Source organism: Diadema setosum, chromosome 6, assembly GCF_964275005.1.
Source record: "Diadema setosum chromosome 6, eeDiaSeto1, whole genome shotgun sequence".
Classification (NCBI taxonomy): domain Eukaryota; kingdom Metazoa; phylum Echinodermata; class Echinoidea; order Diadematoida; family Diadematidae; genus Diadema; species Diadema setosum.
The window spans coordinates 40,244,262-40,305,776 of record NC_092690.1 but is presented as its reverse complement, the minus strand read 5'-3'; the positions used below and the strand labels follow the sequence as shown (position 1 = coordinate 40,305,776).

Here is a 61,515-nt window from a genome sequence, read left to right as displayed (position 1 = left end):
AAATGTAAAACGAGAAATTCTTCCAGGACAATGTACAATGATAGGTCCTCATTACCAAATATTACAGGTAATGCAAATACAACAGAGGGCCTTATGAGTATACCTTCATCGTGTAATCATATCCTCATACACGTAAATTTGTGATTTCTATATAAAACAACAGTCAGATATTGACAAGAGGTTTATCTTATTACAGTACATGAGTGTAACAAACGTACAGAACACTTAGTTTATTACCATTTATTATGTTTATGGTTAAATACGACTTGGTATTCAGCAAAAGCCTGAATTATAACCTGATAACAGGATGGGGTTGTCTTCTTACAGGGATGGTATAGTTTTTGTTGAGACCTGATTTCAGGTTTCTATTTTTTTGTGTGTGAGATAATGAGAAACCTCTTATGAAAAATAATAGAGCATGTAATTTCATGAGGAATTCAATGCTTATTCGCTGAAAAAGTTTTGAAATAGCTGAGATATCCAAAACAGAGCGATTCTAATAAGTGTGGGACCCACACGTTGTTACGATCGCTTTGTTTTACATTGTTTTTTGATGTTTCAGTCTTTCCAAACCTGATTTTCATCACATAAATTTTAAATTCCTCTTAAAATTACATATATGCTATGTACTATTTTATATCGCAGTGTTTCTTGGTATCTCGCAAAAAGTAAAAAGCCCAATTCTCATCTCCACCAATACTGTACCATCCCTTTAATCAGTAAAAACGCATAGAAGAAAATGTTGAATGCTGCATACCTTGATCATTTCATCATGATAAATCTACCACAAAAGACCTTTGTGTCGAAAACACTAATAATGAAATGGTTACCTATGTATTCTTCGTGAGAGTACTAGTATACCTGGAAGTGAATAACTCTGTATAAAGACACTGTGGCGATATGGGCGATACATTTCTTAAACTATTGTTTACTAATTGCCATTTGAAGCATGTGCGTATAGCGAGAAAGTCCATTACACGTTCATGAAATCCAACAAGAGCGAACGCAAATACGCTGGGCACTGTGGGTCAATGCTAAAGTAAATACGTAAGCAGAGAGTGAAACAAATTAACAAAAAATAAACAATAAACCGTACCTTACAGAGTTTTGCTCATTGAGCTTATCAAGAAGTTATACAATCAGTTTAAACAAAAGACTGCAGAAAACGTCATTATATTGTAGGTCATCTCATTGTTAGAATGTGAAAATGCTAAGGGTAGTGGAAAATCAATACATCGACCACTATTATGATGAAAAGTACCGAAAAAATAACATAATCTCATTTCACTCTGCATAAGACGACCATACACAAGACAACGCCATTTACAGATATAAAAAAAGGAATCACATTTTATCACACGAAATGACACGTACTGTAATTCAGACGCAAGGTAAAATATACAACACTGCATAATTAATACCCAAAATGACATGTACACTTTATTTTAAATTTCCAACGTTTTGAAAATACCCATTGTTCAGTATTGCACATGACCTTTCAACTAGAACATGACAACAATTTTTTCCTTTTGGTGTAAAGTGCAACTGTACAGAACGTCTTCCTCAGTTCATGACATCAAATGCCGTTCATCTTAACATTTGACAAAATTTTACATTGTATCATGTATCAAAAAGAGGAATAAATGTGGGAGCATAAGGGGAAAGGGAACATGAGACAAGTATTCACGTATTTTCAAGACAAGCAATGCAATAGTATTCTAAAGATTTACTATTTCTCGTTTCACAAAAGTTTCAACATGCAAGCATGAAATATTTAAACTATTGTCTCATTGCACGTATAAGGGAAAACCAATACAATAAACTGTAAATATAAAAGGAAACTTTGTGGAGTCTGTCAGTCTCCTGTTGAATTTCATACAAGCAAAACACTTTTTACCTACCCATTTAAACATGTTATGAATCTCATATCTCTAGATATTCTGAAAAGTGAGCGATGAAACGCAAACTGTACAATTTCTTTGCATGTTCAACTCATATACTTCTTCTACAGAAAGAATATACCAATGCTTGTGTTAAGGTTGACGGACTGTGCGTGATACTGAAACTATGGACTCTCAACAACATTGCAAATCCCGTTTAATTTACAAATGAGTCTATAATATCTAGAATGTCCTCGGTAGCATCCAGGGCAGTTTGGGCGTCATCTTGACTACTGTAGACTTCATGTGGGATTTGGGAGAATGCCCAGTTATCTGGATACCTGTTTTTAAAGTAATCCACAAATCTACATAGGCGATCCACTTTATCAAAGAGGAGAGAGCCATTTGGCATCTTATCTTTAACTTCGCACACTAGCTCGAACAGGCTGTGTGTGCGACTGGAGTATCCCAGCGAAGCTAACTGTGCAGCGTTGAGTCCTTTCTCGATCGCCTGATGACACTGGATGACACCCATTCAAAGGAAGGTTCTCTGTCATGAGGATTCATCTCATTTCTACCAGATCTCAAGTCTTCGTATGCCTGTCGCCACCATCGTCTTGCATTTGGAAGATCTGGTGTTCGATGCCCCTCGAAAAAGGATTGTCAATTTCTTGATTCGCAACCTTTTCTCCATGACCCACCAGCATAATATCCTCCGTAGGTGTTAAACCGGTGGCGATCATCAGATGCCCTCTGATTAGCCCTCTGGAAAATATCGTGATACGTAGATACGCCCCTCGTTAGTCTGTCCAATTCCATCTGAAGATGTTTGAATGCCTCATTGAACAAATGCACTGGTCCCTCAGGGTGCTTATCAGGATGCCATTTCAACATCAGGCGATGGATTGCCTTTTTCCTTTCTTTTTCCGGCAACTTCCAAATCTCTTCTAGCTCCGCAGACACGCGCTTTTTGGCCTCGTCAATGTCAGCAGGAAATGAAGGATTATTCCTAAGACTGCTTTTCCCTGGGTAGTCTGGTTCTTCCCTATCGAAAGGAACAAGTTCGAAGCACGCCTGTGCCTTTGGAATGTGGATCTTATAAATGTCGGAAGTACTAGCTTCAACAGTATCATTTGCTCCAAGACTTACCTCCGCGTCATGTGCAGCTAGTGAGGGCAAGATTTCCGAAGGAGACCTCTTAGACAAAAGATCTACAAACACAAGCAATCCTTTCTCGTGAATCAAATTACCGAGAACATGGTTGACACGATCGGTTACGCTTGTAAGTGTCCTTATCTTAGTTTCCTCGGTTGGATGGGTGACGTACAGCTGATGTCTGTCCTTCATAAAGGCAGGTATCTGTTTTTCACTGTTGGCAATGTTTTTCTTATCCAGCTGAAGGACAGAGTTGATGCTTTGCATGCAGGTCACTTCCAAATGCATTAAGATCTCCCTCAGTGACTGCCTCTGTTCTTCATTGATAATCTTGTTATCGTCGTGCTTCACTATGCCGGCAATTGCAATGAGAAGTTCTTTCGAATGCAGGACCGTTTCAAGCTGCCGTTTAAACTCACAATTACCGTACTGAACAAGCGGACACGTTGCCTGATCAATATCAGATGTATTCAATACTTCTTTTACCCTCCCACTCAGTACTTTGGGGCGAAGTATTTCTGGCAGTTTTCTAAGAACTTCTGTCATGATGGATTCTTCCTCATCGAAGAAATGAAGGATTGGGAGTTCACAGGTTGAAATGCGGCCTTTGAGATGATTAGCGTCATTGAAATAGAGGGTATCAGATCGCTTCAAGCCGTGTTTTGTCGATGGCAAGTACAAATGAGACGTTTCTTCCAACTCTTGCTCACCAATAACCAATAGACTATCTGATTTTTGGATTCCTTTGTAGAAATAAGAAGATACGACTTCAACCTTCCGTAATATGTTTGGATGAATTGTTCCTACTTCTCCGACTTCGAATACCTTTTGAAGAACAAACGCATTTTGTGCAATGGATGGTGTATGAGTTGTTCCAAGAATCCGAAGAAGCCAAAAGAAACGGCCCCACCTGTCAGGTAGCTGGTAGAGAAACGGAGACAGATTACGCGGCAAAGTGCGGGAGATTTGTTTAGCTTCCACAATGGTACATGAGCTGCCATCAATGACTGGAACAAGAGGAACGTTTGCTTTTCCAAGTTCATTCTCAATGTTTCCACAGTGTTCGCATTTTTCCGAGGGGTTGCAGGATTTTTGGTTAGTGCATTGATCACACAGAAACGACAAGATTTCTTCCAAAACCTTTCTCAAACTTTCTTGTTTTTCATTCTTCTGACCTTCTACCTCAAGTTTTCTACACAAGATAGTTGTGTGCTTCAAAACTACTGACAGTTCCGGCTTTATGATCATGCCAAGTTTGGATTGAATATCTTGCATGTGGCACTCGTAGCATTTTGATTTGATGGCAGCATACTGCGGCAAAATTGGTAGCACTGTCCACACCAGCTTCGTTTTCTCGATCATTGATCCAGAGTACATGACGCAACAGTCTCTAGCTGCCACTGGGGGATGAAGGGATCGAAGATCTTGTTCGAGCTCTCTTCTGACAAGGAATTTTACTCTTCCTACCTGTTCCAAGAAATGTTGGTCTTCATGGAGCCTACATTCATTTTGCAGACAAGAGACAAGACATTTTGATTTCAACCTGTCATTTCTTTGAACACTGCATCCTTCAATTTCCTCTGCAAATGTTAGGAACGTTGACTTTCTTAATTCATTCTTCAGTCCAACTTCTCTCAGAAAGTCTAAGCCCAGTATTTTCCATATCGTACTCGGTGGAAAGTCGTCGCTTGCTTTCATGAGTCGGAACACCTCGACTTTGGGGTCAAAGAAGTGTGATGCCGCATGTAGTACCCCATCTCTTCCTGGAATGAATGGCAGCGAATGTAACTGCAAGTACGAGATTTTATCTTTCCTCTCTTCGTCGGCTAGAAACAGAAGCATACGCTTTATTTTTTGTAGATGTTGTGTTCGACCCTCGTGCGACATGTCACCGAATCTGGGTAAAATGAAATTGGCATAAACGTAGTATTCATTTCCTTTGGATAATCCAAGAGTCTTGTACAGATGCGCAAACTTTTCTTTCTCTTTCAGAAAGACCGCGGGCCAGCTTTCTATCCAAACATGTTCAACAGAAGGGACGGTTTCTGAGAGCACGAAGACAGATCGTGAACTGTCGATGCTTACGTGTTCCTCGTTAATTGTCTCAAAGCAGGGAAGGCGTTTTATATCTTCGAGATCTTTGGTACTACCGAGAAAGATCCTGAGTATCTCCTCGTGCTGTCTCTTTACAAGACGTCTGAAGAGAGTACTGTCCTTAGACATCCAGTACAGGAGGACCTGTAATATCTGCGCCTTGGAACCAACGTTGCAGGCTAGCCGGTGGATTACAGGCATTGAATGATCAGCAAGAGTGCATACACCCAACGTTTGCAGCGCTGAAGAAGCTGGTAAAGGCATGTCTTTTTGAAGAGCGAGGACAGTGGAAGATAACTTCAGTGGTACCAGGCAGAGAGAAAAATTGCTTGTCGAAGACTGTCGCAGAGCTTGGGAAAGGGGGACTGCTGGTAATATCGCATAATCCCTGAGTCTTTCTTTGATTTCATCGAGGAAAACATCTGACCCATCTGGAGATTTGTTAATATCTTCCAGTAGATTCCACAAATTCTTGAACCACTTTGGTGGAAACCTTGTAAACCTGCCATCAAAGGGCAGGTAATCATCTGATGAAACCTTTCAGAAGGGAAAGTTTTCGCTCATCATCTCAGCAAATGGCAGTAATGTCAGTAAAGACAGAGTCTTGTTTTGCTGGTATTCTGTCAAGAAACTCCTCATGAAGGAAATTCGGGGAGTTCTTTGGGAAAAGTTCCGCGTATTCTGATTTAAAGACACGTGTCGACGTGGAAAACACTCTTAGCATGTCATCTTGTGTAAGCAATAGTGGAAGGCCATCAAGTGCAAATTTGTCTTGTTTCATACAGTACGCGAGAAGCAAAGTCAAACATTTGCTGTCCTGAAGCTTTGATCGCGAAATTGTAATTGGAAGCTGAGTAGTAAGCCGATTTTTCCCTCGTAGGAAATTCACAACAGTGGATGGCATAACTTGAAAAATAGGAAGCGAGGTGTTCTGTTCTTTTCGTTTCTGCGACGGCTGCATAACTTTTCTCGCCACACAAACAGGTGACTCAATGACAGGAAATCCAATCTGTTGGAGGAGCTTCTTCAGGATTTCATGCTTCTTTGGCGATGGAGGTCTTGATACTCCCAAGTACAGTGGTTCAGCAAATGTCTGACTCAACGTGTTGCAGAATCCAAGCTTAGACTCATCTGTGTTTGATCCACAGTCAACAGGAGTTCTCCATGACAGAAGCCAAGTATTCTCATCAGTTGGCAGGAGAACGGGGAAAAGCCTACATCCCGTACAAGCAATCAACTCATAGAAGATACAAATGAATTCCTTCCAGTATCTGTCACTCTCTTGGAGTGGGAAAAACCCATGATAGGCACGTAATATCTCCAGAGTGACTTTTAATCTCTCTTGTGGGATTGGCATTGACCACTGATAACGGTCAGTGAAAAAATTTCGAATCCACAACATGACCTCGACGTAGGAGAGTGAAATAACGTGCTCAAAGAGTTGCTTATTCCACAAGGTTTGACGATCCTCAGTCGAACCTCTCCACAGACTTCTTCGACTCTCATGATCCAAGGCGAAGTAACCATGAACATGGACTGGCAATTTCGTGTCAATAGGACGACAAACGAGCAGCAACACCTCCAATAGGAATGAGTTTGTGTTGGATTATGGAGTTTTCGTCCATTTCATTCCAGTTTGGACAGCCAAGCTGTTGACATATCACCAATGTTCAATGTTTCTCTGTTTGTTTGTCTGCAGAAAGATTTCGTAGCAAACATCTGCAGGCTGCCGTGTTTTGATACTTTCACCATTGTTGACAGCTGAGATGTATTCAGATACGTGAGTGTAGAAGCATTTCTTCTTAACCTACTCCGTTGGTTCCATTTTTACTTCAACTGTTCTTGTAGATGTCACAACACCTTCTGGAGTAATCTCTGATATTTTGACAGATGTTACATTTTTCAGAAAGAGGAGACTCTCTGATGCAGACATTTCGAATTCCTTCAGCAGTTTTTCGATTCTGTTTTTGTTCCAGATTTCGTGGCTTATTTCAGATGCTTTTGTCCTGAGAGGAAACCGAAATATGGTATAACGATTGTGAGATTCAGTGAGAGTGTCTTCCAGGTAACAAGGAAAAACATCCGAGTACGTCTGGCGCATCCGGTCCGTGACATCATATAACCGACCTGGACTAGTAGGGCTTGCCCCTGGAACATGGCAGCAGAGTGGATCAAACACGCACAGGGTGTCCCCGCCAGATATGAAACTCGGACAATCACTGAGATGGTACACAGTGTTAAATCCGACGCCATAGCGACCGATCTTACTCATTTCATTTCCTTTACTTCCTTGGCCAAGGTCTTGAATTCCCTCGATGTCTTCGGTGGAAAAACATTGATTGTTGAAAACACAAAGTGCGGGGCCTTGGAGAGACTTCATGTTGTCACCAAAAACCCTCTGAGTTGGATGACTGCGTGGATCATACACAATATGAATTTCAGTCGCACCAGCGTCATCTGCATTCTGAAGCAATTCTTTAAGCACTGTAGCCTCTCCTGAGTACGACTGAAGAATGCGCTTGATCCGGGATGTCAGTTTTTCCTGCTGGCCAAATGCTACTCGTAGATTTTGTGCATACTCCTCTAGAACTTGGTGGCGAACATCTTTGATGTTCAGCCTCTGTGCCAAAGTAAAGCTAATGTCCTGATGACACTGGTAGATTTGTCCATCTTCATCGCTTATCCAGTCAACATCGCTGTAACCAAGGTCTTTAGTTGGGCGCATAACATCTAGGACATCCGGGAGATAAGTAATGGAATTATCGCCATCTTTACGGGCTTTCTCAAGAAGACGCGCAATAGCAATCACAACTGTCACTTCAGCAGCCTTTAATGGTCTACCGTCACCTCGAACATAGATCTCACGAAGAACCTCCTCGTAGTCTGTAGCCTTGAACCTCTTCTTGATTTTTGCAGATTCAAGAAGATAGGTGTACTGGGTTAACCGCGGAGGGAGATGAAACAAGTGCGGTTCAAGTAATAGGCTTTCTCTTGCCACTTTTGAGGGATGCACAAATCGTTCACCGATAAGAATCCATCTGTCATCCTTGAGTAAGGAAAGGAGTACGTTATGTGGGTTGTATCTACATTCATCGTTCAAATACTTGTAGATATCGTAGCAACTTTTCTCAACACCACGGGACACAGTTCCTTTCTCGAAGTGATCACGGATGTTGTGCAACTGATTCATGACTTCTTTGAGAGTAGGTCGTCTCCTGTGCATATCAAGAAATTGGGACACTTCTTTTGGCATCGGCAAAACATCACACTCATCAAGGACTGGTGCAACACTGCTCACAAGGCTAATATGAGAGTTGGAGTAAATGCTGTCGGCAGCCATGTAGCGATCAAACCATTTCCATGGAAGGAAAGAAAATCTAGTGCTCCCATCTTGGATCACAGGAAAAATGGCTATTGTCATCAATTGCTGTTTAAGAGATTTGTTATCTCTCCATTTCGTTCTGAACAGCATATCTGACAGATATGTCATCAAATCATGAGATCTTTGCAGTGCACTGTTGTCTTCTCTTGCACACAAACCAGCGACTGAGTTACATTGTGCAATGAACCTTTCTGCAGAAACGCTATCAGTTATCATTCCCAGGTCTTTAAGAGCAGCAAACGTTTGATTTGACGCAAAATCGTCTCTTGGAAATACACCGTCTGCTTTGGAAAAGATCTTCGCTGCTTTAAGATGTGGATGGACAAGATCTTTTGGTTTTTGAAGGTAGATATCTCCTGATACAGGGATGCATCTGACGTCTCTTAACTTCAGGCGTAGACTGTCTTTCCTGCAGTTCAGAGCGAAGAGAATTACAGTATTCCTGTCTTCATCTGATACACATGGAAGTCGTGGTAGGAACACCTCGTCAAAAAATCGGTCTTGACCAAATGTTTTTTCCTTTAACTCGCGTTCAAGATTTGCACGTATGAAAGCGCGCCGTGTTTTGTCGCTGACATCCACAACAGTAGATTCAGGGAGGCAAGTTTCCAAAATGGCGCTTACTGTATCTTTTATGGTTCCTTCATCTTGAAATTCTTGACTCAAGAACACAACGTCCTGGAATTTCAGAGCTTTTCCATCTTTCCTGAAGAGGGCGGGTTGCGGCGATTTATTGATTCCGTGTACCAAAGTTTGGTAGAAGGCATCAAAAATTTCCGAGCAGTTTCCGTCCTTTGGCACGTTATCAACGTCTGGCCACAGGTAATCATATGCTACTGACCCATACATGCCTGTGAAAAGTTGAAGAAAGTTCTCATCGGACAGCAAGTAGATGTAGGCTCTGCAGATAACCTCCCTGAGGAGAAGATCGTTCCATTGGGCATGTCTGTTCATACCTGCAGGAGTTCGTTTATGGAGATGCTGTCGGTTGTCAGTCACTGCGAAAGCCCCATTGATATGTACAGGCAGCATACTTTTCATGGACAATGGGAGGTAGCAGTATACCTCTCCCTGAAGTTTAGAATCATGTGATTCCAGGAAGGTCATTGCAACTTCTCCCCTGGGAGAGAGTCCCACATCAGATTCTTCTGCAGCCATTTTCCTTGTTGTTGCAGAGCCCTCGCACGTGACTTTGATCGATTTGAAGGTTTTCTTCAGCATCGCTGTTTCATTGTGAAAGAATTCTGCTCCTGAAGGGGTCATTTCCTGGGTAACTGATTCTGTGCAGAGTATGATGTCATCCTTGACAGTATTTTCCAAGAAGTCTTTCTCTATGCTGAAAAGCTTTGCAGCTTTCGAGGCGTCTGTGGACTCCGCAGGAAGATAATACATAGATACCTTCATCACTTTCTTTGTGAATATCAATAGACTTCCGGAAGAATTCCACATACTGAGCAGGAGTCCTTTAAGTCTCACTTCGTCGTAATTCTCTCTACTTATCTCACTTTTCAGCGCTGCTTCTTTAGATCGTAATGGAAGTCGGAAGAGTGACCCATCATAATGGAAAGGCTCTGACAAACGGCAACCAAATACCCCATTGAAAGGCATGAACTGATCTGGGAACCTTCGTAGGCGCAGAGAGCTCTGGAGATTGACTCTTACTCCGGGTTGAGATTTATCTCGTAGGACTCCCCCTAGGTGCGTCGTATGGGGATCGAAATACTGAATAAAGTGTCTGCTCACAAAGCAAGGTACGTCCGTCAAGTGGTACACTGAATTGAAACCACTTCCAAATTTTCCAATTTTTTCAGCATTCTTTTCTTTTGTTCGTCCTCCGAGACGAAGAATGTTCGCGAAGTCTTCGTCTGTAAATGTCGCATCGTTGAAAACCCAGAGGGCAGGACCTTGGCACGCCTTCATCCCTGGGTCAAAGAGTTTTTCCATGGCATCACTGTTTGTTCTCATGTCAACCAGAAATCGAACTTCAGTGGCACCAGCGTCCTCAGCATTCTGTATCATTTCTTTGAAAATGGCTGTGTCCTCATATGTATTCTTCAGGATGTTCCATATCCGAAGAGTCGAGGTTCTGTCTGACCTGCCTGGGTAAATTCATCTAGATTATCAGCATCCAAGAGCAAGCGACTGAGTGGAGGGACATGCAAAAATTTCGCAAGGTCTGCTGTTATCTGAGGATTAATGATACTGAATCTCCTGCCATCCTCAGACTGTTCTTCATGCACAAATGATTTTAGCCAAGGCCTATCAATAAATGCACTGTCTGTTACCGATATCAAATGGCATCCTTCAGATTCTGTTGGTACTAATACACGGCTTTGCAGGTCTTGCGGTATTTCCCCAATTGTCTGGAGTTGTTTGAGGATTTGGAGTACCAGACGAAGTTGGCGTGCATGGTAAGCAGTGTCATTCACTCTTGACTGCTCACAGGATTTTTTTACTTCGTGCAAAATGTCAACCAATGTTTCCACATTAGCATCCACAGTTGATTTCGCTCCAAGATCCCGAAACAGGTCTACAAATTGACGCATGGTATGAGGAATCTGTGTCATATATGGTGACATATCAAACGGAAGATCATCTACGCACGTCTCTGTTGGGTCTGAAAATCCAGCGCCATTCCATATTGGAGAACGAACTGCTGTCAAGTACTTCAGTACACGTCCTCTTTGTACTTTCCACCTGTTCAAGAGGAAGGCATATATGCTTTTGACCATTGGTGCTAGTTCAATGGGATCTACATCACGGGACTCTCGAGTGAGTTGGACGCACTTCTGCAACTGTTTCGTCACATTCTGCAAAGTTGGTTTCTTCGAATCCATTTGAAGATGCCTGAACAGTGGCATGAGGTTGCTGTCCTCTTTCGTGAGTGGAACCACTGAACCACACAGCATAAAATTCTCTCTTGACAGGAGCATAGTCTCACTTGGAGTGGAGAGGAATGAAGAAGGCAGTTAATACCACTGGAGCTGAGATGGATAGAATGAAGGCTGAACCTGCTCGTAAGGTATGCAGGGTTTGCTCTTGATGTAATCTGCCAAAGTGCAAGAAATTCTAGATGAATAAATATTCAAAAGCCTCATGTTATTGGCAAGGAACTTCAGAAAGGAGCGAGCGAGATCAACATTGTTTGACTGGGAAACAATATCAAGACACATAACTGCCTCGCCCACATTTACCTTGTCCTGTCTTCTCATGCCAAGTTGGCTCAGAGCTGAAAGGACTTCTGGTTCTGTGAAGGGTTCAGTTGGAAATAATCCTCGTTCCCCAAAGAGCCTGCGGAGAGCTTGATCTCGCATATCAAGGAGTTCGGGAGGTGATTTTAGTGTTGGAGAGGAGCTGGCTGGGGGAACAAACTTTAGTTTTTGGAGCAAGTGCTTGCTTGATTCACATTTATGTTTGATCTCATTCCAGTGACGCAAGAACCAGAGTGTGGTCATTTGAACATCCGATTTGGTGTACAAAATACCTTCATGGAGTTCTCGCATTATGTGTTTGATGACGTCGAACCTTGAAAGAGCATCAATTTTCAATTTGTCCAGGAGAGGTTTAACATTGTGCTTCACTGCGATAACAGCTCTTTGTAACTTTACTGGTTGAGGAAGGTCTTTTGATTCATTTGCAGAAATGTCAAAGTAACCGATAGATTCCCTTGCAGTAACTATCGATGCACAAGACACGCCGGAGCCATGAAGAGTCTTGAAGAGTGGGAGAGAAAGCAGTAGATCACGAGCCGAGGAATTGATTGTTGCATTTGCGATACATTTGTTGAAGAGGTAACGTTCGCTATCCTTGAGGTCTTGTAACTTGTTGATAAGAGAACTGCGGTCTATGTTCTGAGTTGCCGTAAGAATATCGTCGGCAACTGGCTGCTGAATGTAACCTTGTGATATTACTGCAGGGTGCCGGATGACGTAATCTGTGAAGTTGAGAACTTCGATCCCAATCTTGACAAGGACGCCTTCGAGCTTTTCATCAAGAGTAACCTGCCCATTTATTTTGACAATCAAAGCCGACTTCTTTGCAAGTGGTTTGAGTGTAACTTCGGCAGCTTTTGTGTCTGGAAGTGGAATGAGGGGCAGCCCTTCAAATTGGGACAGATCGTCCGGACTCTCTTTGTACAACATATTCCAGACTGCTTCTAGCCATGTAGCAGGCGGTTGGTTTGCGATTCCTGGCTCTTTTTGCCATCTGCCAAATCTGCGTCTTAGAAGTGTAGCAACTGATTCCAAGCTCAAGACCTCAACCTGAAACCTGCCCTGTGCGGCTGCAATCAGATATAAAACACAAGGAAGAGGAACATTATGAACGAATCATGATGCGATTACACTCGACGATGCAATGGACAGTCTCAAAACAATGCACTACATTGTATTTCTTAGATTTTAATGCATCTGTTTTTAGAGCAGATTTAAAATGATAATGCATTATATTTATTTGGTATTAAAGAATTACGATTTCCTATCAATGATTTCTTTTCTATAAAGAAGACAATTGAAAGTCACCAGTCACTTTTATGCTAACATTACAGATATTTCAGAAGTGCATACATACATTCATGTTACTAATCCAGTTATTTTTTTTCACTTAAAACAACGGAAAATAAACAGAAGAGTTAATAATTTCCTTACTGCAGTAATCAAATACGAAATGTTGCGTAATTAGAACCCATTAAAAATAGGTTTTGTTTTGTCTCTGTAATTTAAGAGCATCTTTTAACAAAACATGAAGACAAGGTTAGATTACACTCCTGAGAACGTAGGAATCACACGGACATTATCTTTCTCGATTTAACACTCTACGAAATAAATTATGAACTTAGTTAACATGTTTGTCAGTAGAGTATGAAAAAGAGTGATCGAGAGCGAAAAATGGATGTCAAATACAACACTTACCCACTTTGGTAAGAGAGTCTCGAAGTGCTCGAGATACTGCTGTTCGAATGAAAGACTGACTCTCACCAGGAATGAGGACGCGTGGAAATCGGGCGGTTGGAATGTACACCTTTGTGTAAGAGTCTTCAAATATGATGAAACTGCCGTCATCGAGAGGTAGTAGTGGCAGTGCTGTCAACTCAGAAAACTCCCCATCTGACATGATGTATTCTAGAATCAAAAGTTTCTCCTGACTGTTGAGATCTTCGAGGACGGACTCGTGTCTGCGAATGCACCTACGAAGAAGTGCTGGGGTTGTTGTGACGATGTCCCCTTTGAAGAATTTCCTGATGGATTGCATGCAGAACTTGGGGAGCGATGCGTAGGGCTGATCAGCGTACAGAAGGCACTTCAGTATAACTACTTCCATTTCGTCTTCTACGGATAAATCGTTAAAGACGACTTCTCCAATTTTCAACCATCCATTGTTCTCGCTGTGTATGATACGTTCTTCGAACAGTTTTTCAAAGAAAGGCTCTAAGATAACATTCCACTTTTCATGTACGCATGACTCGTCTGGCCACGCACAGTAGATGCTCTCCACGCTGACGTCATCTGCATTTATTGAAGTTGTTATGGCTCTGACGTATACGGACGGAAGAACTTCTTTTACAAGCAATTCATTCCATTTCGCGGGAACATCTGTTTGATCTGGACCAGGCCACTTGATCGCTCGGCGGTCACTCTGAATTCTGAAAAACCCGTGCAAGTGAACGGGTAACCCAGTGCGGCTTTCTTCGCCTGGAGGAAGTGGTAAGAAACAGAAGACCCTTCCAAAAGATCTATCATGTTCATCTTCCATGATACTGATAGGAACGGCAATAGCCGTCCATGGCAACAGGTTCTGTTTAACAGCCATATCGGAAAGTTCTGGACTCATAGCGGCACCTGCGATGTGGTGGCAAACAATCCAACGGGTAGTCTTTGATCCTTCTACGTTTTCAGAACATATCTTGACATCGTAGGACATCGCAAGGTCCTCTCGAGTTGCCACCTTTCTCGAACAATACTCCATCAACTGTCGCGCGAACTGATCCTGCCCAGTCGGTTGTTCTTCATGACCTGTAACATTTGCCTTCACGCGAACAAAGAGACGAGAATTCTGGTCAGTCGGTCGCTTCATAACTTCGACTTCTTTCAGTGACCGGAGGAAGAGCATCACGACATCCACGTCGACAAGGAAAGCGTCAAGGAGATCGTCCATCTTCTTTTCATCCGTATAAACTTTGTTGGAAAGTTCACTCTCTGTCTCGCGGAGCGGGAATCTGAACAACGACCCATCGAATTGTCCGTCACGGAACCCGTCTTCAACATCGTCGAAAATTTGCCGATACGGTCGGAACTGGTCTTCACATGTTCGAAAGGTATTTTGGTCCTCTGAGCTTTGCAGGTTAAATCGGAATCCTGTTTGGGGGAGACCATGATTTCTAAAGTGCTTCGCCAATGGATCCAAGTAGGCTATCCTACGATCACTCATGATGCTTGGGAGATCTGCGAAGAAAATGAAAGCTTCCATGTAACAATGTATCGTCAAAGGTCATCATATAACTTTGCGTCATTTTCCTTATTCAATAGCATTTGTTTTCACACAAAGTAAGCCTTTATTTCCCTGATTTCGATGAATTTACCCATTATTTAAAATTGTTTTGTGAAATTGGCAAGTACGCAAAAGAAATTAGCAGTAGCTACACCTACATGTATCATACACCGACGTAAATCCGTATCGAGGAGTGGGGAGATGATCAGTGATAGTCATCACACACTTGCACGAGGGCAAGCCCATGATACGCACCACTAGCGTAAATCCGTACCGACGAGTTGGGAAAGGGGGATAGAGGATGATCGGCAATAGTTATCACATAATAGCACGAATACATGGTCATAATACGCACACACGTAAGATGTTTACGTACAAAATGAAATGAAATGAAACAAATGAAATGGTTGCAAGGATATTTATTTCTGTATCAAAGTATGTAGTAGATAGTTTTGTAGTTTTCTGGGATTTTTTTTCGTGTGAAATATTTGATGTTTCTTTCCATCAAAAAGCAAGAAACTTTTTAACCCACAGGGAAGTGTGCGGGGAGAGGTTGTGGGAGGAAGAGTTTTCCGGGGGTGGTGGGAAGGGGTTAGGTTAGGTAATACACTTCTTTGTTATGTGTAACGGCATGAATTTTCTTTCTTTATTGAAGATTTGTTGTCTAACCTGTTGGTTCTTTTTTTTTTCTCCTAACAACATCTTATTCGAAACACAACATCTAGTAAACAGAATGGTGGGCATAATGTAAACTTTGAATAATGAGACATTGAGCGTTAGACAAATAATGCTTGCCTTCTCCTGCTATTCAACGGAAATGTACCTGTGATATGGTAGACTGAGTTGAAACCGATGCCAAATCGGCCAACCTTGAGTGGATTGTCCTCTTTGTTGCTGCGTGCTGGCTCCTGTATTCCCTTCCAGTCCTCTGACTTGAATTTGGCATCGTTATATGCGTAGAGGGCGGGACCCTGGTACGGTGCCAGGGAGTCACTGTAGAGTGTTTCCGTGCCATACTGTCTGACGTCATAGAGAAATTTAACTTTCGTGGCCCCAGCGTCTTCCGCATTTTGCAGAATTTCCTTTCACAAACAAACGAAAACACACGCGGAAATGAGAATCTCTACGCAAAAAGCAATCAAAACAATGGGGTACATTTCACAAAGCTGTTGCTCCTGGTCGCTGAATGAATCCAGTGTCTTGGTAACAGCTTTACCTTTAAGTGATATCATTCTGACATGGCAAAATATCTGCCATAACATTCACAACGAGATTAAATGACAATTCCTTTGTGAAATCGCAACCTAAATATAGACCTACATAAAACACTTTCAGTATTAGGTTCCGTTTTATTAGTCTTAGATACCCTTTTATACTCGTTTTGGTATGTTGACCAAAAAAAAAACCATTAATGAAAGCAGCGATACTACAAGTTCAAGGGCAGCCTCTTCATTTTCAACACTGTCATTCGAGAATGCACTTTACTCCTAATCCAGCTTTACCAGAAATCTATAATATTATTATTTTCATCTTGGTGAGGAGGGACATCGGAGTTATAAACATCTCTTACCATGTTTACGAGGCTGAAAGTGTCTGAAACGATTTGAACTCTTGACACGGACAAATCGGCAACATCTTAACACAGATTATGTGGATACTGGAATAAAGTAAATATTCATGGATTCAGCAGTGACAATTTTCTTGTCATTTTTAGTTATATTTTCAAGTTTATCACATGTCATATTATGTAGGCCTAATTATTGTTCGATGGAGAGATGGAGAATGTTTATGTCAATCTCCTTGCTTTTCGCTCCTTCCATAGGTCTTATAGTAGGGCAGATATGTAACAAAATTTGGTCGAGATGCTCACATCCGGCGGTAAGTATGAAATTTTGCAAATGGGGGTATTTTGGGGCGCTGATTTCAAGTATTGCCGGATCCAAGAGATTTGACCACGGGGTCGGCCGCCATTTTGAATTCCAATATGGCCGCCATCACAAAACAAATCTAAAGATCCCTATCTTCAGTTCTGAATGACCTGTGGTACCATAATTTGGTACACAGCGTTTTGACATATTGAATTTGATGACAGATTTATTTGAAGTGTCTGAAAAGCATCGAATGGCCGCCATTTTGAATTCCAATATCGCCGCCTCGACGAAATATTCAAAATCCCTATCCCGATTTCTAAGTGGTGAGTGACGCTGAGATTAGGTGTAAACAAGTATTTTAACATACTGACTTCAAATATTAACTAATGTAATGTGTCTGACAAACGCAATGCCTGCTATTTTGAATTCCAGTGTGGCTACGAAGACAAACACCACGACTAACATTCACGGGCATGTCAAAAAGTGCAGCAGAAAGGAAGCATAATGCCCCTTTCACTGACGTCACAATGTAAATACAGCAGCGCGCACTCAATCAGTTACAAACGCGCGCTCAATCAGGTAGCCTAATTTACGTACAAACCTGAGATAGAGATTTTCAACACTCCAGCATGGCAACTTTGCATACAAATTCAAACTGGCTGCCGTGCAGCTTGTCAGACATATCAAATAAGTCTGTTATTGAAGTCATCATATCACCATGCTTTTAGGTATCACATTCCAATGGCTTACGTCATTCAGAACTGAAGATAGGGATCATTGACAGCGGCCATATTGGAATTTAAAATGGCGGCTGACCCCGTGGCCAGATCTCTTGGATCCGGCAATTTTTGAAATCAGCGCCCAAATATACCCCTATATGCAAAATTTCATACTTTCCGCCGGATGTGAGCATCTTTTTCACATATCTGCCCCACTATTACCTCCTCAACGTAGAACAAGAATGCAAGTTTATCAGTAACTATATAGATTGATATTTCAAGTAAAAAAACAACAACATATAGATAGAACTATAATTATATTACATCATATCAACATACATGTATTACTTACCTTCAAGATCTGACCATCGCTGTAATCACGAAGAATTTTCTTCAGTATCGTAACGAGCGAAGGGACTGTTATATTAAACTCGTCTGAACAGATGAGATTAGCAATAAAAATAAACCTCATTATACACAGGAAATGTTCAACATGTATCACCAATATCATTATACGCTCAATTATTTTAGAATTGCATCGCATTTCCGTTTTGACTTTTTCTGAGTGAGTTAAAACTTTCAATTTCAATTTTGAGTTTTTTCGAAACGGAGACACAACCATAGTCAATTACATTTCCCTGATCACAGCAGCTGCAAAAGCAACCAGGAGTTTGACAATCTCATTTTTACCTCATATTCTAAATTTCATACACATGCAATTAAGATGAATTAAGTATGAAGAATTTAACCTCAAAGTATGAAAACGATTTTTAAAAGTAATTCTAAAGTCACTCACGTAGAACAAAAATCCATTCCAGTGATACCTCACTTGCAATATTTCAGCGCGTGAATGTTCTTTAAGCTATTATGTAGAATATGCCATATATCTTGTTATTATTTTTTTTAGCAGGTCTTATCGCTAATATCTCAACATAACAAGATATTCTGTTTTTGGGATGAAATTGTTTCGCTATCAAACTCTTCATATCCTTTCATATTCTTCATTTCAAGTGGCGGATCGTGTGTGTGTGTGTGTGTGGGGGGGGGGGGTGTTGGCGTACTGGGCACCACCCTTGATTTTTCTTTGATAAAAGAAATTAAAGGGCCCCCTTGATGAAACCCGAAAGTGGCTGGAGAAAATGAGAAAGCTTTTACATGAGCCCCATTTTGTTTGTTTGATTGTTTGTTTGCTTTTTGCTTGTCGCCCATTAACCCCGTTAGTGGTATCACGATTTTTACGGAATTCCTGGATCCGCCCTGATTCTTGTGTTCACTAATTACAATTTTAAGTCTTTGCAGGCATGATGTGCAATTGAGAGAACTCAGTGTACAGTTGAAAAATCCTTATTGCGTGCAAAATCTAAACGCAATTAAATTGCAACGTTCTTCTTCATCCTGTCTTCATTATTGAAAATAAAGACAATCATTCATTATTTACAAGGCGTTTAACCTCATATAGTAAAGAACAATATCAACGAGAAGGTACAAAGCAATGGGTGTACGGCCTATACACGTCGATTGTTTAAACTATTCTATAGGCCTAACATTACTCTTTGAGTGGTTACGATTTGAAATGATTTTGATTCTAGTGACCGTTTTCTTTTGAATGGCAATTCACTGAAAGGGGTGGTAAAGTATTGGATGAGTGAGGATACAGCCTCTAACTTTTTGCAATATACTTGAAAACGACTTTATGTACTGTTAAATAGCATACAATAAGAGTAATTCAAAGTTCATTTGATGAAAATAGGTTTTGAAATGGCTGGGATATCCAAAAACAAAGTAAAATAAATTGATCTTAAAAAAGTGATGAACACCTTTTGTTAGGATTGCTTGTGGATATCTCAGCCATTTCAAAACCAATTTTCATCAAATATTTAATTCCTCTTTGAACTATATGCTCTTTCATATTTCATAAGAAGTTTCTCATGATCTTAAAAAAGATAATCATCAAAAATGCTGGAAACATGAAGCCCCATCTCAACAGAAACTGTACCCATCCCTTTAATAATGAAAATAGAAGCATATCAACATAAAGAATCTCAGTAAACAATGAAAGTGTACTCACGGTCGGAATCATCAAGTTCTTGGTCCTGAATAGGCAGGTGGAAGGAGGGAATAATAAAACGGAACTATGAAGAAGGCGTTATCAATGTCTTCCAGTATTCATTATCATTAAGTTCTATGAGGCTTGTGATGCTTACTTACGTATATTGCTTACGTAACATTCAAATTAAAATCTATAACTTCGAGTTTTTCACTTTTCTCTGCGCCATGTGAACATGGATTGGATACATCTGTCAAAGATCTGCTTTAGTTAAACCATGCGTCTTTATAGCTTCAAGTTTTTGTGTGCTTTCGTAGAAACGCAATATCTATAAGAGTAGGTGATCCAACATTTCGTTGAATTACCATTAGGACAACCGACTACAGTGCTATTTAATCACTGCTCAACAAGTATCCAAATTCCCTTTTTACGGGGCGTCAGTTCGAAATTCAATTACTAAACCTTCTACCATATCTAGACTATTTGGGACCTTATAGCTTGACACACAAATTGAAGAGAAGCACACTTCAAATTCGTATACAAAGGAATGGCGTATGATTTACAATCTTTTACGAATCCGAAAATACCTTAATATTGACAGCATTTTTTTTATTCATACATTGATACATGATAGTAATCGGTTTGTGTTACATACTCCTTTAATCTCAGTAACTTCCATGCTCTGAGCTTCAAATTCCCCGTCGCCAAAAATGGATTGCTGCGGCGCATTACCCCTTTGTGTAAGCGCTTAACAGCGCATGCGCGATTTGTCATCGGCGGCATTTGTACTGGCAATATCAAAGCTTTGTTAACGTACTAAAGTACAGTTCTAGGTGTCGTACTGCACGAACGCCGAACAAAAACCAAAATACGCCCAGATGATTATGCGTTGAATTGCTCACTTGTATGCTTCTTGAAATAAATCTAAATTCAAACTTAAACTAATCATAGAAATATATACACCGGGGCTAAAACTTAAAGAATTCCGGATGATTTACAGACTGTTGCATTCGAACAAATAAAAATTGGTTACACTGGGGACAAAGTTTAAGAATCTATAGTGATTTGGCTGAGGGGTAAGAATGAACAAGAATAATGGAGATGACATGGCAGGTTCACCATAAGAATGCATGAGTGAGGTCTCAAGGAAGTAGAACAAATCAAGAGAGCACGCTTAAATTCTATACACAGGTGAAGTTGTTAGGCAAGTGGTATTGTAATGGAATTATTTTAATACTGAAATTTGTGAGTTTCCTTTGTCATCATTCCTGTCCAGTGTAATTGTTTTTTGGTGTTTCATAGCATCGGTTCTTTTTCTCAAAGGCCACGATATCAGTAGGCCTATATATTCCACAATTCCAGACATGGCACTATCAATTTAGGTATACCTACCATGATGTAAAATCATGAAAATCATGTGGAAATTCCCTTTTAAACCTGATTCGGGTTACTTTCATATGGTTTTCTTTTAAAAAGGAAATAATTACTTACTCTATATACATGTTCAACAATTAGGTGTAATTCGGAGATAAGATATCGTTTATTTGTTTGTTTGTTTTTGTTTAAAAAAAACCATGTTTTATCATTTGTTTTTCTTTGTCATTCTTTGGATGAGGACAAATAAGAAAAGGGAACGATCATTATGGGAAAATGCACGCTATTACATTTCGATCCATCAAATATTTATCTATCATTCTTCCCACAGTCAGATTGTGAAAGTTATGTTCTGTGTGTCCTTTACGGAATATGTAATTACCACACACCGTTTAATGTTCTAAATTTCTGCGTACATTGTAGATGTAGCTATGAGATTAATAAGAATGAACACTATATATGTTTGAATTCAGAGTTAGAGTTTGGTTTAATTCTATGTTGAAATTGAGAAAGTAATGAACTTGAAACAAGTGAGCAACTATTTATTGCAAGGGACAGAAAGTTTGCAATGTCTTTTAAAAGACCTCGCGGTGAGATTGTGGCCCACCGTACATCATGCTATACGACTCACGACTACAATGAAGACTGACAGAGTTTGGATCCTAAATAAATCACAAAAGCCTCAGTATAAAAACGCTTGTTTATTTCAGATACAAAGCTTGTCAGTCGTATAGTCGTGAGTCGTATAGTGTGTGGTAAGATTAAGTGTCCACCCTCAGAGCACTGTGCCACTGCTGTTGACCATGGTATTTCAACATCCAAAACACTTTCTCCTCTGATTTCTTTTGTTCAAGCTCTTTGAACGGACCAATCAATTTTATTTATAATATTTCAAAACCATGACACTTGTAACCACCTAACGCGTTGAACCTTGACCAATAAACTTGATTATACATGTTTATTTTCTTATTGTGCACTGATAAAGACTTTTAAGAATTAATTCACATATGAGTCACTTTAGTACAGACGTCATCAGAGACTGATGTTCACGTATCTGAGGTCAGTAGACCTACATACCGTTAAGTTATAATCATGGGTAAATTCTGTTCTCAATGAATGATAATCAGCTAACAATAATATGTTTCATTGACGCATATTATAGAAATCTAGGTTTAATCTGTATACGAGACGTATTGAAAAGTATTTACGAATATGTAAGTGGTAATTTCATTCACGATGATTATGTCCATCTACCAATAATAGGTTTAAAGATCTCTTCGTTCAAAATATTGTGAAAACTTACCATGATTAGAGGCGCTAGGTGCAGAACATTTCAAAGCAGGTTAGTCGAAGTTAGGAGAAGAGGAGAAACGCCGATTCATAAATTGATCACATCCTTCAATAAAATTTCAGCTCTGTTGTCTTTTTTTGTTATTTTAGTTTACCCACCGACCTATCTCACTTTCCACTCTTGTTTCTTTTCTAGCCCTGAGTGATCATCGCCTTTCTATAGAAAAGGTATGATAACACGGAGTCACACCACAGCTCTCATAATTCTCCCTCCAGATCTGGCCATACATCCGAGAGAATTCTACGCCAACGATATCTCACAGAAGCAGTTTGATGTGGGAAGAGAATCCTCTCATGGCAAGAGAAATTAAGACTGCCCATCTCATTCGATTACAAGGAACGTATGGACTTTGCTGAAGCCCTCCATCTCACATCATGGGGCCCGAGAGACAACACCCAACTGCCGATGATTTAGCAATATTCTCCCACAATTCCGCGCGTTTCGCAAAGCATTGCACAGTGGACAGAATCAGGGCGTTCACTGGTCTACTGCCTGGCTTTCACTTGAGGTAATATGTCAGAAAGCAATTTTTGCCAGAACTTTTCGGAGCAACAGCCAATCAGAAACAAGAGTCTTGTGGTTATCATAATTACAGTGTGGTGAATAGGTATGTGTGTGTGTGTGTGTGTGTGTGTGTGTGTGTGTGTGTGTGTGTTGTGTGTGTGGACTTGTTTTTAGTCATTAGGGGCCATGCAAGGAAACTCTCTGGGTGCGTACAAATCTTTGCATTTAGAGGGTTTATGGTTGTCATGTGCGTGTTTTCACTTTTTGATATGACTACTGATCAATTACTGGTACAAATTATATAACAAGTCGACCTATCTCAAACGTAAATTGAGCACGTGCCCTTCAGGCTTATATCATTATCATTAAAGAGGAAAACGAGATATCTATATGATGCGCCGTATCTCTCATTCACCAGCTACATTTTGGATCTGGCTGACAGGAATCCAGGCTTGTCACGCAGCCTTTGAGATTTTAAATAAATATAATGCAAACTCAGCCCAATTTAACTGATATGGTGTCATAATATGTAAGGTTACAATGAGTGTTAAGGGAGACAATGTGGCTAGTCCCTATTAAACGTGGACAACCACTTTAACATGAAATCACATATTACGCTGGCTCCGTCTCGGACCTATAACCTTCGTTCGGATTGCCTAATTCCCCTTTCAGGACTAGCGAATATTGCAAAATCGTATTCTATGATTTGATGGAAGTCTAATAATGTCATCGTGACTAGTCTCTATTCAGACCGCTTGTATTCACCTAGAGTGAGTCAAAAATTTACGTCCGTTTTATCACGGACCCTGCTTGTACTATTTTGCTGTACAGAATATTGACGCCCTCGACGTCTAAAACTAAAGCAAGCTAAGATGGATTTGTCCTGCAGCCTTCGCAAAGGCGGCGACGTCGTCGCAGAGGACGCATTTTGCGGCAGTATTATCGGGCAAAGGACTGGAAACCAGACTATCATGGATTCTACCACAGGAAGGGTTAATTCATGTTTTTATCAGAGAGGTTGACAAGCTGGAGTTCTATAATTGGCTATAATCATTCAAACAACTGTCAGTTTACAGAAGTAGTCACCTTTTTAGAGCAATCTTCGAAACGATAATTCCAACATCTGTGCAGAATGCGATTGTATCTCCCATTTTTACAAAGACTGTTGCTGTAGATGTTATTTCAAACTTCCATTCTATTGTATATGAAAAATGATAGAAATGATTAGGCACCCACTACTCATGAAGTCAATGCCGTTCAGTGCATAGTGATATAATTATAAAGGCCCTGTCACACCTTTCAGGGCAACTTTCAGGGCGACTTGCAAAGAACAATTTTTGCTACCCGAAGGTTCCCTCAGATGACCCGCACATGTCAGTACTTAGCACGTATCTCGTCCGTAGTTGCCTGGAGTTGCGCAGACAAGTCCTATTTATCCGCTGCCTGTGACTTGCGGCAGCTACGAGCCTCCCCCTGGTGTTCTTCGTGGACCTCTACCGGCAATCCCCGCGACTCACTGGGGAAAAAGTTTTGGTCATGCTCAAAAAGACAGCTGCGGGTAACTACTGGCAAGATACGCAAGGTATTGTCAGGTGCGGGCCAACTGCGGGGAGCTCCGAGTAGCAAAAAATTGTTCCCGCAAGTCAACCCGCAAGGCTTCCCTAGACACAGTGTGACAAGGCCTCTGAGCATGCTTAAAACTTGTTCCGGGTAAGTCGAGTTTGCCCGCAGAGGTACACGCAGAACACCAGTAGGAATTTATTTAGCGGCAACACCTTGCAGGCAAATCCCACGCAGGTCATGCGCAGCAGTGACGCAGGTACTTCGCAGTCCCCGTATCATGTCTCTCATAACTGAAAACGGATCTGTTTCGAACTCTCACGCAGGCCACACGGTCGAATACGCGAAAGTAGCAGGTATAGTAGCACGCGTCTAGCAGGTAAGACGCAAGTACGAAACTCGCCAACATACATGTTCGCCCGCAGTAAATTCCCTGCGTGCTGGAAAATCTTACCGGCTAAAAGCCCGCGTAGCTAACCCGGAAAGGTGTGACAGGGCCATAAGGAACGAAATTTAAACGTGCATGACAGGTTTGTAACCATTAATTTACCATGTTTTTCCAATTTGTCTGCTGTGTTTTTTGTGTTATGCCATTAACTACTGTAGTAAGACATTGTAAGCACATTCAATTATTGTCATAATTTGTAAGTTATATATTTTGTTCCAAATTCTGAAATCCTTTGTAAGTTTCTCGTGGTCGATATTTTGTGCCGGTCAATAATTGCCTAATGGTTATTATTCGTTTTCTAATGTTTAATGGTCTGTTTCACTTTTCATGTAGGGCCTATTGGACTCATTAGCATAATGATTTTCTAAGGATTCATTGGAATTCTAATGGTCACGATTGTAATGAAAGTTTGTTTGACTGATGGGACACACTAATTCCACACACACACACACACACACACACACGACTCACATGGACACCCGCATGCCCAAAACATGGCATATCCATGGGCAATGCGTGGATAAGTTAGTAAATTAATGGAAATGGACGCCTTCTGTCAATGGAAATATTGTGACGTCGGCAGCAGAACATTTTCATACACGGTATGCTACATTGAGTTCGAACCTGAGTCTGGACTGAGCAATGCTGTCTTTAATCATACCGTCCCCTCTAGCAAGAGACAAAACACTCTGTCCCTCGGATAGGACATAAAATGGAGGTCCTGTGTATGAGAGAGTCACAGCTCATGCACGTAATAGATCCCGTTCCATTCATTCAGTCATCACAAAGAGCAGGGTGTTTTACCCGGCGAAGCCGTCCCACCTCAAATCCAACTGGACCCCATGGAAGACCAGCTTAGTGTAGCTGAATTTGGGCTATCCAGCCATCTTCTTGATTGAAATGAACAAACAAAACATGATCCCAAGAGCTGAATGAAAATTATGGAGAGTATAGGTCACTGATCTGATTCTGACTACTTTCATCCAGTGGCAAACAACATTAAACACATACGAACAACCTCCTTCCGACAATAGTTGCTGGTTTTCATCTTTAACTAAAACAGCTAATCACTTTGGTAAAATAGAGTGTTCTTCCTCTTACGCTTTCTGCCTCTTTCTCTACAATTTAACTGAAAGTTGGCATGTCACGCTCACAATTGAATACAATGCACGATAATCAATCTTATTGTTCAAAAGGAAATATTTAATAGATCCAGTCAACATCAAGTTGACTTCCATCATAATTTTCTCAATACAAGCAAAGATGCTCACTTGCACATCAGTTTCCCCTTATTTCTTTACGTTACCTTTGCAAACATTTTTGATATTTGCTTCAGTCAGATTCAAACCATTGATTAAACACACACAGCAAACACACACATTTTGGAAACAAAAATATATGTATATAATGATTTGAGAGCTAACTTTCATTTTTTTATAACGCAACCATGGCTCTCATTCCATAACACGTACTAAATTGGAATGTGACGGACACATTGGATTTTAATCTTTCCTTTGATAAGCATTAGGCATTCACGTTCATGTTTAGAATTAATTTCTGCCGTATGACAGCTCAAAGGGCTGAAAAAAAGATAATGGTTAATACCCTTGTCGGGCCATTACAGAAATGAAACTGATGATGCCCATTTCTGACTATCACCTCGGGCAAACCACGATTGGATTTTTATTGCTCTTTTTGCAAAAAGCATTAAAAAGGAAAGGCAAAGGAACACACAAGAAAATCGTTTCATGCAAGTTCAAATGCAAGCATCAAACATTGATTTTACGTGTACTAGACAAGATATAAGCGTTGATTCTCAAAGATCAACTTTGCATCACATAATTATCTTACCACATAACACTGAAAAATGTCATAACTTGACTGATAAACACAACAACAAACAAACAAAAAAGTGAGAATCGTTTTCACTCCAATGCCATAACGGAATGAAAATGTGGAAATGATACAAGCACACGAATCATATAGCACATTTTTACCAATTAATTGATAATTCCGCATATTGTGATTATTGCATCACAAACAAGTTATAATAACACATCACAAGGCTGAAAAAATGCCAGAATTTGACTTTATCTTGAAAACAAACAAATAAACAAACAATGTGAGAGCAATTTTCTGTCCACTGCAGTATTGGCATGAAATATTTATGGAACTGATAGTAGGCACTCGAATCGATAATAACATTGATCATTTGTGTCATAATAACCCGACGAATTTCAAATACCCCCTCCCAAAACAAACAAACAAACAAACAAACAAACAAACCAAACAAAGTGAGAGTCACTTTCTCTCCAAAATAGTAACGGATGGAATATGGAAAAGATAGCAGGCACACGAATATATAATTATGCGTATAACTTTATATGTAAGATCAAACTGATATGCAATATTTTGACTATTGCATCACATTATAAGCAATAAAAACATGACACAATTTCTTACATGTCGTCTAACTCGAATAATTGCAAAAACAACAACTACAAAATACAATGTGATGGTCGCTTTCCTCCAAAGTACAGTAATGGATGGAATATGAAGTTAACATGCAGGAACGCTCATATTTTTCAATAATGGGTAAATAGAATCTATGAAAGATTTTAAGTGTTGGTATAGATCCCATCGATATGCAATATTTAAACAATTGCATCACATAAACCATGATAACATATTGCAGATAATGTCATAACTCGACTCGCGGGCAAAAACAAAGTTAGAGTTACTTTTTCGCCATCGCATTATTGGAATGATACATGTATATGAAATTAACGGCACGAAACTGTTTCGATATCACAATATATATCGAATATATCAAACCTTTAACAGCCAGTGTTTTTTGATCCAATCAATAATTATGATTTTTTTTTGTTTTTACTTTTGCATCTCATACGTGGTATAACATAACACAGAAAGATAAATTCCATGATTATCATCAGACTATATACATTTTACGATTGGATAAACAATAATTACACAATATCCTCACTGACAAAAATGTCATAACTCTATTCGTGCAATTATCAAACAAAGAAACAAAGTGAGAGTCGCTTTCTCTCCAATGCAGTAATGGAATGTAATATTGAATTACGATCAGTTTTAGAGCAGGAATCACTGTGATAATACCTTCTGAATATATCAAACCTTTTAGGTAATATTCAATGAATGTGGAATGTCTAAAATGTCGCAAAGGCGATACAGCTGTAATCAGAAAAGCATGTCAACTGACAGTCTGTAACCCAACGCGGTGGGGCGCTGCCGCTGGTACAATGGTTTATCATGACACACGGTACAGAGTTCAACAATATTAAGTGAAGAATTGATCCGCGTACACTGAAAATCACTTTAAAAGTGTCTTGGAAGTAACGGTAAATCCAGTGTTTTTGTAAGCTTTCAGAGAAGTCATTCTTATTTCATTCATAATATTTCACTTAGCTATTCAAATCACAATCTTCACACTCGCCTTTGAAAATGTCCATAAGACAACGTTTGATACGAATCTGTCATCTATTTACAGCAGGTTACGGTATGTTGCTACATCATTTCTATATATACATCACTGAACTTCAGGTTTCAGTAAAAAAAAAAAAGCATTATTTACACACTACATTAGTAAAAATCGTACTCAGTCTTAAAATCGCAATTCACAAACATCGTTACAACCTTCAACGGTTCGTAATCAAATTCGATTTAGAAAAAAGAAACGACTGCAACAACGACCCATTTCTGTTCAGTGGTAGAAATGAAAAAACATTGTTTCCCTATTCTGTTCCGTCCAATGTTGCTATAAGCGCTATGAAAGCACCTTCAGCATCAACCGTAGGTAGCGCAATAATCTGTCAATTCTTGAGGTTGGCTCCATAACTCCACGGTATACTATGACGTTTCGTTAGCATAACCACGATAACGGTGGCATTTCAAGAAGAACAGAGATTGAATATTACAACAAATCTCAATTTTATGCAAGATTCAAACATGATAACTATATACCTTTGATATGACATTCATAATTCAACATCTTTCTATTTTCTATATTACAACAGACTAGGCCTACACTCATATCCTTAAATTGTTAAAAGGCATATTATTATAATATCACGTCATAATACGTGCGAAATCGATATCGCACATACAGAGAGCAAACAAATTCAAAATTTGGTTATAAATAGCTTTGTACAGTACATCAAGATCAGAAAATGATATATACACCCGTTGCCACGAAGCATTTATAACGTGTCCATTTCATCATCATAGTGCGCGGATATCGGACATAATATCGCGCTGTAAACAAATGGATAATAGTTATACCGCCCTCGGTGTTTCCAAGGTACCGTGACCAATCAGTCAAATAACAATAATTGAAACCATTAACTGGTTGCAAAGCAAAGGCTTCCGATGCTTGGAGTATGTATGAAATCACCCGATACTTGATTGAATTCAAATCATAGAAGATGTACAGCCAGGTTGATGAATGTTCCTCATATCACATTCCAATAATATTATGAATATATCAACCATCAATATGCAACTATAAGAATAGAACATGTACGCTTGGGTTGAACGGCAACTATACAGAAACAGGAAGTAGATCGATCTATACACCTGAAACGTGATTGAAAAGGGGAATCCATTTTATAAATTAAAATAAGTCTATGACGAAGAATTCAAATGTGCAGTGCACTACACAAAATAGCAATATGCTGGAAGTAACAACAATCTTAATTTCAATAATTATCCACAAACTATAGTGAAGTTGTAAAAGTATAATGTACAAGTATGTAAACTCAATTTTCAAGTTCTTGGGGATCACAGAGAAATCATATGAGCTCTACACAACATGAAAGGGATCACCGTGGAGTGGAGCGTATTAAGTTCTAACGACCTTAATCCTCAAGTCTCTATCGAGTATAATACACAAGCAAGCTTAACATACGCAAAATTACAGCATTCAAAATTGCATACCTATAATATCATAATGTTTTGCATGCATAGCAGATTTTCCGTCTTTGCGTAGAATAACACAATCCATATATTATTATCATGGAAGGATTTCCCTTCTGGTCAGAACAAAACCTACAAACAAAAGATAAGTACAGCATCAAAGATTTCTCATGAAAAGTTTGTGTTCAACACTGGATATCTTGATTCATTAGAATAATAGTATATTTCATGACATGCAGCTATTCTCAACACCTTTATCTGAGGTCAAATGTTCATGTTTGACAGTGAACAACTTTTGAAAAGAATGTTTCATTTGCAAACGAGGAATGTGCTATACTACATTGTTCAAATATGTAAATTAAGGGGAAAAAAATCGTTTTTTCCCCAGAGTATGCAGTCTTCATTGATATACATTACGATCAGCTCCATAATCGTGAAAATACTCAGTGTATACACTTTAATGATCAGATTAGTACAGTTTTCTCTGTGTGTGTGTGTGTGTGTGTGAAATGACAAGAGCATGTACATGACTTCTATGTTTTATCTACAACAAACAGATAATTCTACTTATCATAACTTCTATAATTTCATTACGAAGATTCTACAACATTATCAATATGATCGAAGTACGCACAATATTATTTATCCTCAATCACAACGTAGCATTTCTTGCCAAGTGTTTACTGCTAACCTGACTTATTGTACAGTATACGAATACTCGACTTCAAAACTATTTGAAATATCAATGAAACATGAGAAGAAGACATGGAAAAACCAGATCAAACAGAAACCTCATAAACACATCTAATTTCAAACAAGAGAAACACGAATGTTTAAAATGTTGTAACCTCTTTGAAATCAACGATATTCATGCATTAGAAATAGGCATTAATTCATGATCTGATTGCCGGTTAAGAAAAGGCAGTGATTAGATAAATCTAGACAGAATGACAGTAGTCTTGGTGTAATCATAATTATTCAGTTGTATACCGTAAACATATCATATCCTATCGATATAACCTTTAACCAGCTGACAGCTATTTGCTTCATTCGCCTTCATTAATACGTAATTATTCGCACTGAAATTAATTCAAATCAAGCATACATAATCATGCAATTCCTGGCAATAACGTCGTGCAAGGAATTCAAGATGTGCTTACGGTTGTTGTATAGAAGAAAAATCACACTGTCCCTACAACATCCACCTGATAATCCTGGAACATAGTCATAATCAAAAGCCCTTTACACACAAGTCACCTCACGGACTATACACAAGTTAAAAATAAACTAAGCGCAATGAAAGGTAGACAACTTTGAGTTTATATACATGTAAAAGGATAACCTTTTTCTCTGAGTTCAATATCACAAAATATACAATGGAGAGGAAATATACTATTATATCCTTTCTTTTCTCCATACAAAAGTTCAAAACAAAATATAAACAATACCGCATGTAAAGTTACATGAGAAAAGTTGGTATTCAATACCTAATGTTTTGATTCAATGAAAGAACAGTATCTTCCATGACAGGTAAAGCGTTTGATGATAATTATCAATGTTTGTATATCTCAGATCAAACACTCATGCTTGACAATACACAATAATATTTGAAAAGAATACTGTGCATGAATATATGGATTGTGATATTCTTACATTGTCATATTGTTCACTAGAGTATATATAAAACGAGTTCTTGCAGGACAATGCACAATACATCTGTAATAGGTCCTCATTACCAAATACTGCAGGTAATGCAAATACAACTTGTGGCCTGATGAGTATACCTTCATCGTGTAACCATATCTTCATACAAGTAAATTTGTGATTTCTATATCATACAATAGTCAGTGTCAGATTTCGACTAAAAAAATCATCTTATTGCAGTTCATGATTCTAACCAACCTATAGAACACTTAATTCATTATCGTTCATAATGTTCAATATTCATGGTTATATTCAGTAATGACCTCAATAAAGCATGTGATCTTTAATCACAAAAACGTATGCACAGAGAGAAATTTAACGTGCATCTATCGAAATGCATAATGGTGAGTTCTGCTTGCCTTGATTATTTCAACATGATAAATATACCACACAAAGCCCTCAGTTAAGATTACCTCTATTCTTCATGAGAGTATACCTGGCAGTGGATAACTATGTATCTAGACACTGTGGCAATATGAGTGACACATTTTTTTTTTTAACTATTGTTAACCTACTGGCAGTTCAAACATGTGCACATTTAGTAGCGAGAAATTCATTGCACGTTCAGGAAATCCAACAAGAGCGAACGGAATTACGCTGGGCACTGTAAGTCAACGCAGAAGTAAATACGTACGCAGGGAGTGAAACAAATTAACAAACAGACAAAAAAACAAACAAACAATAACCCGTCCCTCACAGAGCTTTCTCATTGAGCTTATCACGAAGTTATATAATCAGTTTAAACCAAAGACTGCAGGAAACGTCATTATATTAAATTGTCGCTCATCTCATTGTTAGAATGTGAAAATGTTAAGGCTGCTGGAAACTCATCATATTGAACACTATCATGATGAATTGGCCAAAGTACCGAAAAAATAACACAATCTCATTGCCCTGTGCATGAGGCGACCATACACAAGACAACGTTATGTACAGATTTAATATCTGGAGGGTACAAATAAAAAGGAATCAAATCTTATCACACGAAATGATACTTATTGTAATTCAGACAAAAGTAAAAATATCCAACACTGGATAATTAATCTCTCCAATGACATGTACACTTTATTTTAAATTTCCAATTTTTCGAAAACACCTTTTTCAGTACTATTCATGGCCTTTCAACTACAACATGAGGATAATATTTTTTTGGTGTAAAGTGTAACTGTACAGAACGTCTTCCTCAGTTCATGACACAAAATACCGTTCATTTTAACATTTCACAAAATTTTACATTGTATCACGTATCAAAAAGAGGAATAAATGTGGGAGCATGAGGGGAGAGGGAACATGAGACAAATATTCACCGCATTGCAGGCAAGCAATGCAATAGTAAGTTATTCGAAAGATTTACTATTTTTCATCCCACAAAAGTTTCCAACATGCTAACATGAGATATTTACACAATTATCGCATTGTACGTACATGCATTTATGAAGGAAGACAAGTAGAATGAATATAAACATAAAAGTGAAATTTTGCAGAGTCTGTGAGTCTCATATTGCATTTCATACCGGCAAAACGCTTCTTACCTCACCATATGAACATGTAACGTAATTGATATCTCTCGATAATGGGCAATGCCAACATCATTTAGAGGAGTTTATTACTTCCTTGATTGTATAAAAATGTTGACTTGAGGAAGCATACAATAAACGCCTACTGAACATATCATTTTCAATATAACACCAACACTGGTGGGTGAGCGATTGAAGGCAATCTACATTTTCTCCGCATATTGAACTCATATTACCGCTCCTTCAGAAAGAATGTATGGACGTTTCTATGAAGGTCGACGGGCTCTGTATTGTCCTGAACCAATAGTGACTTAATGACATAGCATATCCCGCTCAATTCACGAATGAGTCAATCATATCAAGTATTTCCTTGGTAGTTTCCAGGACAGTTTGGGCGTCATCTTGACTACTGTACACTTCATGTGGAATTTTGGAGAATGCACAGTTATCTGGATACCTGGATCTTACGTAATGCGCCAATCCGGAGAGGCTCATCACTCTTTCAACGAGTAGAGAGCCATTAGGTATCTCATCTTTAACTTTGTACACCAGGGAGTAGAGGTTGTGTGTCCAACAGTAACTCCCTCGCGAAGCTAACTGTGCAGCCTTCAGTCCTATCTCGACAGCCTGATGGCACTTAAAGGATACCCATTCAAAGGAAGGTTCTCTATCGTTAAGATCCATCTCCTTTCGACCAGACCTTAAGTTCTCATATGCCTGTCGCAACCATCGTCTAGCATTTGGAAGATCTGGTATTCGATGCCCCTCGAAGAAGGATTGCCAATTTCTTGATTCGGAACCTTTTCTCCATGACCCACCAGCATATCCTCCGTAGGTGTTAAACCGGTGGCGATCATCAGATGCCCTCTGACTAGCCCTCTGGAAAATATCGTGATACGTAGATACGCCCTTCGTTAGTCTGTCCAATTCACTCTGAAGATGTTTGAATGCCTCATTGAACAAATCACTTGGGCCCTCAGGGTGCTTGTCAGGATGCCATTTCAACATCAAGCGATGGATTGCCTTTTTCCTTTCTTCTTCCGGCAACTTCCAAATCTCTTCTAGCTCTACAGACACGCGCTTTTTAGCCTCGTCAATGTCACCAGGGAATGAAGGATTATTCCTAAGATTGCTTTTTCCTAGGTAGTCTGGATATTCCCTATCGGAAGGAACAGTTTCGAAGCACGCCTGTGCCTTTGGAATGTGGATCTTATGAATTTCGGAAACACTAGCTTCAACATGGGTATCTGACCCTACATCAACAAGATATACGGCTAGTATCGATTCGCCTCTTACACGTCTTACAATACGTGCATAAATATACAGTTCTTCATCACGATCCATCCGTTGAAGAGCGACATACTCTCCTTCTTCGAACGACACCCACATATCGTGTTCAATCAGATGGAAAATCTGATTAGGAATACTACTTCCCGGTGGCGGAAGACGAGTATCAGAAGTATCATTTGCTCCAAGACATACCTCCACGTCATGTGCAGCCAGCGAGGGCAAGATTTCCGAAGGAGACCTCTTAGACAAAAGGTCTACAAACACAAGCAATCCTTTGTCGTGAATCAAATTACCGAGAATATGGTTGACACGTTCGGTTACGCTTGTTAGTATCATTATCTTAGTTTCCTCGGTTGGATGAGTGACGTACAGCTGATGTTTGTCCTTCACAAACGCAGGTATCTGCTTTTCACTGTTGGCAATGTTTTTTTCATCCAGCTGAAGGACTGAGTTGACACTTTGCATGCAGGTCACTTCCAAATATATTAAAATGTCCCTCAGTGACTGCCTCTGTTCTTCATTGATAACCTTGTTATCGTCGTGCTTCACTATGCTGGCAATTGCAATGAGAAGTTCTTTCGAATGCAGGACCGTTTCAAGCTGCCGTTTAAACTCACAATTACCGTACTGAACAAACGGACACGTTGCCTGATCAATATCAGATGTATTCAATACTTCTTTTACCCTCCCACTCAGTACTTTGGGGCGAAGTCTTTCTGGCAATTTTCTAAGAACTTCTGTCATGATGGATTCTTCCTCATTGGAGAAATGAAGGATTGGGAGTTCACAGGTTGAAATGCGGCCTTTAAGATGATTAGCGTCATTGAAATAGAGGGTATCAGACCGCTTCAGGCCGTGTTTTGTCGATGGCAAGTACAAATGAGACGTTTCTTCCAATTCTTTCTCAACCAAGAGACTATCTGATCTTTGGATTCCTCTGTATAAATCAAAAGATACGTCTTCAACCATGAGTAATATGTTTGGATGAATTCCTCCTACCTCTCCGACTTCGAATATTCTTTGAAGAACAAACGCATTTTGTGCTATGGATGGTGTGTCAGTTGTTCCAAGAATCCGAAGAAGCCAAAAGAAAGGGCCCCACCTGTCAGGTAGCTGGTAGAGAAACGGAGACAGATTACGCGGCAAAGTGCGGGAGATTTGTTTAGCTTCCACAATGGTACATGAGCTGCCGTCAACGACTGGAACAAGAGGAACGTTTGCTTTACCGAGTTCATTCTCAATGTCTCCACAGTGTTCACATTTTTCTGAGGGGTTGCAGGATTTTTGGTTAGTGCATTGATCACACAGAAACAACAAAATTTCTTCCAAAACCTTGCTCAAACTTTCTTGTTTTTCAATCCTCTGACCTTCTCCCTCAAGTTTTCTACACAAGATAGTCGTGTGCTTCAAAACTACTGACAGCTCCGGCTTTATGATCATGCCAAGTGTGGATGGAATATCTTTCATGTGGCACTTGCGGCACTCTGATTTTATTGCAGCATATTGCGGCAAAATTGGTAGCACTGTCCACACCAGCTTCGTTTTCTCGATCATTGATCCAGAGTACATGATGCAACAGTCTTCATGTGCCACTGGGGGATGAAGGGATCGAAGGTCTTGATCGAGCTCTCTTCTGACGAGGAATTTTATTCTTCCTACCTGTTGCAAGAACTGTTGGTCGGAATGGAGCCTGCATTCTGTTTGCAGACAAGAGACAAGACATATCGATCTCCACATCTTATTTCTTTGAACACTGCCTCCTTCAATTTCCTCTGCAAATGTTAGGAACATTGACTTCGTTACTTCAGTCGTCAGTCCAATTTCTCTCAGAAATTCTAAACCCAGTCTTTTCCATATCGAACTGGGTGGAAAGTCGTCGCTTGCTTTCATGAGTCGGAACACCTCGACTTCGGGGTCAAAGAAGTGTGATGCCGCATGTAGTACCCCATCATTTCCTGGAATGAATGGCAGCGAATGTAACTGCAAGTACGAAATCTTATCTTTCTTCTCTTCGTCGCGTAGAGACAGAAGCATATGCTTTATTCTTAGTAGATGTTGTGTTCGACCCTCTTGCGACATGTCACCGAATCTGGGTAAAATGAAATTGGCATAGATGTAGTATTCATCTCCTTTGGATAATCCAAGAGTCTTGTACAGATGTGCAAACTTTTCTTTCTCTTTCAGAAAGACCGCGGGCCAGCTTTCTATCCAAACATGTTGTTCATCAGAAGGGATGGTTTCTTGGAGCACGAAGACAGATCGTGAACTGTCGATGCTTACGTGTTCCTCGCTAATTGTCTCAAAGCAGGGAAGACGTTTTAAATCTTCGAGATCTTCGGTACAACCGAGAAAGATCTCAAGTATCTCCTCGTGTTGTCTCTTTGTAAGGTGAGTGAAACGAGTAATGTCCTTAGAGATCCAGTGCAGGAGGACCCGTAATATCTGCGCCTTAGAACCAACGTTGCATGCTAGCCGATGGATTAAAGGCATTGAATCATCAGCAAGTGTGCAGATATCCAACGTTTCCAGCGCTGAAGAAGCTGGTAAACGTACGTGTGTTTGAAGAGCAAGAACAGTGGAAGATAACTTCAGTGGTACTAGCAGGAAGAGCGAAGAATTTCTTGTCGAAGAATGTCGTAGAGCTTGGGAAAGGGGAACTGCAGGTAATATTGCAAAATTCCGGAGCCTTTCCTTTATTTCATTGAGGAAATCATCTGACCCATCTGGAGATTTGTGAAGATCTTTCAATAGATTCCACAAGTCTTTGAACCACTGGAGTGGAATCTTGATACATCTATCATCACGAGGCAGATAATCATCTGATGAAACCTTTAAGAAAGGGAAATTTTCGCTCATCATCTCAGCAATGGCAGTAATGTCGAGGTCTCTTAAGACAGAGTCTTGTTTTGTTGGTATTCTGTAAAGAAAATCCTTATGAAGGAAGTTCGGGGAGCTCTTTGGAAAAAGTTCGGCATGTTCTGATTTGAAGACACGTGTCGACGTGGAAAACACCCTTAGCATGCTATCTTGTGTAAGCAACAGTGGAAGGCCACCAAGTGCAAATTTGTCTTGTTTCTTACAGTACTCGAGAAGTAAATCCAATCTATTGGTGTCTTGGAGCTTTGATCGTGAAATTGGAATCGGAAGCTGAGTAGTTAGCAGATTTTTTCCTCGTAGGAAATTCACAACTGTGGATGGCGTGACTTGAAGAACAGCAAGCGGCGTTTTCCGTTCTTTTCGTTTCTGCGATGGCTGCATAACTCTTCTAACCACCCAAACAGGAGACTCAATGACAGGAAACCCAATCTGTTGGAGGAGCTTCTTCAGGATTTCATGCTTCTTTGGCGATGGAGGTCTTGATACTACCAAGTAAAGTGGTTCAGCAAATGTCTCACTCAACGTGTTGCAAAATCCAAGCATAGACTCATCTGTGTTTGATCCACAGTCAACAGGAGTTCTCCACGACAGAAGCCAAGTGTTCTCATCAGTTGGCAGGAGAACGGGGAAAAGCCTACATCCCGTACAAGCAATCATTTCATAGAAGGTACAAATGAGTTCCTTCCAGTATCTGTCACCCTCTTGGAGTGGGAAGAACTCATGATAGGCACGTAATCCCTCCAGAGCGACTTTTAATTTGTCTTGTGGGATTGGCATTGACCACTGATGACGGTCAGTGAAAAATTTTCGAATCCACGACATGACTTTGATGTAGGAGAGTGAAATAATGTGCTCAAAGAGTTGCTTATTCCACAAGGTTTGACGATCCTCAGCCACACCTCTCCACAGGCTTCTTCGACTCTCGTGATCCAAGGCGAAGTAACCATGAACATGGACTGGCAATTTCGTGTCAATAGGAAGAGGTAAGAAGCAGTAAGCTTTCCCCTTTAACTCCCTACCCGACAAACGAGCAGCAACACCTCCAATAGGAATGAGTTTATGTTGGATTATGGAGTTTTCGTCCATTTCTTTCCAGTTTGGACAGCCAAGCTGTTGACATATTACCCAATGTTCTCTGTTCCGCTGTTCGTTTCTTTGCAGAAAAATTTCGTAGCAAACATCTGCAGGCTGCCTTGTTTTGACACTTTCGCCATTGTTGACAGCTGAGATGTATTCAGATACGTGGGTGTAGAAGCATTTCTTCTTAACCTCCTCCATTGGATCCATTTTTACTTGCACTGTTCTTGTAGATGTCAGACCACCTTCTGGAGTAATCTGTGATATTCTGACAGATGTTACATTTTTCAGAAAGAGGAGACTCTCTGATGCAGACATTTCGAATTCTTTCAGCAGTTTTTCGATCCTGTCCTTGTTCCAAATGTCGTTGCTTATTTCAGATGCTTTTGTCCTGAGAGGTAACCGGAATACAGTATAACGATCGTGAGTTTCAGTGAGAGTGTCTTCCAGGTAACAAGGAAAAACATCCGAGTACGTCTGGCGCATCCGGTCCGTGACATTATATAAGCGACCTGGGCTAGTAGGGATTGCACCTGGAACATGGTTACAGAGTGGATCAAACACGCACAGGGTTTTCCCGCCAGATATGAAACTCGGACAATCAGTGAGCTGGTACACAGTGTTAAAGCCGACGCCATAGCGACCGATCTTACTCATTTCATTTCCTTTACTTCCTTGGCCAAGGTCTTGAATTCCCTCGATGTCTTCGGTGGAAAAACATTGATTGTTGAAAACACAAAGTGCGGGGCCTTGGAGAGACTTCATGTTGTCACCAAACACCCTCTTAGTTCGATGACTGCGGGGGTCATACACAATGTGAATTTTAGTTGCACCAGCGTCATCTGCATTCTGAAGCAATTCCTTGAGCACCGTAGCCTCTCCGGAGTACGACTGAAGAATTCGCTTGATCCGGGATGTCAGTTTTTCATGCTGGCCAAATGCTACTCCTGGTAGATTTTGTGCATACTGCTCTAGAACTTGGTGGCGAACATCTTTGATGTTAAGCCTCTGTGCCAAAGAAAAGCTAATGTCCTGATGACACTGATAGATTTGTCCATCTTCATCACTTATCCAGTCAACATCGCTGTAACAAAGGTCTGTAGTTGGGCGCATAAAATCTGAGACATCCGGGATATAAGTAATGGAATTGTCGCAATCTTTACGGGCTTTATCTAGAAGACGCGCAATATCAATCACAATTTTCACTTCAGCAGCCTTTAATTGTCTACCGTCACCTCGAACATAGATCTCATGAAGAACCTCTTCGTAGTCTGAAGCCGTGAACCTCATCTTGATTTTTGCAGATTCAACGAGATAGGTGTAGTGGGTTAACCGCGGAGGAAGATGAAACAAGTACGGTCCAAGTAATTGGCTTTCTCTTGCCACTTTTGAGGGATGCACAAATTGTTCGCCGATAAGAATCCATCTGTCATTCTTGAGTAAGGAAATGAGTACCTCATGTGGGTTGTATCTACATTCGTCGTTCAAATACTTGTAAATATCGTAGCAACTAATCTCAACATCACGTGACACATTTCCTTTTTCGAAGTGATCACGGATATTGTACAACTGATTCATGACTTCTTTGGGAGTAGGTCGTCTCCTGTGCATATCAAGAAATTGTGACACGGCTTTTGGCATCGGCAAAACATCAGACTCATCAAGGACCGGTGCAACACTGCTCACAAGGCTAATTTGAGAGTTGCAGTAAATACTATTGGCAGCCATGTAGCGATCAAAGCATTTCCATGGAAGGAAAGAAAATCTAGTGCTCCCATCTTGGATCACAGGAAAAATGGCTATTGTCATCAATTGCTGTTTAAGAGATTTGTTATCTCTCCATTTCGTTCTGAACAGCATATCTGACAGATATGTCATCAAATCATGAGATCTTTGCAGTGCACTGTTGTCTTCTCTTGCACACAAACCAGCGACTGAGTTACATTGTGCAATGAACCTTTCTGCAGAAACGATATCAGTTATCATTCCCAGGTCTTCAAGAGCGGCAAACGTTTGGTTTGAAGTGAAATCGTCTCTTGGAAATACACCGTCTGCTTTGGAAAAGATCTTCGCTGCTTTACGATGTGGATGTACAAGATCTTTTGGTTTTTGAAGGTAGATATCTCCTCCTGACACAGGGATGCATCTGACGTCTCTTAACTTCTGGCGTAAACAGTCTTTCCTACAGTTCAGAGCGAAGAGAATTACAGTATTCCTGTCTTCATCTGATACACATGGAAGTCGTGGTAGGAAAATCTCGTCAAAAAATCGGTCTTGATCAAATGTTTTTTCTTTTAACTCATGTTCAAGATTTGCACGTATGAAAGCGCGCCGTGTTTTGTCGCTGATCTCCACGACAGTAGATTCGGGGAGGCAAGTTTCCAAAATGGCGCATACTGTGTATTTTATGCTTCCTTCGTCTTGAAATTCTCGACTCAAGAACACAACGTCCTGGAATTTCAGAGCTTTTCCATCTCTCCTGAAGAGGGCGGGTTGCGGCGATTTATTGATTCCGTGTACCAAAGTTTGGTAGAAGGCATCAAAAATTTCCGAGCAGTTTCCGTCCTTTGGCAGGTTATCAACGTCTGGCCACAGGTAATCATATGCTACTGACCCATATATGCCTGTGAAAAGTTGAAGAAAGTTCTCATCGGACAGCAAGTAGATGTAGGCTCTGCAGATAACCTCCCTGAGGAGAAGATCGTTCCATTGGGCATGTTTGTTCATACCTGAAGGCGTTCGTTTATGGAGATGCTGTCGGTTGTCAGTCACTGCGAAAGCCCCATTGATATGTACAGGCAGCATACTTTTCATGGACAATGGGAGGTAGCAGTATACCTCTCCCTGAAGTTTAGAATCATGTGATTCCAGGAAGGTCATTGCAACTTCTCCCCTGGGAGAGAGTCCCACATCAGATTCTTCTGCAGCCATTTTCCTTGTTGTTGCAGAGCCCTCGCACGTGACTTTGATCGATTTGAATATTTTCTTCAGCATCGCTGTCTCATTGTGAAAGAATTCTGCTCCTGAAGGGGTCATTTCCTGGGTAACTGATTCTGTGCAGAGTATGATGTCATCCTTGACAGTATTTTCCAAGAAGTCTTTCTCTATGCTGAAAAGCTTTGCAGCTTTCGAGGCGTCTGTGGACTCCGCAGGAAGATAAGACATAGATACCTTCATCACTTTCTTTGTGAATATCAATAGACTTCCGGAAGATTTCCACATACTGAGCAGGAGTCCTTTAAGTCTCACTTTGTCGTAACTCTCTCTACTTATCTCACTTTTCAGCGCTGCTTCTTTAGATCGTAATGGAAGTCGGAAGAGTGACCCATCATAATGGAAAGGCTCTGACATACGGCAACCAAATACCCCATTGAAAGGCATGAACTGATCTGGGAACCTTCGTAGTTGCAGAGTGCGAAGGAGATTCACTCTTACTCCGGGTTGAGATTTATCTCGTAGGACTCCCCCTAGGTGCGTCGTATGGGGATCGAAATACTGAATAAAGTGTCTGCTCACAAAGCAAGGTACGTCCGTCAAATGGTACACTGAATTGAAACCAGTTCCAAATTTTCCAATTTTTTCAGCATTCTTTTCTTTTGTTCGTCCTCCGAGACGAAGAATGTTCGCGAAGTCTTCGTCTGTAAATGTCGCATCGTTGAAAACCCAGAGGGCAGGACCTTGGCACGCCTTCATCCCTGGGTCAAAGAGTTTTTCCATGGCATCACTGTTTGTTCTCATGTCAACCAGAAATCGAACTTCGGTGGCACCAGCATCCTCAGCATTCTGTATCATTTCTTTGAAAATGGCTGTGTCCTCATATGTATTCTTCAGGATGTTCCATATCCGAAGAGTCAGAGGTTCTGTCTGACCTGCCTGGGTAAATTCATCTAGATCATCAGCATCCAAGAGCAAGCGACTGAGTGGAGGGACATGCAAAAATTTCGCAAGGTCCGCTGTTATCTGAGGATTAATGATACTGAATGTCGTGCCATCCCCAGATTGTTCTTCATGCACAAATGATTTTAGCCAAGGCCTATCAACAAATGCACTGTCTGTTACCGATATCAAATGGCAGCCTTCAGATTCTGTTGGTACTAATACACGGCTTTGCAGATCTTGCGGTATTTCCCCAATTGTGTGGAGTTGTTTGAGGATTTGGATTACCAGACGAAGTTGGCGTGCATGGTAAGCAGTGTCATTCACCCTTGATTGCTCACAGGATTTCTTTACTTCGTGCAAAATGTCAACCAATGTTTCCACATTAGCATTCACAGTTGATTTCGCTCCAAGATCACGAAACAGATCTGCAAATTGACTCATAGTATCGGGAATCTGTGTAATATATGGAGACATATTAAACGGAAGATCATCTATGCACATCTCTGTTGGGTCTGAAAATCCGGCACCATTCCATATTGGACATTGAACTGTTGTCAAGTACTTTAGTACATTTCCTCTTTGTACTTTCCATTCGTTCAAGAGGAAGGCATATATGGTTTTGACCATCGGTGCAAGTTCAATGGGATCTACATCACGGGACTCTTGAGTGAGTTGGACACACTTTTTCAACTGTTCTGTCACATTCTGCAAAGTTGGTTTCTTCGAATCCATTTGAAGATGCCTAAACAGTGGCATGTGGTGGCTGACCTTTTTCGTTAGTGGAACCAGTGACCCACACAACATGGAATTCTCTCTTGAGAGGAGCATAGTCTCACTTGGAGTGGAGAGGAATGAAGAAGGCAGTTGATACCACTGGAGCTGAGATGGATAGAATGAAGGCTGATCCTGCTCGTAAGGTATGCAGGGTTTGCTCTTGATGTAAGCTGCCAAAGTGCAAGAAATTCTTGATGAATAAGAATTCAAAAGCCTCATGTTATTGGCAAGGAACTTCAGAAAGGAGCGAGCGAGATCAACATTGTTTGACAGGGAAACAATATCAAGACACATGACTGCCTCGTCCACATTTACCTTGTCCTGTCCTCGCATGCCAAGTTCTCCCAGAGCTGAAAGGACTTCTGGTTCTGTGAAGGGTTCAGTTGGAAATAATCCTTGTTTTCCAAAGAGCTTGTGGAGAGTTTGATCCTGGATTTGAAGGAGTTCGGAAGGTGATTTCAGTGTTGAAGAGGAGTTGTCTGTGGGAACAAACTTCAGTTTTTGGAGCGCGTGCTTGCTTGATTCACATTTATGTTTGATCTCATTCCAGTGACTCAAGAGCCAGAGTGTGACGCTTTGAACATCAGATTTGGTGTACAATATACCTTCGTGGAGTTCTCGCATTATGTGATTGATGACGTCGAACCTTGAAAGAACGTCAATTTTCAATTTGTCCAGGAGAGGTTTCACATTGTGGTCCGCTGCGATAACAGCTCTTTGTAACTTTACTGGCTGAGGGAGGTCTTTCGTTTCATTTGCAGAAATGTCAATGTGTCCGATAGATTCCCTTGCACTAACTATCGATGTACAAGAAGCGCCAGAACCACAAAGTGTCTTGAAGAGTGGAAGAGAAAGCAGTAGATCACGGGCCGAGGAATTGATTGTTGCATTGGCGATACATTTGTTGAAGAGGTCACGTTCGCTATCCTTGAGGCCTTGTAACTTGTTGATAAGAGAACTGCAATCTATGTTCTGAGTTGCCGTAAGAATTCCGTCTGCAACTGGCTGCTGAATGTAACCTTGGGATATCACTGCAGGGTGCCGGATGACGTAATCTGTGAAGTTGAGAACTTCAATGCCAATCTTGACAAGGACGCCTTCGAGCTGTTCATCCAGAGCAACCTGCCCATTTCTTTTGACAATCAAAGCCGACTTTTTTGCAAGTGCTTTGAGTGTAACCTCGGCAGCGTTTGTGTCTGAAAGTGGAATTAGGGGCAGCCCTTCAAATTGGGACAGATTGTCCGGACTCTCTTTGTAAAACATATTCCAGACTGCTTCCAGCCATGGAGCAGGTGGTTGGTTGGCGATTCCTGGCTCTTTCTGCCATCTGCCAAATCTGCGTCTGAGAAGTGTAGCAACTGATTCTAAGCTCAAGACCTCAAGCTGAAACCTGCCCTGTGCGGCTGCAATCAGAAATAAAACACAAGGAAGAGGAACATTATGAAAGAATCATGATGCAATTACACTTGAAGATGCATTGGACAGTCTCAAAACAATTCACTACATTGTATTTCATAAAATTTTGATATATCTGTTTTTAGAGCAGGTTTAAAGTGATAATGCATCATCTTCATTTGATATCAAAGAATTACGATTTCCTATCAATGGTTTCTTTTCGATAAAGAAGACAATTGAAAATCACCAGTCACTTTTATGCTACCATTACAGATATTCGAGAAGTGCATACATACACTCATGTTACTAATTCAGTTATCTTTTTCACTTAAAACAACTGAAAATAAACAGAAGAGTAAATAATTTCCTTACTGCAGTAATCAATGACGAAATGTGCGTAATTAGAAACCATTACAAATAGGTTTTGTTTTAGGATATTTTCGTTCTTTAAGCTATAAGAGGGATCTCTGTAATTTAAGAGCATCTTTTAACAAAACATGAAAGACAAGATTAGATTACACTCTCATGAGAACGTCAAGGAAACACATGGACGTTATCTTACTCCCTTCAATACTCTACGAAATAAATCATGAACTTAGATAATATGTTTGTCAGCAGAGTATGAAAAAGATTAATCGATGTACATGTGGCTCCGACTACACGTAAAGTGAAGATTTTTTAAATACAACGAAAAATGGATGTAAAATACGGCACTTACAAACTTTGGTAAGAGAGTCTCGAAGTGCTTGAGATACTGTAGTTCGAATGAAAGACTGACTCTCTCCAGGAATGAGGACGCGTGGAAATCGGGCGGTAGGAATGTACACCTTTCTATGAGAGTCTCCAAGTGAGATAAACCTGCCATCATCCGAAGCTTCAAAAGGGATGAAACTGTCGTCATCGAGAGGAAGTAGTGGCAGCGTGGTCAACTCAGAGTACTTTCCATCTGACATGATGTATTCGAGAATCAAAAGTTTCTCCTGACTGTTGAGATCTTCGAGGACAGACTCATGTCTGCGAATGCACCTACGAAGAAGTGCCGGGGTTGTTGTGACGATGTCCCCTCTGAAGTAGTCCCTGATGGATTTCATGCAGAACTTGGGGAGCGATGCGTAGGGCTGATCCGCGTACCGAAGGCACTTCAGTATAACCACTTCCATTTCGTCTTCCACTGACAAATCGTTAAAGACGACTTCTCCGATTTTCAACCATCCATTGTTCTCGCTGTGTATGACACGTTCTTCGAACAGTTTTTCAAAGAAAGGCTCGAGAATAACATTCCACTTGTCATGTACGCATGACTCGTCAGGCCATGCACAGTAGATGCTCTCCACGCTGACGTCATCTGCATTTATTGAAGTTGTTATGGCTCTGACGTATACGGACGGAAGAATTTCTTTTACAAGCAATTCATTCCATTTCGCGGGAATATCTGTTTGATCTGGACCAGGCCACTTGATCGCCCGGCGGTCACTCTGAATTCCGAAAAACCCGTGCAAGTGAACGGGTAATCCAGTACGGCTTTCTTCGCCTGGAGGAAGTGGTAAGAAACAGAAGACCCTTCCAAAAGATCTGTCATGTTCATCTTCCATGATACTGATAGGAACGGCAATAGCCGTCCATGGCAACAGGTTCTGCTTAACAGCCATATCGGAAAGTTCTGGACTCATAGCGGCACCTGCGATGTGGTGGCAAACAATCCAACGAGTAGTCTTTGATCCTTCTACGTTTTCAGAACATATCTTGACATCATAGGACATCGCAAGGTCTTCTCGATTAGCCACAGTTCTCGAACAATACTCCACCAACTGTCGCGCGAACTGATCCTGCCCAGTCGGTTGTTCTTCATGACCTGTAACATTTGCCTTAACGCGAACAATGCGACGAGAATTCTGGTCAGTCGGTCGCTTCATAACTTCGACTTCTTTCAGTGACCGGAGGAAGAGCATCACGACATCCGCATCAACAAGGAAAGCGTCAAGGAGATCGTCCATCTTCTTTTCATCCGTATAAACTTTGTTAGAAAGTTCACTCTCTGTCTCTCGCAGCGGGAATCTGAACAACGTCCCGTCGAATTGTCCGTCACGGAACCCGTCTTTGACATCGTCGAAAATTTGTCGATACGGTCGGAACTGGTCTTCGCATGCACGAAAGGTGTTTTGGTCCTTTGAGTTTTGCAGGTCAAATCGGAATCCTGTCTGGGGGAGACCATGATTATTTCTGAAGTGTTTCGCCAATGGATCCAAGTAGGCTACCCTACGGTCACTCATGATGCTTGGGAGATCTGCGAAAAAAATAAAAGCTTCCATGTAACAATGTATCGTCAAAGGTCATCATATAACTTTGCGTCATTTTCTTTATTGTATATTATTTGTTTTCATACAAATTAGGTCTTTATCCCCCTGATTTCGATGAATTTACCCATTATTTAAAATTGTTTTGTGACAGGTAAGTACACAAAAGAAATTAGCAGCAGGTAAACATACACGTATCATACACGTATCATACCCCGACGTAAATCCGTATCGTGGAGTGTGGAGATGATCAACGATAGTTATCACACACTCGCACGAGGGCGAGCCAATGATACGCACCACCAGCGTAAATCCAGACAGAAGAGTTGGGCGGGGGGGGGGGGGAGGGGATGATCGGCAATAGTCATCACATAATAGCAAGAATACAAGGTCATAATACGCACACGCGTGAGATGTGTACATACAAAAAGAAATGAAATGAAACAAATGAAATGGTTACAAGGTTATTTATTTCTGTATTGAATTATGTAGTAGATAGTTTTGTAGTTTTCTGGGATTTGTTTTTGTGCAAAATATTCGATGTTTCTTTCCATCAAAAAGCAAGAAACATTTTAACCCACAGGGAAGTATGCGGGGAGAGGGTGGGGAGGAAGAATGTTCCGGGGGTGGTGAGAAGGGGTTGGGTTTAATAAATAATACACTTCTTTGTTATGTTTAACGGCATGAATTTTCTTTCTTTATTAAAGATATGTTGTCTAACCTGTTGGTTCTCATTTTCCTGACAACATCTTATGCGAAACACAACATCTAGTAAACAGAATGGTGGGCATAATGTAAACTTTGAATAATGAGACACTGAACGTTAAACAAATTATGCTCGTCTTCACTTGCGATTCAACGGAAATGTACCTGTGATATGGTAGACTGAGTTGAAACCGATGCCAAATCGGCCAACCTTGAGTGGGTTGTCCTCTTTGTTGCTGCGTGCTGGCTCCTGTATTCCCTTCCAGTCCTTTGGCTTGAATTTGGCATCGTTATATGCGTAGAGGGCGGGACCCTGGTACGGTGCCAGGGTGTCACTGTAGAGTGTTTCCGTGCCATACTGTTTGACGTCATAAAGAAATTTAACCTTCGTGGCTCCAGCGTCTTCCGCATTTTGCAGAATTTCCTTATGCAATCAAACAAAACGGAAACGTACAAAATCCAATTGTATCGATGTTGCATTAATGTAATCAAATAAAAGATATTTTCATCAAAACTGTAGTTTCTAGTCTCAAAACAATCCATCGCCTTAAAACTTATTTCCCTTCCAGTTTTAAATCGACATGGTGAACAAGGTGCCGTACAATCACTTATAGGATTAGTAACAACTCCTTTGAAAGATCCCAACTTAAATTCTGCATTAATAAAGCGCACTCATCGATAGGCTACGTTTCATTTGTCTCACAATTTTTTCTTCGTTTAGGTTTTATGTTGAAAGAAAAGGTTTCATGTTAACAATAAACATTGTGCTCTAACGTAATCAGTAAGCTTTTTAGTTTCAACCCTGCCATTTCAGACGGCTTTGCCGAAACTGCTTCTCCAGCATTTGTTTTCATGATTATGAAGAGCAACATCGGAGTTATAATCATCTTTCACATGGCTAAAATACCTAGAAGGATTTGAACTTTTGACATCATGATAGAATGGAAATAGGTTATAACCGGTTATGTTGATTTTAATATATGTCCTACAGTGACTTTATATATAAGAATTCAGCATTAACATCTTTGTTTTGTTTTTATATTGTGTTATTTTCAATTTTTTTACATGCAGTGGCGGATCCAGGGTTGTGGGGCGAACTGGACGCGCGTCCTCTTGAATTTTATAAATACAGTGAGTTATAAAGTTTTTAAAAATTATATCAAAAGTAGGCATGAAATCCCATGATGACCAACATTAACATAAAAAAATACCTAAGGTGGGAGGGGGAATACCCCCCCCCCCCACACACACACACACCTCCCTCACCCCCATCCCGCTCCCTAGCTTTGCCCCCTCCCTTTTACGGAATTCCTGATTCGCCCCTGACATGCCATTTGATTATTTAGAAATATTGTATATACAAAGATCATACATTGACTTACCTTCAAGATCTGACCGTCGCTGTAATCACGAAGAATTTTCTTCAGATACGTAACGAGAGGAGGGACTGTGATACCAAACTCGTCTGAATAGATAAGATTAGCAATGGGAAAAAAAAAAAACTAATTTAGACGTCAGCACTTTCAAGCCTCATCCTGCTCATTATACACGTTGTTTGGAAAATCATTTTCCCGAGACAGACATTCATTTATCACTTTTATCTCCTGCCATCGTTTCCATCCAACGTATTCATTAAATGCTCCATTATGGAAGGGTTGCATTCATGCATCCCTGCTGTTACAGTTGTTTGAAGCTTAACCTTTTCATTGTATGTTTCAGAGAAGCATACATTACAATAGTTGAATACAGTTCCCCGACCACAACAGCTTCACGAAAAAAAAAATAACACTAATAGTTTGATAAGAACGTGTTTATGCGATATTCAAATTGTATAAGGAGAGGAAATTAAACATAAATTAATTGCATTTAGATAATCTTGTATCAATTATTCACAACTACCAATAGTTGTAAGCTGGTAGAATTGAGTGCACAGAGTGTATTGTTGTCATGTCTTTATTCTAACTGTGATCTAAGCGCAATGTTCTTCTTGAATTTCGTTAGTAAAAATTAAGAAACTACAAGAGAAGGAAAATAACAAGCTAACATTATAAATGCATCTTTTATCAGCATTCACAGGGAGGTTACCTTGGTAAATAGTCACGAATAACATAAAAAACGATATTATGCAAAAAGTGCACACGTTTGTTGGTTTAAACGCTATACCTTACCCCTCAATTGAGTGGATCATACTTTGAAATAGATCTTTGTCAGAACTGCGTTTGTTTACACGATAATTTACTTAATAATGAAGCAAAACACTCGTAATGAGAGTTTACTCACGGTCTGAGTCATCAAGTTCCTGGTCCTGAATAAGAAGGTGGAGGAAAAAGAAAAAGAAAAGGAAGTCATATTATGAAGGAGGTGTTAGTAGACTCCTAAAGAGGCTTGTAACGTTTTCTTACGTAATATTCCAATTTGATAATTTCGAAATGTTCACTTTTATCCGTCTTGTGTGAGGGAGGATTTCTTATCATACTATTGTACTAGATTCCTCTGTTTGAATTAAAAGAAATCAAAACCCAAGGAAAAATGTGAATTGAGTGAAAGCAGCAACATCAATATAGCACATCAGTGAAAGTTTGAGGAAAATTAGACAATCGATTCAAAAGTTATGATTTTTTTTAAAGTTTTGGTATTGGATCTGCTGGATGAAGGGACTACTAGAGTTAATGACGTCACGTGTGGGCAACAATACAAAGAGAGTATAGAGGGAATTCCACAAAAAGTCATTTTCATGAAAGTTACACATTTTATCAAATTAGCACTGACTGATGTGTATAGGTTAGTATTCATTCCCCCTGCTTTGTACAAGCGCTTAGTCAAGTGCTCTTTCATTATGCCAGAAAAATTAAAGCAAGTTGAATTTTCATATATGTTTTCTTTATAATCGTTGTCCACACATGATGCCCTAAACTCAAGTAGTCTCCCCATCCAGCGATTCCAACACCAAAATTTTAAACACTCATAACTTTTGCATCGATTGTCCAGTCTTCCTCAAACTTTCATTGATGTGATCTGCTAATGTTGCAGCTTTCAGTCATTCAGATTTCTCTTTGGGTTTTGGTTTCTTTTAACCAGGCTAAAATGTCTAGCTTATCCTATGAGCACATTCGTTGAAGCCGTAGCATGCGATATCTACGAAGTGTACGATGATGTGACCAAACATTTCGCTGAAATACCAGTAATTTAAAAAAAAAAGAACGACAGCAGTGCTGCTAAATTACTGTTCAACAAGTATAAACTCTAATTTTGTAGGGCATCAGTTATTACAGAATTCATGTACTAAAAAATCCTGTAAGCTCTGTCAGAGTGTTGGGAGCATGTAGCTAGCCATGCATTTTGAAAATACTTAATCACAATGTCATAATGAACACAAATATGACACATAATCTCCGACGAATCTGAATATACCTATAGCTTGATAGTACGAAAAATGCAATTTGCACTATTCTAATAGGTTTCTGTAATGGATTATAATTGGAACTCCTTTATCTGTCCCCAATTTCAGACTACAGCGTTATCAAATGGATATACGACGTAGATTTATGTGTCTGAAAGCCCGTGTAATATACGTCGTATGCATTTGAACATGCAGTACGCCGTATGTGCCCAAATGCTCTTCTGTTATACGTGTCATGTGTATAACGGGGTTTTGACCAGGGAGGTGATCTCACCTCCCTGGTGAGTCCCTTTTCGCGACTCAGGAAAAAAAAACACGAAATTGTCAGAGCATGGATTTAAAACCATGAAAACGTTCATATTTTGAGAGAACCTATTCATGTTCCTTATTTCCGAATAAGCAAAACTCTATTTAGTACGCAGAAGAAGGCAAGATTTTCAAACAAATTCTAAAGCTCCTTATCTTGGGGGGGGGGGGGGGGGAATACTCTCCCTCCCGCACCCCCCACCGTACGGTCGCTTCTCTCCATAGGGCGGCTTTGATGCTCTGTACATCTCATATCAGGGAGGTTAGAGGTATCTCTTCCCACCTCCCTGGTCATACCTAAACTTGCTTTCTGAAGCTCCGCTTCCACCATGTTAACAGAGCCTTCTTACCGCTATACAACGTCCGGGTAGCGTCCGGGTATTTTTTTTCAATTATATTTTTCATTCTGCCTGTTAACCCTATAAAGCCCAAGGGGGGGGGGGGGGCACATTGTGCCCCCCTACCAGATTTTCATTTGCCACTCCGTAGCCCTTTATCCGATTTCAACCAAATTTGGTGACTTTTCCTAGAATTTTATTGCGAACATTTTGATGTATAATTTAGCCATATTTGATGTTGCTGGTTGCCATGGCAACCATAAACTGACAACCATGTCAGTCAGATTTTGCATCTTTTTTCTGTTCCCATTTCATTTAACAGCATTACAGTGTATGAAATGGCTGTTTCTTGGCTGAAATTTATTGAAGGAGCAAACTTTGAAGTAATTATGGTCCTAGAAAGTTTTTCTTATTATTTCCTTTGTTTTTTTAAGTGACAAAGGCATAAAACAATAAATATAATAGAGATAATGAAAAACAATAATATTTTGTGAAGATTGCCCTTCTATTTTGTGTTATTTTGATTCTTTCACCCAAGTTATGCCTCTAATATCATTAGTTTATCATATTATCAATTTGCAATCTCAAAATTCCACTATTATGCAAATATGAAATGTCATAACTACATGTACCCATCCCAAACATTTCATCTCAGGTCTCATAATGTACTTCTTTTTGTTGATATGAATAGCGCCCCCATGTGGTGACCTTGAGAAATTTCAACCATAACAAATAATAAGATTTCATTTGCTTATCATTTGTGGCAAATATGAAAATGATTGGTCTATGACAAGACATATATAATGGGGATAAAGAAATAATACAGAAAAATCATGTTTTGGGCATATTTCCTATGTATTTCTTTATATTTTGGTAAATAGCGCACTCCATGGGTGACCTTGAAAAAATTCAAATGTACGGTCATGTAGAGTATGAGTTGTTCTACCCATGTGCCAAATATGACGATGATACATCAAATGATAAAAAAAGTTATATAGGGGGCACAATGTGCCCCCCCCCCCCTTGGGCCTGCGAGGGGTCAAAATAGCTTGGGCTTACTTAGGGTTAAAACGGTCCCTGCATAACATTGCTCGGACGTTGCCGCGGTAGCTTTTGCTTTTGCTTTTATATTTTGCAATCTTCTGCCGGGGATTTTTGTTTGTTTGTTTGTTTGTTCGTTCGTTTGTTTTTTGTTCAAAGCGAGGAATTTTATCCTCCGGACGTCGTCGCGACGTTCCTGCGGTAGGATCTGTTAAGAAAGGGCTTGACGTTGGCATCTCTGCAAATGAATCCAACGCATTATAAAAAAAAAAAAAACATAATGAGCAAGTTACGGAAAGTTAGACCTTCTCACTTATTGCGCAAGAGAGAGAGACATAGCCATGAGCTTCTGCCTATGGTATATTGGGTCGTTGCGTTTGAATGATCCTATTTCAACACGTCGTATATATCCATACATCGGATATATCTCAGTGTGTCTTAGCGCACTTTCGAGAAGTCTACACTGATCCAGATCTGTTTACAGAGGCACATTCATACCGACCTGGTAAAAATAAAAGTTTGAAACAACGTTACAATGGCTGTTGCCTCGAAGATACATTACTCTTGTGATCTATCACGTGAAACAATTAAGTATACAAACCTCTCACGCATGTGCATCGCCGGAATTGTGTAATGAGTTTACCTTCAAACTCATCACTCGAATCAACGAATCGATCTTTTCAATGAAATATTTACAGTTTATGGTAAAAGAATACATCAGGGCCTTTTGCATTATACAAGTGACGATAATGTGTATTAGTTTGTGCATTGTCAAAATCTGTAGTTATTATTATTACCATTATTTTCATTGTCATTACATTGTTGTTTTTTTTCCTGTCAGGATTTCGTAAGGTACGAAGTCTCTGTCACGTGGTATAGGTGCAGCATGCACGCTCATTGATCAGCGTTACCAACATCCAGAAACTGCTGAGACCTATGCATACTTGGTTAGCCGTAATGAATGCATGAAAACATCAATGGAGTACATGTATATATAATATAATTTTTCTTTTTTTGTCAGGCAAAGGGAAGTGTATCTCCAGAGTCATTGCCGAATCTGTGCCACTCCATTGGTTGGGGAGGTGGCTGTGTATAAATCATGAGATGTGGTCAAAACCTCAGGCTTACTGAGAGTTAAATGATAGATCGAAGACCCTTCATATAGGCCTATATTGCATCCCTTTACATCATGCACCAAAACCTGTCAACAAAATGGAGGCTGCAGAGTGTACGCGAAAAAACAAAAATGCATTAAAGGGATTGTATAGTTTTGGTTGAGACCTAATTTCAGGTTTCTAACATTTTTTTTTTTGTTTTTTGGTGAGATACTAGTAATGAAAAACCTCTTATGAAATATGAAAGAGTATAATTCCATGAGGAATTCAATCTCGATTTGATGAAAATTGGTTTTAAAATGGCTGAGATATCCGCCCAAACATGAGTGATTGTAATAAGTGTGGGACCCACACGTCATTAAGATCGCTTTGTTTTACTTTGTTTTTGGATGTTTCAGTCATTCCAAACCCGATTTTCATTAAATAAGCTTTGAATTCCTCTTCAAATTGTACTATTTCGTAAGTGATTTCTTGGTGTCTCGCAAAAAGTTGAAGGTCCAATTCTCATCTCCACCAATACTGTACCATCCCTTTAACCCTATGTTACGAGTGAATACTGAGGCAGCCAGCTTTACTCCAGCATACTGCATACCAAAGACCTCCCCCATCACCAACCCCCTCTCAAAAAAAATAATAACAATGTGGTCAATATCATAAACACAATAAAAATCAAAAACTTAGATATGATCTTCGAACCTATATAATATAACAAAAAGATCTAAAGGCAGTATCGCCAAAACAAGCATTGATTACATCATGGCGTGGGAAGGTAACAATATGAACACCATGCATAGCATGAAATTTCAACATTCGTCATTGTTAGTCTACATTATGGTGCACACAAAACACCCATCAAATTTTTGTAGGGTTATAAATTCGACCAGAATCACGTTGCATAATCGAGGATACAGTGAACTTATTTCTGGCCTCGTAAAAATCAAACCACAAGCAAAAACAAAGTGTAGACTATTATCATAACTCATTTATTACTTACGTATAGCTTGTTTTTATTTCTATGGCAGCACCCATGGTTACAGCTCGTTATTCCGAAGGTTCGTTAATCCGAAACACACAAATTCCATATACCTAGAGTTTCGTTAATCCGAAAATGAAAAAGGGTTCGTTAATCCGAACTTATTTTGTTGCGTTATTCCGAAGATTCGTTATTCCGACGGTGCGTCATTCCGAAGGTTCGTTAATCCAAAAATGAAATAGGGCTCGTTATTCCGAAGGCTCGTTTATCCGAAAATGAAAAAGGGTTCGTTATTCCGAAGGTTCGTTAATCCGAAAATGAAGGGTTCGCTATTCCGAAGGTTCATGAGGCCGAAATGATATAGGGTTTGTAACAAATCTTCGGAAAAACGGGCTTTGTTTCATTTTTGGATTAATGAACCTTCGGAATATTAAACAAACCTCATCACATTTTCGGAATAACGAACCTTCGGACTAAAGAACCTTCGGAATAGCGAACCTTCGGAATAACGAGCTGTAACCGTATAACACAATGGCGAAACACGCACGGCATTGTGAATACTACTATGCGTTACAAAAACATTTCCCACTTTTGATCCTTTATAATTCAAAAACTATACACGTATATCAGATAACACTAACATTAAAATGACCGATAGCTGAATTATAGTGTTCAATTTTGTTGGAGGTAATTTGAAAATGAAAGCATGATAGAATTCAGTTTTGTTAAATTCATCATTCTTATTTTTCAGTTAGGTTTCAGATTTTGCTCTATTTTCAGCCCTCGAAACTTCAACTTCAACTTAATTTGCACAGGAGGTTATTGGTGTGTATAGGAGTATGTTAATTGTTGATAACCAGACAATGGTCCTGGACAATGGCCAGGATTGGAATGCTCAATGACATATTTATGACGAATTCCACTACCACAGCTAGTCTTTATCAATAGTGAAATGCGGTGTATGCAAGCACATGGAAACATGTGCTCACTTTTTGCATGTACATGCAGTTCACCCTGTGTCATGAATTCAGACTAGCAGTGCTCAGGGCAATCCACATGAATATTATTAATCAAGCATTTGTGTGCCTTGGAGCAGAGCTCTGAATAGGTGGTAGCCATGTCCATTGTTCAGGGTCATTGTAATGTAAGCACACACTCACATACCAACATGGCAATACACATCATTAGTTCCTGTGTGAAGTTCAATTTTCGTACAGAGGGTTAAAATTTGCTCAAAATCTGGAACTTAACATTGAAATAAATCATTGATTTCATGAAACTAATAAACGCTTTCATATTCAAATCACCTCCAACTAAATTGTACACTATTCAGCTATTACTCTTATCAATGACAGTTTTATCTGATATTTAGTTTTTTAACTATTAAGAATCAAAAGTGGGAAATGTTTCTGTAACACCTAGTAGTACCCGAGAGTGAGTTGCATTTCCACAATGACACCGCGAACTTATTGTATTCACGAAATTAATGCACGGTATGTTTCGTTCATCTGCTTGCTTGCTTCTCCTGCCATACACTTCCTTCCCGACTAAAACTCCAAATTCCCCGTCGCCAAAAATAGGTTGTTGGGGCTGCGTTCAACTGGCGAAGGAGATCCACAGCGCATGCGCGACATCTCGCCGCCAGCATGTTGGCCATGCAATGTCACGCGAGTTCTGTTCATCATAATGTATGTTCTGCATCGAATGCCAGACAAAAATCACGTTACCTCCATGTTCATAATACCGAATACCGCAACTGATTAAAGGGACTGTACAGTACTGGTTGAGGTAGGGATTCATGTTTTGAACATTCCTACGTGAGATAATGAAAAGCCTCTCATGAAATATGAATGAGCATGTAATTTTAAGAAGGATTCAACATTTATTTGATGAAAAATGGCTTTCGAACAAATGGCGAAGATATAAAAAAAAAAATTGCTAATAATAAAAGGCGACATGCCATAACTTTATTAGGATATCTTTGTTTCACCTTGTTTTGGGATGTCTCAGCCATTTCAAAACCGATTTTCATCTAATAAACTTTTGATACCCCTTAGAACTGCATGCTCTTTGACATATCAGAGTAGTTTCTGAATATCTCGCAAAACGTTAAAAGCTTAATCTTCACCTCGACCAGAACTGTACACACCCTTTAAAGTCTGGTTAGCTAAGGCATGAAATACCATTAGCACATAAAGCAAAAACGCAGCCGTAGTGCTTCAAAATAGCTCTAAAAAATGTGAGTTCTGATAGAAACAACCAGTGTAAAATAGTTAATCAATATAAGCAATGTTAAAGGTCCAGTTTACTTTGATAGCAGTGACTAAAAAATGTTCAAGATATCACATTTGATGCATATTGTGTAGGTCTGTGGCATCACAAAACATCCTACCATATCATTTTTCGCAATAAAGCGCAAAATGTAAAAAGATATCAGTATTTTTCAATAACATGACAATAAAACAATAACTGTAGACTATTAAGTCTGGAAGCATTTTATCATAAATATTGTTAACATGTGTATCTAACAATACTTAGCATCGATTAAACGGATTCAGATTTTTGCAGTTGTTGTTTTATCCCTTACTCACTTTTAGAACTATTTCAAAACACTAATGCTTGTTTTTTGTTTCATGTGCAAATGATACACAAAATGCCGAACTGTCTACATGGTTAGTTAAAAAATAGTGATATCTCCTTGTATTCTAGGCTTTACTAATCTTTTATTTTTGATGGGAGGATGTTGTGTGGTAAATCTGAGCTACACATAGGCCGTATGCAACAAATACGATGACTCGAACTTTTTTTTTCTACAAGCATTGCTCTCATATGGTAATCATGCAGTACCTTTGACTTGCTCACCTCGAGGCTCCCTAGAATGTACCTGAAGTCAAACTCAAAGTTACCATATTGCTATATCTTATTTCTAATTCTGGGCCACTTATTAATCAGTTAAGAATGACATATTACTCTAACTTAACACCTGTTTGACAGTATTGTACAGGGTAGGGACATAATAATGGCAATGTGATAACAGGGGGGGGGGGGGGGTAAGTCTGAAAGGGAAAGGTTTGCCAGTGTATGAGAACTATTGCATTTCGAACAATTTACTTATCAATAGTTGTCAGGGTTATTACAGTCAAATCGTGAAACTTGCTCTGTGTGTTACTTATGGAATATTTCATTTTCATTTCATTTCAATATGTAACAGCATTACACCGTAGAGACTTTGAAATGTTCTGATTTTCCTCGTAGATGTAGGCTACCTAGCCGTAAGATTAGTAAGATTGCACATTAAAGGGATCGCCTAGTTTTAGTTGAGACCTAATTTCAGGTTTCTAACATTTTTTGGTGAGATAATGAGAAACCACTTATGAGATATGAAAGAGCATGTAATTCCGTGAGGATTCAACGTTTATTTCATGAAAATGGTTTTGAAATGTCTGAGATATCCAAAATAGACCGATTCTAATAAAGTGTGTGACCCACATTTTATTACGATTGCTTTGTTTTACTTTGTTTTTGAATGTTTCAGTCATTCCAAACCTGATTTTCATCAAACAAAATTTGAATTCCTCTTTAAATGGTACGCTCTGTACTATCTCATAAGTGTTGTCTTGGTATCTCGCAAAAAGTTAAAAGCCCAATTCTCATCTCCACCAATACTGTCCATCCCTTTAAGTTTGGGTTTAAAGTTAAACATTGGATTCACGCTGTGTTGAGACTGAGGAAGGAGCAACGAGAGCAAGAGACCAAACAATTCGTAAGGTGTCTTTTGAAGGACAGCGAGGTGCATGAGCTATTTAATAGGTGCTCTCCCAAGGGTACTTCCCCGGTTGAACAGGGCTTTTTAATATTCAGATTTTCCTTTTCGATCTACCTGCGTGAAAACCATTCATGTGTGTTTTATATCACAATGAGTGTATAGATCGTGATCGACGGTTCTTTCACAGTATAATGCTTTATACGAGCTAACGGATGCACAACAAATTTGAAAATTGTCAAGAAAGGTGCTTTACGAATATTTAAGTGGTAATTACATTCTTAATGATAATGTCTATTTTAATACTTGCATCGATTATTTCCGTGAAAGTACTTTGAAAACTGTGGAAACTTACCGACATGACTGGATCGATCGAGGCTTTAACAAAACGTTTCAAATCAGGTGAGGCGGATCTACAGTAGGGGAGGAACGCTGATCGAATCCCTCAATAAGAGTATTATTGAGTACTGGTTTGTTGTGCCTGCATGTTTGTTTGCTTGTTTGTTTTTTACGTTGCACACTGAGACGTCTCCTTCTCCATTCTGTCTTTTTTCTTGTTCCGGTGATATTCTCGTATCAGTCGTATTTACGAGGGATCTCTGTTTTATACGCTAATGAAATGCCTCAGATGCAGTTTGATGGGAAGCGAAACATACGGGTAAACATACTCGGCGATGTGGGCTAAAGGCTGCAGAGAAAAGATGCCCCAGATCGCCAAAACGTGACGGAAAATGGAAGATGGTTCATCTTGATGTTCGATCACACAATGGTGTAGACGTTTTGTTGTTGGTTCTCTCATCACACATCTTGGAGCCCATGCGACGACACCTGCCAGCTGACACTTAACAATACATCTCACCCTCGTTCCGCCCAAGCAGGAAATACAGAGTACAATTATGAAGTCGGCGCTCACTGCTCAGCACCACAGAACTCTTACACATGTGCTCAGCACGAGTCCACTGCCTGGGCTGGGCCTCATTTCATAAATTATGTGAAATATGGTATAACGTATAAGCAATGATCGTATGTACTTCCTTTACCAGCAGCCAATCAGGAGACGGAACTTTGGTCACCCTACAAATAATTCGGTGATTTAGTTATATTATAGTGTTTGTGTATAGGCCTAGTTGTGTTCTGTGTGTGAACTTATCGTGTGTGTATAAAGGTCACAGAAAGAAAATCCGCGCGTTAGGTTTGTCTGGCATTGATGATGTGAAGTATATGCAACGAATGATGATCGATTATCAGCTTCCTACTGGGGCAGAAGAATACGGAGGCCTGTACCTCGAAAAGAAATTCAAGACTTGCCCTTTATGCTGTAAATAAATTAACAGAAAGTCACCCATAATAACGTATATCCGTATTATTATTTTTTTAAATCTTTTTATTCCAGATATAATGTGATACTCAGATAACAAGATTTTTTTAAAACATTTCACGCAGGCCCTTTCTGTATTAACGAGCAAACGCAAAACTCTGCCTGTAATAATAAGCATGCTGCCACATGTAAAATGAAAAGGGAGAGAGAGAGAGAGAGAGAGATTTAGAGAGAGGGAAAGACGATAAAGAAGGTGGAAGATCATCTTAACGTGGCGCTACATACATAAAACATATACTCGCTCAGTCTGCAGACATTCATGAAATTAAAGGACAAAATCCACCTTCATATACATATGGATTGAGTGAATGCAACAATATTAGAAGAACACATCAGGGAAAGTTTGGAGAAAATCCGACAAACCGTTAAGAAGTTATGAATTTTTAAAGCATCTACGCAATCACTGCTGAATGAGGAGACTACTACAGTGTATGATGTCAAAAAAAAAAACGGTATAAGGAAAATAAAAAGAGAATTTCACAAAACTTTTCTTCGACTCGTTGCTGACGTATGTTAAGGGAAATATTATTCCCCTTGCCTTCTGAAAGAGAGAAGTCGAGTGTTCTTTTGTTATGCGAGAAAAGTGAAAAAAATGTTGAATTTTCTTTATACTTTCTTTATATCGTTGTACTCATGTGACATCACAAGCTATAGTAGTCTTCTCATCCAGCCGTGTCTGAACAGAAACTTCAAATATTCATAACTTTTGAACGGATTGTCCGATTTTCCTCAGACTCTCAGTGATAATGTGCTCTACTAATAATCATATTGCTGCATTCACTCAACCCACATGTCTATGAAGGTGAACTTGTCCTTTCAACGCACCTCCGGATTGTGCAATCTCCCCGGCATTACCAACGAACATTGCGAAATCGCCTCCACGATCTGGTTGAGGTGTAGCAACCATGAATAGTCTCAATTCAGACCGGTAACAAAACACTCGCAGTGATCGAGTCGAGATTATCACGTCTGTTTTTGGTTTTTTTTATGGGTTTTTTTTTTTAGTTTTGTTTTTGTTTTTGTTTTGTTTGTTTTTTAGTACAGGTCACTGCGGGTTTATGCACAGGCAGGGCGGATATAGGAATTCCGTAAAGGGGAGGCGCCTTTACAAAATTAAAGGGGGCACACGCGCCCCAATTTTTCTTTTTATTTCTTTGTTTGAAAAAAAAAAATAAAGAGGGGGCGCGCCCCAGATCCGCCACTGCATAGGTAGGCCTACTTGCAAGGGTGCGGATTACAGATTTAAGTTAGTAAGTCATTAGGTCGATGTCTGGTTACGCGAATATAATTTCCTGTTCGTGTATCTTATCATGAAAATTCCAACAGAAACTGTCATGAAGAAGTTGTTGGGCGAGTGGTACATATTGTATAGAGATGACAGTAGTGAAATCACACTTTTGACATAAAAAAAGGTTACGTGAGAGTTTTTTTTTTTAATAATCATTCACGGAAAAGAAAATCATAGGGACTCTATTCAAAATAAGCAGGAGTTGTCGAACCTTCAGAGTTTACGATGTTATGACGTACCATTCAAGCCTCTTGTTGATGTTGTTTTTGACGTTTCAGTTTTGCACATAATAATTATAATGACAAAGCAGTAAGGCGATTCAGACATTCTGTCGTGCACTTCATTGACGATCATGGGTCTGCATTAATGAGACTATCATAATGTGTCGTATAAAGGTGGGATTCCCCGCCTGTCACGTGGTTCATCTCGATGCTAGGCGCGGCTCAACGTGTTCGTTGGCACAAGCGTTCGCAACAGACATTGGAATCAAAGATTATAAAGGCGCCCTTTTCGCACCCAGTGTTTCTTGCGCTTTCATATTACCATCTGTGCTTGAGAACTTATGATGGATTCA

General features: G+C 39.8%; 2 protein-coding genes and 1 pseudogene across 2 annotated transcripts; all 3 read right to left on the bottom strand.

The window, feature by feature from the left end:
• Positions 1–2,097: 2,097 nt before the first annotated feature.
• On the bottom strand, positions 2,098–20,313 carry LOC140229798 (sacsin-like; annotated as a pseudogene).
• Positions 20,314–24,291: 3,978 nt separating this feature from the next.
• On the bottom strand, positions 24,292–42,476 carry LOC140229797 (sacsin-like). The gene is made up of 6 exons (XM_072310031.1): positions 42,457–42,476; positions 40,690–42,208; positions 37,609–39,582; positions 36,619–36,717; positions 35,998–36,035; positions 24,292–24,379 (listed from the first exon to the last, which is right to left on the bottom strand). Exons 1-6 carry the CDS (start codon positions 42,474–42,476, stop codon positions 24,292–24,294), a joined length of 3,738 nt encoding a protein of 1,245 aa, XP_072166132.1.
• A 15-nt stretch (positions 42,477–42,491) lies between these two features.
• LOC140229796 (sacsin-like) lies at positions 42,492–51,376 on the bottom strand. Its single transcript, XM_072310030.1, is given in 7 exon segments — positions 42,492–42,518; positions 42,520–44,348; positions 45,059–46,624; positions 47,505–47,763; positions 48,722–48,804; positions 49,620–49,644; positions 51,329–51,376. Coding segments are annotated over 7 exon segments (3,837 nt in total).
• Between the last annotated feature and the right edge of the window lie 10,139 nt (positions 51,377–61,515).

Excerpts from the sequence above, each read along its gene's own strand:
- LOC140229797 (XM_072310031.1), bottom strand. The coding sequence starts at position 42,476 with ATGCACGCCAACTTCGTCTG. Across the intron at positions 36,718-37,608 it reads TTGAGTCTCCTGTTTGGGTG|AGACAACACGAGGAGATACT; the intron begins GTTAGAAGAGTT and ends CACCTTACAAAG. Across the intron at positions 24,380-35,997 it reads ACCAACAGTTCTTGCAACAG|TGAGTCGCGGGGATTGCCGG; the intron begins GTAGGAAGAATA and ends CTTTTTCCCCAG.